The 72089-nt window shown below is 33.9% G+C and overlaps 2 protein-coding genes across 5 annotated transcripts; both read left to right on the top strand.

Moving 5' to 3' along the window:
* The first annotated feature begins 16108 nt into the window (after positions 1 to 16108).
* LOC111002935 (rho guanine nucleotide exchange factor 10-like protein) lies at positions 16109 to 61069 on the top strand. Of its 4 annotated transcripts, XM_022273234.2 has the most exons (14): positions 16109 to 16575; positions 18577 to 18680; positions 30132 to 30234; positions 39819 to 40029; positions 46475 to 46651; positions 51683 to 51842; positions 52622 to 52851; positions 53003 to 53125; positions 53574 to 53720; positions 54388 to 54586; positions 55302 to 55510; positions 56013 to 56270; positions 56985 to 57161; positions 57596 to 61069. In XM_022273234.2, the coding sequence occupies exons 2-14, from the start codon at positions 18626 to 18628 to the stop codon at positions 59195 to 59197; spliced, it is 3651 nt and encodes a 1216-aa protein (XP_022128926.2). In that variant the 5' UTR covers positions 16109 to 16575; positions 18577 to 18625; the 3' UTR covers positions 59198 to 61069. The 4 variants fall into 4 exon arrangements, with proteins under 4 accessions (XP_022128926.2, XP_022128924.2, XP_022128925.2 ...); XM_022273232.2 differs by lacking the exons at positions 16109 to 16575; positions 18577 to 18680 and adding an exon at positions 20662 to 20752; XM_022273233.2 differs by lacking the exons at positions 16109 to 16575; positions 18577 to 18680 and adding an exon at positions 27318 to 27466.
* Positions 61070 to 64735: 3666 nt separating this feature from the next.
* On the top strand, positions 64736 to 69925 carry LOC110999619 (4-hydroxyphenylpyruvate dioxygenase-like). Its single transcript, XM_045631182.1, is given in 10 exon segments — positions 64736 to 64750; positions 65259 to 65291; positions 65294 to 65344; positions 65701 to 65805; positions 66639 to 66854; positions 67477 to 67577; positions 68040 to 68144; positions 68901 to 69108; positions 69372 to 69611; positions 69823 to 69925. Coding segments are annotated over 10 exon segments (1149 nt in total). The 3' UTR covers positions 69898 to 69925.
* Positions 69926 to 72089: the final 2164 nt, after the last annotated feature.

Here is a 72089-nt window from a genome sequence, read left to right as displayed (position 1 = left end):
AGCGTTTCAACTTAGGTAATTTTATTTCCTTAATCCTACAGCTAACTTATACGATACACAAATGAATATAATATCAGTTATACTAGCCAAATACTCATTTATAAAATATTCAAACCGGTCTTTCGGATATATAAAAAAAAAACTTAGTATATAAGTCAAGTTTTGCTAAAATTATTGCAGTGATTAAAGCGTTTAAAACGCCGAAATTGGTCAAATTTGTGGAGCGTTTACTCCATCGTGTTTTCACACAAAATTCGTTTGATGATTTCTCATGGATCTATGACTATTAAGATCGATTTAATCAATTACGTGAGTAATAAAATAAATTGAGGTCGTTGACCGATGTGTACATATACGTCGATCCTCGTAATCGAAAGAAAAACGCTCGCAGCCTTTTACCGCCTAAAGGCGTATAGATAGAAATGATTTCTCCGTAACTTATTACGTAACATCATTTCAATTACGTTTTTAATAGAAACAGATAAATACCAATTTGCTATTCTCTAAATTCGGTAACTTTTACAATTCACGTACTTACTATCGAAAGTGAAATACTGAATATGTAATGAGGAAAGTGAACGAGCTAATTTCAACGACTAAATGAAATTAGACGGAAGATTCAAGTTCATTGTTCGTTAAATATTTTACTACTATTCATAAATTAAACATTATGAATAGTTATCATAGCAAAGAATGTCACAGTGCAGAGAGGTATAGCGGGGTTTTGAGTAGGCCTTTCTCTAAAACGAATTAGATATAAATGTGTTTATGTGTAAATGTATCGAAATTAAAAGGCTATTATTAATTTTTAGGGAGGCGTTTGCCAAGAAAGGGAAGAGATACCCGAGATAAAAGGATTTTATCATTATTATTGATTAATATTATCTTGTTATAATATCTTGTTATGATTTTTATTCGTCTCTACGTCAAATTGCCGCAAATAATAAGGTTTACAATTCAAAAGTGTATATATATTTTAAGCTCTCGTGCAACATCTTATCGCATCTTGAAATTCACTCTAAGCCTGGTAATATAAACCGACGAATTCTTTAAATGCCTTAAAATTGTGAGCCTTCAGTTTGTGTCCATGCGCTCCGAATTAAGCTCAATGTCGTATAAAAATAATTTACTATACTCTTTGTTAAATCTCGGAGTCTAATGGTTTAATTTAAAAGTTCTGGTGTTTTATAGTCTTAAGGCTTTCCCGCTTAAGGATGTTAGTGATGAAGGAACCAGTTAAGTAGTAAGTAAGTAACTCTGGCAATTCTAAAACTGTCAGTTTTAGCCATATTGCTCATTTGAGGGTAGTGCAGGAAAAGGGTTTCTTTTTATTATATAGGCAAACGAGCTATGGTAGTCATTGCAAATTTTAGTGAGAGTGAGTGCGTAGCCGACATGAAAGAGTATTTTACCCAGGGAAGATCCTCACTGGGAGTCGATTTTACAGCTCGGTAGTTCGCAAAAGAAGTTTGCTTTCCATTTAATTGTAATAGCATATGCAACATCACTTTCTAGGGTCCAGCCAGGATAAACTCTTTCGTCAGAATAACAATTTATCTCAAAGCCATCAACGTGAAGTCTATTTATCAACGCTGCCATGTCGACATGCTTGTATTCAAATTAGCGGATCGTGACCATCCTTAACAATAAATGTTGCGGCTTGAACTTTCACCTAAGACCTATAATATACTATTGGTCTATCAGACCTATTTGCCTGGATGGTGCCAAGATAGCCCTTACGTAAGTTCTGGTATGGTAAATGGAAATTTTAAGAGGACAGTATTTTTTTATTACTACTATAAAATTATTTAACCACCTTCCTAGAAGTTATTACATGCAATTCTTTCTAAGGGAAGATGATTACATTTTTAAAGGCAAGGTGCTTTTATAGCGTGGGTGAGTATTTAGATCTCTTCTTTTTAGGTTTGACATCAATTATAACTTAACTTACCTATTATTATGACATTATGTTAATGTTTTTATTATGTGACATTATATAATTAATATAACATTTGCATGTCTTTTATATATGGCGGATCGTGCGGATTTTAAAATTTGTGAAAAATAAACGAAGTGATTTAAATTTTTTTTGCGATTTCAAATTTGGCTCACCTGATGTTAAGTGATACCGCCCATGAACACTCACAATGCCAAAGGCCTTTTCATAATTGGTACGCTCTTTTCTTGAATCTAATTTGATTTGTTTCGGAAATACATACTGCAGCTGCTTCATAGTGGTTAGTGTGAAATACTCGCTTTTAGTTTAATATAAGAAATATTGGAGCATTTACAATATTCTAGACCTACAGAGAAATAATAATTATCTGCTTAATGGGTTTCTGGACTCTTCACCGGAGAGCGACCTATTGTGGAAGCATATAGGGGTAGCATACTGTGATTTGGGAGTATACTTGGAGGGGATTAGAAAATAGCATTTATTTTATTTATTTATTTTGTTTATTAACACTTCGTTGCATTACATAAAAGAAAAAAACATATTAAACATAATTTAATGAAAAGCAACTGGTGTCCTTATCGCTTTCGAGCGATTTCTTCCTTCATTCACTGTCAATTTTGTAAATAACTTAATTATATTTTTTTGGTTGATTTGGTTTTACGTTGTTTTTAGTTTTAGTTTGGCCATGCATGGGCTGTATAATAGGCAAATATCGCTAATATGTTTCCCTAACGATTACGTGAATGCAATATTGTAAGTGTTTGTATGCATTTCGTATGCAAAGGCGATGTGACCTTGTTGTCTCCTTTCTAGCACGAAAAAGGTCTAATAAACTTGTGTAGGGATTACGTCAACACTACTGTAGCTAACTGTATTCGACTACCTACTTACAATAACAGTAGTATTTCGTGATATTTTTAAAGTGAAATTTTTTTACGGATGAAACGCAGTAATAATAATATTAGCGTCACGAAGATATGCAGCATTTTTGTCGAAGAAAAGGGAGAGAGCGATTGAGACCGATGGAGTGAGAGTGAGAAAGGGCAAACGTAGCATGATGCAAATAGCCGTGGAGAAGGAGTAGGAAGTAAGCAAGAGAGAAAGATCGTGAGAGAGAGTGAGATAGCGTGAGATACAGCACAGTGCCATGGAGCGAGAGGTGGGAGAGAGCTATAATGAGAAATATTGAGACAGACAGTGAGGGAGATAGAGAAAAAATACACGGTTTTGGTTGATGTATTCATTTAATAGTTACATATTAGAACATTAGATGGCAAATCTGTCGCATAACATCTCATCATTAGCACATAAATATACAGTAGACAGTGGGAATATAGATATACAAATACATGGATCATGTACTGCTACATGATTATCTATTGAGCCTTTTACCTTTTTTTCTGACAGGCAAGATGAGACTGCCAGACATGCTAGGTCTAGGTTAGGGCGAACTCATCTCCTTCTTCCCCTTGGTCCCTTCAATGCGAACATAGATGTATGAAAGGATGTAAGTCTTTTGGTGCACTACCGGGGTTTTAGTTCCCACGTTTAAGCCACTAGGACAAAACAATTATCAGATACCGAATAAGTATATAAACGTAAAATTACGTTATTAGAACAGATTGCCAGAGAATTGCCGACTTGTTTAGCTCATACATAATTTAGAAGCTAAAATAACCAAGAACGTTGCTCTGATGTTACTTTTACGTAATATGGAGTAGGTATGGTCAGGGTTATATTTGTTCAGACCGAACATATACTCTGTCTGCAGCAAAGTTAATGTTGAAAAAAATGAGTTTTCATATTAAATTTGAAATGTCTTCTGTCAAGGTCCTCATACTTTGAATCTTCCTTAAAAGATATATCATTTGATTGGTAAAAATCTATGTAGTATCTGTCTCTCTGGGTTTGTAACTACTTTTGACTTAAGCATAACATGTCAGTATCTGTTATAGATTATTTTTGTTTACAACTGAACCTACATCATATCGGCTTTTTAAGAATATAAATATCTGTCTCAATGGTTATATAAAGTAAATAAGTGACTTGTGTTCCGTTCCCAAAAGTCTTGCAAGAGAATTGACTACCATCCACGTTGACGTCATTTACCACTAAGCTAACAATACGATAGTGAGAAGCCCTTCTATCGTTACATTACGCAGTAACAGTACAATTTTACTACTATTAAACACACACCTAATGTTTACGTCGTTTAATGTCTGCCTAATTATACATTAGGCAAACTTCAAATGCATATAACATTAACGTCAGCTTGCCTAAGTATAATATTTAAACCAACTAAATATTCCCCGCTTATCATATTTCAACTTCTAATTTCTACAGTAGATTACCAGTATATAAACCGAACATAAAACAAATTTTAACAAACTATTATGTATATATCCTCTTCCTTTGTACTCCTAGAAATTGCCAGAACCAAGCTGCGGCAAGGTCGAGAATCAGGGCAAAAATTTCATACAAAGCATGTTCTTCAGCTAGTCTGCTTAACACTCGCTTACCCGAAACTATCAGATTACCGAATCAACTGGACTGAATTATCTGAACAAGAACCGATCAAGCTGGTATTCTACGCTGCATACCCTCTGCCACCTGAGGATCTTTTTTATTATTTTTTTAAGTTATTAATCCTAACGACTCCTCTGAACACACTTCGTGGTAAAGCGGTAGAAGATGCAGAGTGACCCCGGAAAAAATATTCATATTCGTAAGAGGACTTTTAGTCAGTACCATGATACTCAGAACTCTGTATATATTGCTTGATCATTTGATTTACTTATAGAGGAGTAGACTGAATACTCAATCTTCTGTGTCCTTAAGATAGTAAGTATATATATATTTATTCTTCAGATCCTTCAGTCTTGTGTATGCTGCTAAATTCTTAGTAATACTGAAATTCAAATAAAGAATATCTTGTCTTCTCAGTATATTGCGTTACACTATACTTCGACCATCAAAAAACACTTGCCGTAACTCGGACCGTTAGGGTCTGCAATCAGTGTTACCATCTAATCTGAACGATGACAGCCGGTACTTTAAAAACTTATCTCTGACGACGTGTGTGGCATACCTCGCATTCTTTCTAGGAATGCTTAGATACGCACAAAATCTCTAATAGATTTAACACATCACAAACCGACATATAATGACTGCTGTTAATGAGTTATAGGACAATACACAACAGCTATCTAAAAGGTGATTTTTTTACTTTTTATAGAATAGGTAGCAAATGGGCAGGTGGCTCATCTATTGTTAAATTATACCATGGACACTCAATGACAGAGGGCGCAAGTGCGTTGCGGGCCTTTCAAGAGTGAGTACGCTTAAAGGATATCGAGTTGGTTCGGAAATTCTTAAGTTGTTAGCTCGTCCCAAATAGTGGTGCAGCAAAAACTGCTTTAAAAAACTCTCAGTTTTGGAACGACGTACATTTAGGAGATACGGATAGAAGATTGTATTTTGCCTCGACGTACGATCCAAATTAATTTAATATGTGCTGGTGCGACTCCAATGGATTATATTATGTATGCAAAAATGTTCTTACGAATAATACCGTGCCTAAGAGACCATTTTTTAAATTTATTTTTTAGTAAGTAGTTACACTCAAAAGCACTTTAACAGGTGTAGAAAGTTAATTTTAGCACGTGCCACGAGTTATGTAACAGAACATTACTTAAGTTACATATATATATTTTAGTTAATAATAATTAGAAGCGCAAAATAAATGTTAGCCATCATCGCACACCTGAAGCCTAAATGAGCCCTTTAGTTTTTCCCACACTCATAAATTGTTATATAACATTTGCGTTATCGTTAAAGTCCAATAGGTATTAAACATAACAATCAGATATACAGTATATACATTAATAATAAAACCAATTAGAAATTAGTAACAGGAAAATAAAGTCAAATATAAAAAAAGTTTTGTCCCTACGACAATGAACCTTTATCATTTCCCCGCTGTATTGCGATACTTATTCGTTGAGCGAGAAAAGCACCAGATCTGGGGCACCGGTACCATCTACCAGGAACCAATTTAAATCTTTAATAGGCGCCTGTGGACTTAAACCCCACGACCCAAAAGTCTTTACTACAAAGGGAACAAAATTTAATAATTATGGTAATTATCTTAAGTTTTAAGCGATTAAAACCAGCTTTAAACAAAGAGTTTCATTTAAAAGATATTTGAACATTCCTGTAACAATCGCGAAAAACCGCCACCGAACATATAATACTGTGTAGACATTCGAAAGACAAAGATTGTATTGCTCTGCTATTTACGAAATCTTTCACTGACCTTATCGGATCGTTCAATCATCCGATTTTTGTTTCACTTGTCAAAATACAAGTACAAATAAATTGCATACAGCTTTCATTATTTTCTCCATACGTTTAAGTGCACTGAATTAATTATACATTTTATATGTAGTTTCTTAATTTTTATATTACCGCATATTTGGTTTTAACCAAGCGTTTTGCGCGTAGCCGTATGTCTTATATTTAAACGCAATACAAACACCGACCATACCACATCATACACAACGCAAAGCTATATAAGCATAAGCATAAGCTACGCAAAAACGCACTTTCTTCGCCCAACGCCTTTAATATATTCCGAAGCCAATAACTTTCTTAAAAACAAATCTTTTTTTAAAAATTCAAAATTCACTAACAGTTTTAACTAAAATCTCAACCTAACCTATACTGAAACTTCTTGTATGACAGTAATTAAATTATAAAATTGTAAGTGTCTTAGAATTTATTAAGTCAAGTAAGTAAGTAAAATCTTTGATATGTCAAATTGACTGCTCTTTCTCTCATCATCATCAAAATATTACTCTTCTGGTTTTGTTCTTAGAAAGTCTGATACCGCATCACTTGCTTATATTAGTATCACTTAACGGGCATTTTTAATTGTGTACTGACAAAAGTTCTGCTTCTAATATCTATATTATCTATGACTTTATTACTGTTCTGTTGTTTTTCTGTGTATGTATTGTTTGTATTTAAATATTACTAGTTACCACATTGAGTAACCTGTAATAGTTAAAAAAAGTATTTCCAATTATTATAATCAGAGTTTATTAATTTAACCATCAAAATTGTTTATCGTAACAGCTACGAATTGTCGATGTTTATTCACGAAATTTACCTTCACATAGCAATAATAAATTGCGCACATACGTAGAAAAACAAAAATAACAGCAACAACAGATGCATAGCAATGATTTAAACGCACGATAGAGTATATTATGTAATTTGGTCATAGCGCTTGATTTGATTTTGGAACTATATAACGTAATACATAAATGTATAAGCACAGTTGCACTTACATGAGTTTTAGAACACTTTTAATTAAAACCGGATATGCTGTAAACAAGTACCGCTTTTGGAAATCGCAATGAGCAAAAAATTGTCTTACGTCGATTACCGCAACTGACCTGCGCCGCTTGAAAGCAAAGAATACATCATAACCATAATCAAGCCATTGAACTTGCAAGCTTAAACAAGAATACTTTCACCAGGGATCAGGCTGTTCGGATATTTGACTATCAGATTTGTACTAAGAAATACGAATTGTGTATACGAGTAACAGACTCAAATCTTTTGTAAGATGGATTATATTGTGATGTAGTTATATAGAAAAAAGCAATGGCACTGCCTTTTTAGGTCTGGGCCTCAGATTTCTTGATCATTTGTTTTTTTCTAATAGAAAAGCATCATCAGCCCTCACCGGTTTTCTTCTGATCCTCTTCTTCTTCTGAAGCACATAAGGCTGATCAGAAATCAGAGGACCTACAAATGTCACAGCGCCCCTGCCCTTTTGAAGTGAAACTTCTTTAAGCGCAGTAGGATAATTTTTTTACAAACCGTCACGATGATGTGCAGCGTTTTTGCCAAAGAAAAGGGAGAGAGCGATTGAGACTGATTAAGAGAGAGTGAGAAAAAGGAGATCGAGAAAAAATACACGCTATTGGTTGATATATTCATTCAGTAGTTACATATTAGAACTTAAGATGACAATTCTGTCGCATAACATCTTGTGCAGTTAACGCAGATTTTTTATTTCTTTATATTATCTTTAGCATGTATATTGTGTAAACAGTGTGAATATACAACTACAAGGAATGATCCTTATGTTAGTAATATTTTTGGACGCACGCAGTTTTTTTTTATAATTCTTCGATTACATCCTATACAAAAGCGGGAAAGAAAGTTATTTTTATCTCATTAGCAAATTACGATGGTGTTTCCGGTAAAACGTATAGTCATTGTCTTACGTTTCGTAACATCGACCCACGAACTTAAGTTATCTAATTGTTCTGACAGTGTACTTTTTGTTATTAGATAACATGCTAACGTGTTTGTCAGCCATTCATAAAAAAAGCCTGTCGTCCGGACTTAAATTTAGAATCTGTAACCCGACATACTTGCCTAGTTACTTTTGTGGCCCTCCAGATCCTGTACTGGTAACATCATCCCATATTTTTTTTTGCATTACTTGTTTTCTTTTGTCATAGCGAGGAAACCAATCCGTCGCTTTTTGATCATTTGCCTTTGTTAAATTGTAATGTGTAATGTTAAATTAATATTTTATAATTGTTGGTTGCGTTACGTTAGTTTTGTCATAATAACTATATGTCCTATGAATACTAACACTTCTTGCGTACCTTATTTAATTTAAATAAAATCTCACATTGGTTGCTTAGAAGAGATAGCTCGAAAGCGATAAGGCCGACAGTTTTTCTTTTAATTTTATTGTGTCAATTGTATTATATTTCTTTATGCGACGAATTGCTAATAAATAAATAAAATAACACTCATTTACTTATCGGGGTGCTAACAAGCAGGATCTGAGGTTAAGTTATACGCCTATGAATCCTTACAATGCGAGAGCGCTCGCGAGTGCGTTGTCGGCCTTTTTTAGAATTAGTCGCTCATTACTTGCAGGACCATAAGTCAAATTGGTTCAAGTAAAAAACTTAGACCAGCAGCTGGTGCCACGTTGTGGTGATGTGCGGAACTTCGAACCGCTCAGTTGTGGAGCGACGGGCATTAATTCATCTTTGATAAATGAAACTTTTTGGTTTGACATGCATAATATCAGGCACTGTAATAATATACTTTTCTCTTGTAGGTAAAACATTTTCAAGTTCCTGATATTCGTCACTTCTGATAGTGACATTTATCTAACAGTACTAAATTCTAGCATCGCTACTAACTCCGTTTGAAATGAAAATTAAGGATATAGAAATAGAAAAGGCTTCATTATTATACTCGTTTTTAAATGTATCACAATTTTATGATCTATCAAATTTCCATTTCAAAGACAGAATGCCTCGTTACATAATAAAGTTGCCATCATAAAATTATAGTAATCTATAGCCGTAGCTAGTCTATTCTACAGATTATATTTATTAACCTTTGATATTCATAAATAATATTGTTATGATACATAATTATCATTGCTTTAGAAATTTGTCGTAATAAATCAATGGGAATATTATTTTTTATCGTCTTAATTTGGCGGTGATTTTTAAATCTCATCAAAAATAGTCCAAACGAATAATATGATAATAGTTTATTAAGATTTCTATTTTTAAAGAACTGGGGCCATACGTGGTCCAGCCCGGCTGACCTGTTAAGTAATACCACCCTTTAACAAATTGATATGCTCTTTCTTGAACCTGAGCCAAATTGGTTCGAAATACTTCTTGGTGTGCGGCAAAAGCTGCCTTAAAAAACGCTTAGTTGTGGAACGACGGACTTCGCGGTGATACGGTGCAGTTTCGTTTTCTGCCTTGATGTCCGATGATGAAACTCAGCTGCAGGAATTGATCCAAAGAACTCCTCTGAAAACTCTCCATGGAAAATGCGGTACGCATAGTGACCCCAGAACAATGATCATAGTCGAACAGATACCAATCACGCGATCGACATTATCATTAATACCTAAATCGCTTCTAGACAAGCAAGGACATTAAATATGTTTGCCGGTATCTGTAAGAGAGCTTCTAGTCAACAGAATAGGGTCTCAGATTGTATCTATTTCTTGATCATTTGTTTTACATATCGGCAAGTTGATTGAACACTCAATCTTCTGTGTCTAAGACCATGGCGGTTTTCTCACGATGTTTTCCTTCACCATACGCGTAAATGCTAAATACGGACATATTAAAAGTCAATTGGCGCATGGAAGCGAACCTTAGCCTCAGAGATGAGGTTCTGTTGTTTTAGTATTTTCTTTATTCAACTTCTTTGTTTTATAATATGGTATTTTTTAATAGAAAGTCAATAGTAAAATTGTGTTAGCCTTCCTAGAGATCGCTGTCTATAAACCACCCGTCTACATAACGACTGTTGTCGGAGATAATATTATGTAGTTGTTGGTTTTGTATTAATTGTGATTTAACCATAAATTTCATCCGTATTTATAATTAATTTGCAATCATAATAACTTTATCTAGCTTTCCTGTTAAGCTCAACAATGCTATAAAAATTAACAGCGCGTTTTATGCTTTAATTGTACAATAATTGGTTTCTTAAAATGGTAATCTTGCTTAACATAATAAATTTTTACCGATAAGGTCTGAACACGCATACAACAATCAACAATATGTTTACGTGTTCGGTATTAACATTGTAATTTAAATATATAAACTTTTTAGTGCAGATAATTTAATTGTTTGTTATGTCGGAGACGTCAAGTAACAAACCCAAATGTTGTTACTCGTATAATCCAGAAATGAAACCATATATGTTTATTATTTATAAACATAAAAAATCTATCTATTGGACGTTAGAATATATTTCTATTCGGATGAATGGAGGCAAGTTTAATCTAAAAATTTAGCGCTACTTCACTTAATAATTGAACGTTGATCACGCGTGAACGAATAATTTTGCGTTTTTGTTTTGTTGTCCTATGGAAAGTTGAGCGAAACATTGGAATATTTAATAAAACGACTAAATATTTTTTTTTATATCTGTTAGTTGTTTTTAACTGTCACAGATTGATACAATACGCGCTGCAATTATCGTTTAGCACAGATTATAGAACTTTTCAGGACAACCATCGAATCCACTAGTTTTGAGGATAAGAAAATATTTTCAAATAACATTAACTGAAAAAAATGAATTATTAAATGAATTAAACACCTGAATATTTCATGTCAGTAAAAACCAATATAGAATAAATTACGTCCGCAAACTGCTATCCGCAAAATACACTTAAACCGATGTACAAATGTTTCCTATATATTATATACCTAATCTTAAGTCTGGATTCGGGTTTTAAACTTCCCGATTCCCTTGCCAGGGCGATCATAATAAAATCAATACAAAATCACTAAAACAACAATGAGAAAGGTGTATTGACCCTTCAGTTGATATTGTCAACATTATGTAGGGTTGCCATGATTTTATTATATCATAGTCTGTGGTTGAGACATTTATTATCTATAATGAGTCAAAGAAATCTATTCTAATGAATGAAATTAATGTTTGAATCTGTGTATATAGCTTGATCTAACTTCTATCCAACTAATCATTAATTTCTGCATCTATTTACAATATTGGTAAAATACCGAAAAATATTGTATGATACAATTTATATAGAATTTTGTTTTTAGGCTTTGACGGATCTATTATTTTATAAGGTAGTGTCATGACAGTTTAATTTATTAATTAACCACAAAATCTGGCTTTTTTCATCTTTTTATATCCATTATGATAAAATTTATGGCAACCCCGGATCAAATGAGCCGTATAGCCATAAACCTATAACAAATAACAATGCTCTCCCATTGATATACACCATTCAATTCGCTAAACCCCCTTTAATTGGCTCAATGATTTGTATCCGGTACAAATTGTCTGACTGAACATCATTGAATTTGAATTTATAACACTTATCGATATCATGAAACCGTAAAATCACTTAAAAAATATAAAAAAATAAAACTAACCGACATAAACTTGGATTGCATTATAAGTTTTAAGTAATAACCGTTAGTGACAGATTTATCCATACAATAATGTCTCACACACTCACTCACTCCGCTGGCTGCTGCAGCTGAAAGCTGCGATGAATTCTTATTTCGGAGGCCAAGAAACTTTTTGGGTTGCAGAGCCAGCGGTGTAAGTGTTACAATACTGTTCAGTCTTTTGTTAACACGATAACTTTTTTACTTTATGTCAACAGTATAAACTATTTTTTTTCTTCAACTTGGATTGCATACAAACCAGCCAGCGTATGTTGGTGTTGCCAACCTTTAACTGATCTCACTTAACCACCACAAGTTAGCTATAGCCCAGCTCTATGGGTACAGAAACGAGACTGTCCGCTAAGTTCGACTCCCGTACGTCAAGATTGTATTAGATATCCAGAGTCATAGTTTGCACTAAGTTCCGTTTCTTAATATCATTTCAGAGTCGAATTACATTCGGTCTTAGCTAAGCCTGACTGAAACTTATCCTAAAGATATATTATGACGCATATTTAATACTAACTACGGTACGAAAACCTAAAATAGTATAAATATTTGCTATATTTCTCTCTATATTTAATCAATAGTCGTGCTGAAAGAACTTCAGAAAGAAGCCGAAATCGTCAAATTTACGTTGTACTGACACAAGACAATTGTATTATGCGTGTTATGGTGATTTTAAGTCGTCCCTAGTCCTGATAAATGTTTCAATCTTAAAATAATAGCCACCTATAGCGGCTTCGCAAAGCTAGATTTTTTTTTAATAATAAATAACACCTCAGACATATTAAATCTAACTTACATTACTTCTAATAATAAATAATTTTTGAAACCCGTCTTCATATTTTTGTGTTTAATTCTTACAAATGTACAGAAATATTTCCTCTTTATAATATTGTAATACTCTCAGAGCAAATGAGGCGAACGAAAAACACTAATTGCGTATTATTCGACTGGTTAAAGTGAAGGTTAATTTCAATGTCTCTTTATCCACTAATCCGTAATTAATTGCACATAAAATGATTACACGAAATTCATGTTTTGCCAATTTGATTACGAATAAAGTTGTGAATAAATGACGTTCTAAAGTACTTAAGGTGTCAGTGAATCGGCGGAAGTTGCAGATATTTTAAGCGTGGCATTCGGTAACATTCAAAAACAAGATACAATTAGCTTACAATGAGAAGAGATTCAGCGGTCTGTGGCAAATTTAGCTTGTGGAAATAGATGGCGTTAATATGGCAACATTTTCATAGACTACAATAATTATTACAAACATAAATTGTTATCTGTCAACTTGACGTGTGTGAATCGCACTGACCGGGAAAATAATTCAAAACGTATTTCGTAAATACAATAAGGAAAAATATGTATATTGGCGTAAAATAAGTCTTTTTTAATGTTTGATATATAGTAATGTTAAACTCAATTTAGTTACATAGAAAAATCGCTTGAATTAAAGAAAAATGTACCTTTAGTATGTATAATTCTAACAAATTAAATCATAAACAATGGGTTTTAGATGTTGGCATCTTTAATCTAAGCACGTTCCCTGGAGGATATCCGTTAGAATTCTGAATACAATCGCGTGTTAACAGTACCTTAAAGCAAAATTAAAATATGGAACTTCTAACACAAGTAATCGGAACAGTTAAGAAATGCAAAATATGTAATCTGGTAATCATTGTAACATCAGCATCACCTTGATGGCTGAAGGTCTTCGACGGCTTCACAAGAAGCTGTGGAATCGACTCCCAGTCGACATCTTCCCTGGGAGATATTATTTCCAAATGTTCAAAGAAAGAGTAATTACTTATACTCCTCCTGGTCGGCTACGCTACGCCACTAAAATGGGTGTCCATGGGTGATGACTGTTTTTTGGACGTCCCACAGGCTCCGTGCTATATTCACGTTTTATTATTATTACGAAAAAAAACTATAAAGTTTTGAGTTATTTACGAAGTAAGTAGCTAACTGTTAAAACTAATCGAAACCATGATAATAAAAAAATAACGAATAAATAAATTAATCAATACTCAGTCAAATCATATTCACATAATATGATATACGTGTATAATAAATAAACATATATTGATTCAAAATATTAACTAAAACCTATGCAATATGGTTCATTAAGCCTACCTGTAGTACAAGACAAAATGGATAATAATTTCCGGCGGCATTCATAAGCTCAAGGACGCACCCAGTCTGCGCCCCACTTCCGTTACTGAATCGGGGTAGAGCCGAGGCCCGAGTTGAATAAAAACACAAGCAGATGGGATGATACGGGCAAATCAGCTGTTTTCAATATTTTTAAGAGTATCTGTACACCTACATATAACCCTATATTTTGCTGCGATCAACATTCGTACGATTACTTGTTTGGATTTGTTAAGAATCGATTGATCTGTTTTGTTTCTTCAATTATGAAGTTTATATAATCTGTGGCCAGTGCATAGTTGACCATTTTAAATTATACAAAAAGAGTTCGCGTTTGCACTTATATTATTACTGTGCGGAATATAAAATTGTGTTCTTTTTTTATAGAACAGGGGCAAACGGGCCGGAAGCACACCTGATGTTAAGTGATACCGCTGCCCATGGACACTCAATGCCAGAGGGCTCGCAAGTGCGTTGCTGGCTTTTTAAGAATTGGTACGCTTTTTTTTTGAAGCACCCTAAGGCGAATTGGTTCGGAAGTTCTTCGGGCAGCTGGCGAAAATTTTTTAGTTTTGCGATGTGTGATGATAGAATAAACAGTTATATTTTTTGTCCACAATATTATAATGACAATGAAATAAAAACATTGTCAATTTTGGTACCAGATACCGATTGTATCGTATTGAAAATGCGTAAACGGTATTATACTGTCGAGACATCATTAACCGTCTCATTACTAAAGTAGGTAATATAGTTTATTGAAAGTGGAGTTTACAACGCGGAATGCTTCCCGGTTCGTGGCCTGCAGTGGCGATACGCTATGATCAACCTGTCGCATTCTTCACTTTCACCAGAATTTCAAGCATTTACTCATCTTCCGACAAAGTGTATGTAATTACAGGGGTTGAGGCCTCCCTTTGCGGAGAAACCTTCCTTGATAGATCGATGATGGATGACTTTCTCGAAAATTGAACGAAAGTGTGTCGTGCGAAAACTCTTGTTTTTTGCATGGAATTTACTTGCAGATTTATGATCACGCGTGCACTTTCCTTTACAGAAAATTATAACCTAAGGATTAACAAGATGTAGATGAAGTTAATTTTGATTGACGAAAACGGGACTTGTACAAATATTGTGGACCTATGATGCAAACAGTACCTAATAGTTTAATATAAGATTCATATATTTGAATGAATAATAATATTAACAATAAAATTAGATATATGTGGTCCCAAGTTATCTCGTTCAGGTTCCACTAATTAAGAGAAACAGTAAAAATTAAATGTTTATGTTTATGAGATGATAAATTTCGCATATGTAAGACTTTTAGTGCTTAAAGATTATAGCAAGTGAAGTGAGGTTAATTACAAGGTTATGACGTAATTAGTAGGTATAGGTTTAACGTGTAGTTTTGTATCTAATTAATTATGTAGTACCAATCTCATAATGTCGAGACTTGACTTGCCCTCTAGTAATTAATTAAACTCTGCTAATTTAAAGGTATCGGTAGTAATTACACTAATTATAACAATTAATTTCTAAAATTAATTTCTAAAATTAATTTACAAAATTTCTAAGAAGTATTAAGCAGTAGATAAAATATAGTTGTACCTACATACGAATTAGAATTGTTCTTATCCTATATCCACATAATAGCGACATAGTTTATTTTGCTTAATCGTGCGATAAAGTTTAAAAAATTATTCGAAGATACAATAGCCAGGAGCTGAATGTAGTTATACCCAGCAGATTTGCATTTTTGGGGTTTTGAACGGTGTACATTCTTTGTTACAAACCTACAATACCTACCGAACAAAGAAGTAAACATTTATTAATTTTTTATAAAAGTAAATGTACTTAATCGAAAAATAATGCACATTGCATTTTGAATCAAAGCAAGAAACGCAAAACAAATTACTGCACGTCGAGAGTCGAGACAGCGACCGGGGGGCGCTGCAAGCGCGGCCCCTCTACCCGCCTGCTCCCCGCATCACACCCGTATTGAAGCGAGAGGCGATAGCTTGCCAGCTGCGCGTTCTTGCTTGTGTTTTTCGGATGTCGTAGTAGAATTGACGTTTCTTTCATATTCTTTTGTGTAAAACAAACAAATATAACCGTTTTTACATACGCGTGTGAAAATTTCCCGATGACATTGTTTAAACATTTTGAATCAAAACATATTACTGTTGTGGACGTTTTCAACCGTACCAGTGTGCATTACTCGGATTCCCAGTGTATTTTGTCTAAGTGAATAAAACCAAGAGTGGTGCTATTTTGAGTTCCTGTCAGGTACCGTGGACACCAGTGATCAGTGATTGTTGTCGTGGCCGGTTTCCGTTGTGGAAACTTTCATAACGTGCATATTTCTGTGGGTAATGCTTTCCTAGCGAATGCGAGCCAAGCCTGCACGCATTCCTCAGGGAAGCAAGTGCCGGCAATAAGCATTTTACGGTGAGTAAAGCGCGCCTAAGTTCATCGTACTTTGACCCAATATTGTTGAACGTAACCTGTGGTTTGCATGTGAAACCGATGTTGATGTTGAATGCAGTTTGAAACGATCTCGGATAGAAAATTATAGGCAGGATATCTGGGACAAGATTTGATAGCAATCTATTATAATCAGCGTTTGTAACAATTCCCCAGTCCATTTGTGTTAAAGGATATTCTTATAGCAGTTTCTCTTGTACATTGTTTAACTCATTTACACGAAACAGAAATTAAAGTCTTAAACCTTATAAAACCTAAACAATGTACAATCATCATTCTGTGGAGTTTGGAGGTCAATGTAACATAAAGTGATTTTATTTAGTCTTTAAATTAATGATGCTATAATTAAGTGCCAAGCAAAAAGTTGCGATTAAAATTTTAATAAGTGCCATAATTTTAAATTCAATATATAAATCTTAAAATCATTTGTGTGATAGTTAAAATCAGATGTAATCTAAACATATGATACTCTATTATCTAATATATAATAAATCTCATTATAACTAGTAGGTATGGTTGGTATAAAAAATCCTGCCATGAATAACAAAATTTTCTAACTTTAGTTTTTGTTAATGTCATGTCATGTTCATCCAATCTTATGTTGATAATAACATTTAAAAATAATACTGTATGACATCTTTGCTTAATCATCCTATAACCATATTATGTATATTGTTTATATTTATAAGTGTCAAACACAATCAGGCTTCATGTATTATGTTCACAAATGTATATAATAGTCTTCTGTCTATGAATCAAACATTACAATCACTATTATGTGCCTGTTCCCTATATTGTTATAGTAGAATAGTGATTTGTATAGTAGATATACTTTATGCTTCAATTTAAAACGGAGTACATGAACTATTACCACAATAGGTCAAGGTTTTCTGAGGTAGAATTTTTTGTAGTTGTACAGTTTCAAAAGTAATTTTGGAATTTAAATATTTTAATGAATGTAAATGACTTACTTATACACAAAAAAAATCAAAAGGAGTAGCTCAACATTTATGTGAATTTCTAATTATCAATAGAAACATCAAATTCTATATAAAATTAGTACCAATTTAATTCATATAAGTAATAATTAGATATATTATTTTATTAAGTATATTATAGATTTTTATGAGTTAGTATATGTTATAACTATTTCTTCTCTTTTATGTAATTATGTAAAAAATCTTTTTATAGTCATTGTGTAGTTTACATTCTAAAATTAAATGTAAATTATTTTTTTTATGTCATTAATGAATTCAAATTCATGGAATTATGGTTATTGACTGTAAAAGGGAATCATGATTTTATGTTTAATAATAAAATATCATCATAAAATATCCATCTATAAAAATATTATTAAGTAGGTTATATTTAAAAGAAACATATTACTTTTATACCATTCAAGGTGAAATTTAATTGGTTAAGTATATTGTTATCAGATGGACGAAATAGTATTCAGAAATAGTGCATAGATATTTCTAGATCTGTCTCTTAAATATTAATCCGTCTTATTGCACTGTTTTAATTACACTCATCTGTTTAAACAATTCTACACAACACAACTCAAGTTAAAAAAACTGCATTAATGATTAAAGGGGATTGTGTTGCAATTTATATAATATAATGTTATTTAATTTATACTTAGAAGGGGTTTGATGAGGCTAAGCTAATTATTACATTTATTTATACATTTTTACTTTTTAATTTTTTTTATTGATAATGACAATGACAGTGACACTATTCAAACAATGGGGAATATTATCTGTTTTGTAGCGGGGAAATACTAACTGGCAGAATCATGTAATAGAGTTCGAAAATTATCTATGGGCAACATCTTCTATAATATTAATTATTGATCTCAACTACTAAAATAATTACTTTTTGAATTAGAATTTTAAATTTCTCAGGTCGACTTTAAGATAAAGTATATATATGTTTAGTTTTTGACAATGTACCGTTCTTTTACAGGGAAGCAGGAGGTGTGGGTGGCGGGGCCGGCAGCGGCGGGCTGCTGGCCATGAACGCCACCCAGGTGCAGTGCGAGCCACACGACTCGGTCGTACTGATTAAATGTAAGTGACATATTTGTCAGTTATAGTTGCATATATTTAGTCTGTGTAAGCCCGCTGTAATAATTCGTCTAATTGTAAAGCTCTTTTTTATCAACTGAGTCGATCTATTAGGTTGGAACTTTAAAGAACCTTTTGTTTGAATTCTTCTTTTGTTTGACACCCAAAGAATCTATGTCGTATTATGGTTAGTTAGATGTATGCATTCCTATATTTTATTATTTTTTTCTCTATTGTAACTTCATTATCGGCACAGCTTTATAATATGAAGCTTATATGTAATGCTATTTTTTATTGAAATGGTTATTTTGAATTGTTAATACTTATACACAGGCATACAATTATACAAAAGCGTACATTAAACTATGAAAATAATACAGAAATGTGCAATGCGAAGTGGAATAATTATACAATGATTTAAAATTTCTCTTCAACTGTTAATTATTAAATTAGTTGCACTTTCTTTGTTATCTAAGGCTGATAGCCATTAAATTAGCAAATTGTAGTGGGAAATTGAAATATTAAACCGTTTTATTAAGATTTTAGTATCTCTGGATTTAGTCAATAGTTTTGAGTCTGTTTACGAACACTTTGCCAATTATTAATCTGAAGACGATGTATATGTTTATATTATTATTTATATTCTAAAAATGTAGGTGTTAGGATTGGGGCTAGTCGATGACTCCCATATATGGATTGCTATCTAGGGCAGGGCCGAAAATATATCATTGCATAAACATTTCACTTTAAGTACTAAAATGATAAGTTTTCGCATTTGTTTAATAATAAATTGATTACAAAGAAAGTGGTATATTATATTTGATTAATTATAAAACCGCACAATCAGCCTATAGGCATGCAAATGTCATATTGTCATGATGTCGTAAGGACATTTAAATTATTTATAAAAACAAATTTTTTGGTATAGAATCTAAAAACTTTTCCACTCTGTAAAGGCACATTGCTTTTAAAAATTTTATCTCCTTTCCCTTCAAAATTTGTTTAAATTGTGGTCAAAATATTGTTTTACTCCCTCTTGACAGTTCTTCTTCTCTTAAGAACTGGTGGTGAATGAAAATAAGAGATATATGCCGACATAAATGTCCAAATATCGGTGCAAGTTTTAATAATAATGGGTTGCGATATAGAATCAAAGGCAAATGAGAGAATTATATATTACGACGAAAATCATAGACAAATTAAGCCTTAGTTAAAACTGCTAGAGTATTTGTCACATCAAATATTTGTATAAACAATGTCAGTTATGTGTGTTGTTATACTCTGTGAAACGTTTGAGCAAAACTATCCGGACTAAATGAATTTCATGATCGTATTACGATAGCCATTTCCAGGAATAGTTGTTTATATTTGTCCTCGTATGCTCTCCCGTTGCGGCCGCGCATCAGCGGGAGTCGTGTTTACAATTAACGCTTACTTCGCACTACGCAAGCGCAATTCAATCGCGATAGTTTAAATTGTGAATATCGCCTGCGTATAAAATATTGGTGTAATTTTTCTTTATTTATTTCAAAAGCCAACCCACAGTAATACTTAAAAATAAATTATAAAGATATACTTAATGTGTCTGATGAAATACGAGTAACTATCGATATCGTTTATCAGAATTTTCAATCTGAATATCGGAGCTTTTGCCAAAACGCAGTCTTTTGAAAGGAGGCAGTTTATGTCCAAAACAATTTACGGACTAAGAAAACGGAGTAACGTAGAACTTATATTTATAAGCACGCTAGCAAATAAGCTTTCAAAGCTTATTAGTAAAACGCTTTTTTTGCTACACATTGCTCTAACAGTGAAGTTTTTAATTACCCTATGTTAAGGATTATTTACGGATAACTGTTGTGTGGCAGACTTTTAATTGTCTCTTCCGTCAGTTGTAGGCACATTAATTGACGGAATTATGTTAAAATGCTTAGTTGAAAACGGTCTTTGCAGCGGATTGCACGTTATGCATTCCAGTGATAGTGTGTGAAAGTGTATTATGCAGTTTACGTTGGTGATTGTCGTAAACAGAGTTCAGCTATGCCCGCTCGAGGAGGAACCCCTGAAACGAATAGGTTGGTCCCACCTCGCTTATATGAATCATTGAATTTATCGATAAGACTTATGAGTGAATGGAAATGTTACATACATTTCCATTCATACATTTTTATGGTAATGTCAAGTAAATATGTTGTTAAGGAATGCCTAAAGAAATGCCGCAGCTTAGCCGTTCTAAAATCCTTGCCCGAGGTGACATACATAATTTTTATCGTTATAAAATTGAAAAGTCAACTTCATTAAATTGTAGGTTTTAAAAGAAATTGTAAGTATGTAAATTTAAGATAAAATGAGAATTTAATTAAGTAAATATTAAAAGCTAACACGATACTGAAAATGTGGATTATACCTATTGTCTTATGAACGCATTGAGCAACCAATTATAACTTTATTATAAGTGACGGACTATATAAAGCTAATTGAACAATTTCCATCAACCCATTGCCCTTTGCCTAGTCGACAGCAGCTGGAGTTGATTCAATTCAATATAATGGTCACATCCATTGTCTTCAAATGTACATTATATATACTTCATTATACAATTATACATTAAGTATTGTGGTTGAAGATCTGACTTATCAATCCTCTCGTATGTACATGTTCTTGCTATTACCGGACAATACAAATAGGACAAAGATATGTTGGAGATCAAAGAAGGCAATTGCCTCTAATCCCTGGTCGCTTTTAGACCTAGTTAGGATGCTTAAAGCCTTGTAAGAGATATGCAACTATTTATTGGAGATATAATTTCCCCGTAGTAGACTATCTAAAGTGAGTAATTATTTTTTGGCAAAATATATACTTTTCACATGACAAAATAAAATCCCAGAGGTTCTCTTATATATACTTTTTAATAAATTTAAGAAATGTATTAAAGAAAGGCTTAGTATTAAGTTAGCGATTATCTAGTTGATAAACGGTCCTGGGACTAGTGCTAAAAAAATACGTTTATTTTGGACCATCAGATCATCAAGGTATCACTTATTCCACTCATTAAATTCGAACCTGTAGGCATCCCTACTTATCGGCAAAGAAGACAGATGGGTTAGGTCGAGAGAAAAAGCCGGCGTATAAAACGGTACTCTAGGCAGGCTACTTATTAAATTGATATTTTTGTTTTTAAAATAATTGTTTTTACGCCGGCTTTTTCTCTCGGCCTACATCCTCTGTCTTCTTTGCCGATGAGTAGGGGTCTCAACCGATTCGAATTTCATGACGTGAAATAAGTGATATCTGTGTATTAAATTCCATAATAAATTTTCATTGTAGTCGAAATAATGGGAATCAAAGCTAAAAATAGCCATTACTAACTAATTCTCAATTCAATATCTACCCTTTGCTCTGTTTTTTTTCCACGTATATAATACGGTGGATAAATCTTTAACTTAAACCATATGAGAATGCAGAATTTGAATTATTAACTTGGCAAATTGATAAATACGTGTGCTAAATAACTTGCCCTACTAATGAAAGGCGGTGCAAGTCAAGAGATAAGATTAATTTCCAAGTATGGAACGTAATCCTGCGGTTTTGGACGCGTTTAATTTATAACGTCTTTACCTTCACGTTCACCGTGACCCGTTTGATGTTCGCTTGAGGAGTAAAATCTGTACTAATGTAGCTGACGAGTTTGGATGGATGGGCGAATCTCCAAGTAATTGTTCGATGACCAATTCTTAAAAGGCCGGCGACGCACTCGCGAGCCCTCTGGCGTTGAGAGTGTCCATGGGTGCGGTATCAGTTAACATTAGGTGAGCCTCCTGCCTGTTTGCCCCCCCAAAAAAAAAGATAATGTGTTGGATAGTTTTTTGAAGAATGCTGTCACCAAATTGGAGCGTGGGTGAAAGAAGACATATAAAAGTATTAAATAATAAAAGTATTTTGCTTCAGCGTGCGACTCTCATGCCTGAGGTCGACAGGTTTATAATAAAAACAAAATTGTTGTATTGTTAAATTCTCGATAAAAGCTAACAACGTCCATTTGTTTGTTTGTTTCTAAAACGCTTGCACGGTTTTATACGACGTAGTTTTATATTTATTTTTATTATTTAATATTTTTTAAAATAAATACGATACATATTTTTAATTAAAAAACAAAAATCATTTTATTTTTCATGAAATACCAAAAGATTTAAACAAATTACATGTAGCAGACTTGTTTATATGCATAGAAAAATTGTTTTTCAATTTACTGTTTGTGTTAGTTAACGTTAGGCCCTCTAATAACTGTCTTAGAAGTAATTATTTATTAGCGTTAACGTTATTTGCTCTTGATGTAGGTACAGAGCCAAACTTGAGTTACCGCTCTGGTCGACACGGCATGCTCAAATACATGTTTTCTTCTCGAAAAAAGTTGTTGTCATGGTTACCATGGTAACACACGTCACTATAGTTCTCTTAAGCAAGCAAGACTGATAAAACGTTACTTACGCTACTATTCACAGGAAATAGGAGTGTGAAGATAATGAATGAACATTTCCAAGTAAATACAAAACATTTGCGTACAAAAGCTTCCGCTAAATTTCGTTTATTCATTGTGGTTGGACTTTGTGAGGTGGTTTTATACAGACGTCATATACACGTCGAACCCAATAAATGAGTAATGCGTATACAGTTGTTTGGGTGATTTTGTATATTTCGTTGCATATGTGAGGAAGGACAACTAAAGTCACCTAACTGATCACTTCATAATGTAAGGTATATATGAAATTGGCGTTTTGTCGTACTGGCCACTTTGACCACAAATCCTCTTTGGTTAGGAGCTCCAAATTCAATTTTTTATAGCGTCCATTTGTTTTTCGAAAACCGTGATTCATTTCATTTTCCCGTTTGTTTTGGCTAGTGCTGCAAAGCTGAGGTTCGAAGGATTAATGATGTGTATGGCGGCGGTGTCGCAATAGAAAACTCTACCTAAGATAGCAAATTGCATAGATAGCTATGTCAATCCTTGATTAATTTAATACATTTTATTTCAAAAAAATCTACTTTTTGTTCAATATACAAAACGCCAATTTCATGTAAGGACCTAATATAATAATAATAAAATCACGTTTAATTTCTAATCATCACTAAAGTAGATTATGCAGCTTAGATTTGTTATATTTACATTTTTTTTCCTTTTATACCCTAGAAGTAAAATAAAAAGAAACGGAGATCCAGAATACAGCTTTTGACCCAGAAACCGACCATTTTGTTATTAATTTTGGCTAATATAAAATATTGGTGACTACCATGACGACTGGCTTATCTGCTACTTTTAATGTTCCGGTGAATAAGCTATCTCGCTCTTACAACTCCATAAATTAAAATATTGATATATTTGACAGCTATCTTTCAATTTACCGTAATTTTGTGAATCACGCTAATGAGGTTCTTTTTAGTTTCAGATTATTAGTTTGTTATTATGTTCTATTATGTGAGTAAAATTTGTTATATTTTCTTGAATCTATGAAGCATACATGTTTTTAAATAAATAGTTAAAAGGTTTCTTGATTTACACGGTAAGGTTAACCGACAGCTCGAAAGTTGAATTATTTTCTTCAACTTGTTCAAAGTCTATTTGATACACGTTACTTTTTCGTCCCTAAATAGGCTTAGGTTTTTATACAAAAATCTATTGTTATTCTTTTCTTAATCGCTGTATTTTTATATGTGATTTTCTATATATTGTATTGTCTACTTAACTTTCTTTGTATAATTATTTGTCGTTTTGTTTGTTTTGAAGTGATGAGTAGTCAATCGATGGTCAAGATTTATTTGGTGATTGTCTACGCTTGAAAACAAAATGCATTTTTGAGGATTCCTACAAACAAAATCGACGTTTATGTTTGAGAACTGGGGATAAATTACAGTAAATCTTACGAAATACTAATGACGTCGTGTCGTGTATAAATCTGTTTCCAGTGGGTCCAATGTTTGTTGTACTGTCTTATGGGACATCATTTTGCTTTCTTTGAAACATTTAACCTATCAAATTTATCGCTAACGGAATCATGTCAACGACATAAATCATGTCGGTTCATGGTTGCCCGCCCTATTTGCTGTATTCTTATCAGAAACTGCAATATTATGAATCATAAAGATCTCGAACAATGAGTGTTTGAGTGACGGGGCGTGTTCGGCGGCGCCTCTGATCTCGAACCGCTAACACAGAAAGATTGCTGGCTTGATTCGTTGCGCCAACTGCATATTACTATCTATGTAATATCTGTGGGATATCCAGTCTAAGTGATAGGGTTTAGGCCTCAAAAAATATATTGGAGCAATTTGTGCAGCAAAATTATTTGATAGTTGCGTATCTTTGTTTAAGGATCTGGTCGCCCTACTCTAAAAAAGTATATTGTTTATTTCCATTTTTCGTCATCATATCTTAAAGTAGGGAGAATCGATACACTATTTAAAAAACTTCGCTTGATAGAAGAAAAATCCAAACATAGCCAATTTTTGATACTTTGATTTTATTTTATGACGAAAATGTATATGGAACATGATTTTGAAACTCACAAGATTTATTTAATCGCAAGCCAAGTAATCCATTTTAAAACTTTTTTTAATGCATTAATTTAATGTTATACTTAACATATTGTTATTAAGGGTTCCTTCGTGCTCCAGCTCTCCACTGTCTAAACCTGGAGGTACCTATAACTTAAAACTTTGTGATTGTTTTATATTAGATTCTCTAAGAATAATTGTTTTCATAACAAGACACTTATCGACGATTCCACGAACGGTTTTAAAACAAAACTACTTGTATGATAGCTATTAGCTATAATATATCGTACTGTATAGATTAATACATTAGGAACGAGAGAATCTGTACCAAGTTTCACTTTTACCTGACCCACAGCGGGTGTTCATCTAATCAGGCTATCAGTGCTTGTATTAACGTGTGCCCTCAATGTTCCATTTTGCCTTCAATGTTTTGAAATGTTATTGATTTTAGGCTATCTTTGTATTTCACTTTCGTGTTCCAACAGTTATCTTTTCTATTTGGTACAGTCGTATCTCGGTTATTTAAAATTCTCTTGAATAATACTCGATAAATTGAATAAAACTAATGTTATCCTCTTAGTAATTTAAAGTTGAAGAAATAGTAGTATCTTGCTTGGTAACATGCGATAATTTTCAGTCATGGCTTCCTTCTCTGTCATTTCAATTGGGCATTTCAACAGTTCATTTGCAGGTCATTTGTTTTTGAGTTATACTTCTTTTGGCGCGATGGATAAAAATGATGAGAGTGAATTTTTACGATACGCGCACACCAACACCTAAATTCGACATCGTAAATTTAAGTCTAGGTGGTATGGAAATCGATAACTGTGTTTTAGTTGTATATTCTAGTATTTTTATATTTAGAACACGTGTTTCGTAACAGTACAATTAAACAGTGTGAATAAATAGATATTATTTTGGTGTTTTTAAATCAATTTCATATACGACGGCGATAGTATTTACTAATAATTTATTTATTTAAATAAAATATTTTTGATCAATTTTAATATTTATCGTTAATCACTACTGCATTTCATAATTTTTTTCCATACGCAAAAGAAGTATAACTTCTAACGTGTGTACATAAGTACACACACTCTTTTTTTTATTTCTTTGGACAGGTGGGGCCCACGCGTTTCACAGCGCTGGCCATTCTGCCAGAGACCAGTTAGTTTTTGAAAAAAAAAAATTGAATGTGGTAATCTTGGTTATTTGAAATTTATCTCTCATTATGAATTTAAAAATTAGTATTTTACTGGTGATTTTGATGTGGCGATGTTTTTTCAGCACTTTAAAACATTCCAATTCCCTTGTTATTTATTTTGCTTGCGTAGTTTGACTATTGATTTAGAGGGAGATTGATAAAAACGAGAAGTATGTTTGTACAAATATATATTATCTATAAATAAATATATGCTTGTCAGCTACTGTACATAAAATTATCATAGAGATAGTGGGAGCTACCAAATTTCATTGTCAATATTACTAATTAACCATTACTAAATATTGTTTGCATAAATTAAATATTTGGACAACCATTAGGATAATTTTGATTGCAAAAAAGTATTTAAAATGTGTATTTCATGTAACCTATAGTTAAATATATATTTTCCAAATAGTCATGTAGAGAGAACAGTAAAGTCAGCCAAATGGACAAAAGTAAAGAGATATGAAGCTACCCATTCTTCCCACGGCTGTTTTTTTATGAGTGAAATTAGCTAATTTCAAATTAGGTGTATATGCTCTCTTTCACATCATCACAAGACAGAGCCGAGTTATTACTTAGTTTCATGTTTTCAATATTTTTTTTCCTTTCGTTAATGTACCTTTTTGTATATTATGTATTCCATCTTTGGCTATGTTTTGTATCTTTATGAATATAATTTGTATATATAATGTTAGCTGTAGGATAACGATAAGAATCAAGTAAACTTTATTTATTCATAACCTATCATTATTAAAATATGTTACTATATAATTACCGTAAAACGAATTTAACTACAAGTTTCGGAATGTTATCGCATTTGATGCTCATACATGTGATTGTGTGTCACCTACATGTGTGTGTTAAGATATTCGTTTAGTGACACATGCCGATGCTTAGAGTTAACATGTGTGTATTGTTCTGTGGTGTGTGGGTTATGAACTTAGGGGCAAAGTTGCGTAACAATTTGTAGAAATGAAACCCAGGAAATGGGATAGAATAAAATTTAGGCATAGACTGATAAAGAAGAGGAAAAGTATGTATTTGTTTTGTATGTTCCTCTTAGATATCTCTCACAATTAATACCATGCTTTATGCGAGTGCTAGGTACATATATGCACTATAACTTTAATATACACGCGAATTTATTATATATATACACGTTGGCTTTTCAGCAATCGTCAAAGTTTTGTATAAATCCCTATATACTATGCTCGCGTGTATATAACAAAATATACACGCGGGCATAGTATAGGTTGGGGCCGTCAAATGTGTCGTTTATTATATGCAAAGTATTATATTTACATAGCGGAAGTAAGGTGTATTAAAGTGTTTAAAAATTACAAATGACAAATTTTGTATAACAAAAATTCGTAGAAAACGTGAAGCGAAAACGTGATATGCCACCCACATGCTGGTGTGGCATATCAATGCCACTGTTACCAAATATTTTGTGCATTCAGCTTTAAACTATAATTATATTAACAATAAGAACTACTTTACTGGATGGAGGTAATTATTATAACCTATCATCATTTAAAAGTCATTTTGTTTTAAACTACATCGATATTCCCAGAGGCTCTCTTACGCCTTTTAATAAATGTAAAAAATGTATTACTGGAAGGCTGTGTAAAAAGGCTTACCATAAAGTTAACGATTATCTAAATTTATGACTTATCGATAAAAAAGAGTGACATAAAGTTTCTTGCCAGTTCTTCTTGCCCGCTCTACGCCATTAATTTGCGAAATGTAAATTTACAATTTATTTTATTTTATTTATGGCGTTCATAAGTGTTGTTTGAGTTTGATTTTGATAAAAGGGCCAGGGACTAGTGCTAGGCAGGCTACTTCTAATTAATTGTCGATTTTTGTTTTAAAATAAGTGTTGTTTTGAGAGTTTTTTACGCCGGCTTTTTTTCTCGGCCCTCTGTCTTCTTTTCCGATGAGTAGGGATTTTGTGACACATTTAATGAAGTGAAATAAGTGATATCTGTATCTTATATACCAAAATAATTTTTTTTTTATATTCTTTAACTGATGCTTTCTATACTCGGTCTGTATTCTGAAATTATGACCAATCCAGATCAATTACTATCAAGCTTATCAATCGTAATTCAGGCAAATGCGATCCCAAGACAAGTAAATAAAAAAACGTCGAAAAACAGAGAACACCGTCTATTTTCAAATTACAATGCGGACTTTAACACTGTCGTAGGGTTGATTTAGTTTTTTATCACGAAGCAAGGTTATTTTAATTGCTTCCATCTTTAATATAATATATTTAAACTTATCTAATCTGTGTAATAACGAAATAGTAATATATGTTTTTCTTTAATGCTTCCAAAGGTTAGGGTAAGTGTTTTTGTGATTGTATCTTGCTATGGACGTTGTATGTGTCTTATATTCAAGGTATATTACTCTACTGCACGCGTGTATGTTACTGAACTCCTTAACAGCTGGACCGATTTGAATGTTTTTTTTGTATGCGTTAGGGTGGCGCTTTCTAAGGTTTAGATATATATAAATCATCCCTTACTGATACTTCCATACTTTAATATCCTAATCGTTTGAAATATTATGCAGGGAAAGGTCTGGGTCTGCTAATATATCATATGTTTCATATTTGTTTATAATAACATGGATATTGAATTTACATATACAGCAATCCCCCCTCTAACGCGATAGGGATAATTTTATAACACTATTGAAACAGGTGCAAAAGTATCCAAAACTAATTATGGACTTGACAAATCATAACTTTCACACTACAGAATAAACATAACTTGAGATATCCCCGTCTTAGGGTAGGAAATACCGCGTTATACGTAAACGCGTTGTAGGGTGGATTACTGTATTTTCCTGCTTACATTTTGTTCTGTCTGGGCTAGGATGCGTTAGAATTTTATTTATTAGAAATTATTGTTATTTAAACAGCAGAAAACACACGCATCAAACACAGACATAATGTCTGATTAAGATGAATAATTATTGTTATAAAGTTAAGAAAATGGGGTTGAAGGTAGCTTGTCGAGTAAACAAAATAATTAGGTAATCTAAACGACCTCTAAGGATAATAATAAATTATTTAAAATTGACTATACTTTCAATAGCAAGAAAGGAAAGAAAGACTTTAATCTTATATATAAAATTCTCGTGTCGCGGTGTTTGTGGTTAAACTCCTCCGAAACGGCTTGACCGATTCTCATGAAATTTTGTGTGCTTATTGGGTATGTCTGAGAATCGGACAACATCTATTTTTCAACCCCCTAAATGTTAAGGGTAGTCCACCCCTAAATATATGTTTTTTTTACTTTTAGATAATTTTTTTTATCAACTGTATCAACAGCATTAAAAAATTCATACAACTCTAAATTTTCAACCCTCTACGATCAACCCCTATTTTTTAATATAAATGATATACATAGCAAAAAGACGTTTGCCAGGTCAGCTAGTCGAAATATAAAAATCAAACAATATGTATTGTTCCGTATATAAAATACACTATATGATTGTATGTACCATCATATAAGTAAGACATATCATCATCATATCTCTTTGAAAACGTCTTATGGATATATATTTTTTAAACGTGATTTTATGAAAGTCAAAAAAATACTATAAATTAATTCGCGTCACCCCTCTGTTACCAACCTGGAACTGACCCAAATGACAGCATACAGCTGATAGTCAAGTATTTTCAGATGAACATCGATCAGCGGGCGGCAGCTGGGAGGAGCCAGTGAGCGCGGTCAGGAACGCTCCTTTGAGACGCTCCCAACGGCTCAACTCCACCCTGGACTCAAGGTAAAGCAAAATTTTTAGATTGTTTTCAATCTGAGATTGTGGATTATTCGGTTCGGACGTAAAACATAAAGTATTTGTTATTATGATATAGACAGTATAAGATATTGTTAGGTTTGCTTATTACGAAATAACTTAAAACAGAGGTCCGGAATAAATATAACATCTTGATACTATTTGGATCTAACAACTTTTTAGTTATGCTTTTGATGGCATTTACGAGAAATTCAATATGTATTTGTAAAACAAAGGAAGTTGACTAGTAACGTTTGAACTAAGTAAGATTGATGACTATTCCGAAATTAGAATCAATTGCTATAGGGGAGTTTAAGTGTTTCAACGTGCTGTATTTTTTGTATTTATTGTACATGATTCCCCTTAGGAAGCGTGTGTGTGTGTGTGTGTATGTTAAATTTTTGTCACGTAATAATAATCCAGTCGTGCAGTCCTGTATGTTACAATGTTCAGCCTTCTGACGCACGACATCGTTTTTTGGATTTGAGAGATCCTGGTTTATTCTGACTGATTCCTTTACCGTAAGAGTAAGAGTTATATGTGTACATAGAGCGAATGTCTATTGTAGTCCAGCGGGGCATAAACCCACACTGTTTCAGACCAGGTAGAGTTCCCCTGGGCTTCTTAGGACTGACATAATCGACATATATCTAACAGACCTATTAATGGCAATTGTAATAACTGTTCCCCACACAATGTCGCGGTAATGAGGTATGATTCGGTCTGGTCTAACCACCAGAAATAAAACACGTGGGGCGAATACTTTTGTATTATAAATTTTCAATCCGACTTGGAATCGTTCCATCCTTGTCGTCCCTTTGCGGAATCTCTGGAAATAGGATAGTTTTTTTAAACCAATACAATGTGGCGTTAAGATTATTTTCTAAATGTCATACTTAAGAGGCAATTGAAAATTAACAATAAGCCGTAAATATTAATAGTTACGAATGAAATGAAAACGCAAGCTAAATGAATGTGTACTTTAGGTGATTATGAAATTTCCACACAAGTATAGAGATAAGCGTGGCTATATCTTAGTTGATATTATGGATAAGCTCATAATCCTTCTGATATTTTAAGCTAATTCAAAAAGCGCTTCGTATCATTAGCGTCGGAATTTGTGTCGTCAGGGCTGGTACAAGTTATTTTTAAGTTCAATGCAATGGCTCAAAGCACAACGATATGGCATCTAAAATTAAAGTGAAGGTTCCGCAATTTTGAAAGGAGACGGCAATAGATGTTAAAGCTCCATGCAATGGTTAAAAGCACTTAGTCCTTGTTCGGGTCTTTTAAAAGAGCATACGCATTCTTAAAAGGTCGGCAACGCACTCGTAAGCTTCATGGCATTGAGAGTTTATGGGCAGCGGAAACAGTAATCATCACGTGAGCCTCCGGCCCGTTCGCCCCCTGTTCTGTAAAAAAACATCATTAATTAAAGTGTATCACCGGCAAGGTTCAATACACAAACAATAGACATACAAAACACACAAATAAACAATAACAAAATTTTCTTTTTTTCTTAAATAATTTTCTATTTAATTTGGACAAACACCATTTTATGATAGTAATATTAACGCTTTATGAACAAGCTTCGTGTTTCGTTTTAGGTTAATTTCAGTTTAATATTACTCATACGCAAACGTAAGAAGAAAAATACGAATATATACAAGTGGCAACCCTGAAGTAGTGACACAACACACTTCCTCTGCTTTGTGGTGTGGTCCTGTCGCACTCGACAATTATTAGCGGCCGTCGCGTCGCATAGTCAATTAACACAAATTTCCTGTGTACTGAGGGCACTGGCTTCCAGTGATATGACTCCGTGGAATACAGTAGTTTTTCCGAGAAAATTCAGTAGAATATTGTTGTCATGTGCGTGCTTACAGAGGACACATGTTAGAAGTGAAACTTCTTCATTAATTAATTATATATATAATGTATGTGGATAACGAAAAATCTTAAAATAACAGCCGAAAATACTTAGATATTGGACCTAGGATGTGATTTCTTTTAAACTAACTGCATTTTCTTTTAATGTATACTATTTGAAGTAAGACAGTTAATCTACAGTCATAAAACTGTTTTGTGGTAAAAGCAGGATAATGCTGTAATTGCTGTGGGTCTGAAAACACTAAGCCTCCCCAAGTGAGCGTTCACCTCGGAACATCTAAGCCTATGTTAACACGCGCTATTGTTTTGCTTTCCGAGCACGTTTAATTTACTTAGAACTTTACCTTATAATTAACAGAATGTGTTAACGCGTTTACCAAATGGAGTACTTACGTTTAGAAACGGGACTTTCGTTTGTCAAATATATTGAAATATGTATGAAAATTTTGAAACTATATCACGATGATTGATTACATATATAAAAAATATTAGGGTTTAAACACAACCATAGGGTTACAACAATTATTGCCATTAACATTCCCCTTGTTTCTCTAATTAATGTCAAACATGAAACGACGTCAATTGTAATTTATAACCCTATTCTTTCTGTTATGACCAGCATTTTAATTGATCTTATATAGGCTAATATTATCTTGAAATATATCAACATCACCAGAATCCTCTAGGTTTTTCTATTACCGATTGTGAGTTGAATAAGGACATACGTCTTGATCACTTGCATACATGCTGTATTTTATGAATATTGTTCACCGCTATGTCTTGTATTACCTTTAGGCGTACTTAATAGCATGTGTCAGGCACAGAAGACAAATCTTTTGTTTACATACATAAGATTGTGGATAATATAAGAGGACTAACGATGCTTGTTACCATGGTTACCATTCTTTGGCTATCAAGCTCACACGCTGCCATCAAGTCCATGTTTTATATGGTTTAACTTGAGTCGCGATGAAAGTAATTCAACAAAGGGTGTTTCGTTATTTACGCTTTCCACTTTGACCCATGAGTGTCATTTTGTATTGTAAAATTGTGAGTCAAATATTGACTATAGTGAAAGTGAAATTGATAAGTTGTGAGTAATACAGGAAAATATTTTTTATTATGTGCGAATATAAGGAAAGTAGCTATAATTTTTATGAAAATTAAACTAATATGAACATATTTTGTTCGGTTTCACTGCAAGTATAATTAAAAGTATAATGGGCATATTAATATTTACACGACGTAACATACTTAATAACATAACTAATATTTGCATTTTATAGAGATTATATATTTCTATATACAATAAAAATAATGAAACTTAATATATAGCCAAAGATGAAATACATAATAATATGTACGTATATATACAAAACATTTGCGAAAAATACAAATCGATAAAAAGCTGAAGAACTGGCAGTAAATGTAAAATTAGAAGCATTCAATTGAATTTCATAAGTGTACATTATGTTACCTACAATAAATGATTTTTTTCTTTAAGTAATAGTATTTTGTATAAGTGTCTTTGAATCGAATACGATATATAATAATAATAATTTACACTGTACCAATTGACCCAGAAGCCTCAATCATATTGCTATCATGTGTCAAGTTAGCTAATGAATACCACAAGTATTGTGAGAAAAAATTTTTACGTTATAAAACGAATATGTTGTAAAGTACAGTTACAAAGTAAGATAATGTAATATCAAATGGGTGTTATTTACGCTTAGTCTACGTTAGTCGTTTTCTGCAGTAAGGATTCCTTTAGTGAAAAGGCGCCCGCCTGAACTTTAGGATCGTTTATTTGCTTCCGCCATCCATTTTTCCCCTGAAACCTTAAATATCTCGTAAGCCCGTCGATTTTGTGGTCTCCCACGTTTACTTTTCCTCCGGCGGTGGCTGGCTGTCCATATGTATCTGTACTAACCAATATTATAATATTAGCTAATACAAATTATTAAATAATGTTATACATTATATAAACACAAGTGAATCGTGCCTCTCAATAGCATCCAAAGCACTCAGATGACAGTTCGCAGTAAGCTATAAATATGCTATATTCACTTTAATGTAAATAAATAGTGCTAAAATTAAGTAAGGAGGTCTTATACAAGGGCAAACAACTACTATCGCTGGTTTTAGTGAATTTATGCAAGAAAAAGAATGTCAAGGCAGTACGCATGTTCTGATAATGATAATTTGTAGGTGCGGAGTAATTACTGGGCCCCCATTGTTACTATGTAGGCTGTAATTTTAAAGATGTAGGCAATGAGTGTCTGACACACGTTATTGTTACTTACAAAATGAACTTAAGACAGATGTTGGAATAATGTTTAAAAATGGACTTGAAAAAATTTTTTTAGCGTATAATTTTTATTATTACTTACGTTCATATTCACAAAATTGTACATGAGATCGTACCAAGTCCTGCTGGAGTATTTTATGGTTGTCAGGACCTGCAGCTGGGTTAATCATCAGCCGACAAGGCAGAATACAAAATACCATCCGATATCCTCCCGTAACATAAAAATAATATCCTTAATATGCAACGTGTTTCCGGAATGTTATTAAAAGCAATATTCGAGTGACGCACATCAAGTCAAGGAAGATGACCTCTATTTAAATGATAGTTAATACTAAAGATTTGGATACATACATGGCTTTACCGATTTGTGTTTTCCGACCGAATTCGATACCGATTCGTTGCCATGTAAACTAAGCTTTATATTTAAAATATTTAAAGTAATGTTATTTAAATTTATTGTAATTATAAAATTATAATTAAAATACTACACAACCTAAATTTCGGCCATCTTGTATGTACATAGGTTCCGAGGTTAAAACTTTGAATTTCATTTGTTTTTACGTGTGTGAAGTGAAACTATTTTGAATATGTATAGCTTAAAAGTTTAATGCCCAATCGCCGTATCAAATTTCATTATACGATAAAACAGTATCATAAAGGCCATCATATTTCAGTTAAATGTTCTTATTTGTACACACATATTAACGTATATTATAATATATTTATTTTATTAATGTATATAATGAAACTCAATGTCAACACGATGACGTGTTTTGACTTTCAACTATGACTATTGCGTAAAGTATTTGTTTAAAAAATCAGTTTTACTTATAAAAAACTAAAACTGTTAACATAGACAATATTTAATAGTTATTGATAAAAGCTTGCCAACGCCCCGAACACTGATACATTGGTGAAATGACCACAATATAGAATAGATAATACAAATATAAAACAAAACAAAACTTAATTGAGAAATATTAAAACTTACTAAATAAATAACTAGAATATAAGTTTTTTTAACTAATCAATAGCATTTTCGTCAGGATTGTCCTTAAGACCGGTATAAGTTTGATGTTGAAATATCAACCTAAAATTTAACATTGCAGGTTAAGTACTAAATACCTAGTTCTAGTGCATACGAAATTGCACCTTATAAGCCAACGCACGCGGACTATCGACTCTACAAAGTGCCTTTCTAAATATTTGTAAAAGCTAAGATTTTAATATGTAGGCGTAAGTGATTTAGATAGAACATTTCATTCCCAAATTCCGATTTCGTTATGACTAATGAACTACATCTGTGTTGTAACAGATGGTAAAGTTGACCGAATGAACTTGTATAAATAATAATAATGCCAATGATAAACAAATGTTTGGCCCTTGTGTTTAAACGGATAATAATTGACAGACATTTCGTGGGAAAAAATTTGGTACTAAATGCTAGATTTGTCTCAAATTCTCAGACTTTTTGGAACTGTTTTGACGTCTTATGTTGAATTTTCCGATCATAAAATAATTACTTGAATATTAAATCTACATTACACGTCTTGCCCGAAGTTCTGTTTGGAGCTATTGTTGCTCGTTGGTTATGTATTGACATTCTTCTCTCTAGTATTCCCTGGATTAGGTCCAGGTACAAACAAGGCTTACTCAACCCGACCTTATCGTTTACGATTGGCTTGTATATCGTACTTGTTTTATTCATCAGTTCTACAACAAACCACTAATCTTTCTTATTGTTGTCACTAAGCCCTTCTTCTGATATAAAATGTTATTTCCAAAATATATACTTAATAATAGTGCAATTTTAGCATTGAGACCTGTGGTATCACCATCTCAGTTTTGCTCATCATCAGTGGATTGGTGTGCGTGATTAAAACTTTAAAAGTTTTTTTTATATAGAACAGGGGGCTAACGGGAAATATTTGGGCAAATCAGCAGATCTCTAAATCGAACAGATGACAGTGCGTTAGCACAGAGAGTAGAAAACCTGTCGAAATTGAGTTTAAACACAAATTATTAAATATGTAATAGCAGAATTTAAAGTCCTCTCTGTTCTGTTCCTTAATTGTTACTTTATTGTTTGTTGTTTAGTTCTGTCTGTTATCAGGAGTGGTTATAGGTCACACAGTTTAGATAAACTGATGCGTTTATAGACAGTAAGACGCCTGTTTTGTTTACTTCAGTTAAATGTACTAATGTGATGATTAAGTTCTAGATAGAGATATAGGCCGCACTAATTATTCTCTTTCCACGGTAATCCGCCGTTTTCCAGCATTGCTCTTCTACTTATTAAATGTCCTATAATCCCAGATGGGGTAGATTGTTTCCTCAGCGTGTCACCATCGTGCTCTTGGGCCTCGTATTTCACCTAGCTCCAAGTGATTCCGGTACTCTTGCCTCATCTATCCATTTCCATCCATTCCAATGGACTTTCTGACTATGTGCACATTAACCCTCGCTATGCTGAAGGAAAACGTGAGCTAACCCTTAGACCCAAAAAAGTCAGACACTGAAGACAATATGCCTTTTAGAAATGATCACTGAGTAGATATTGGTATATCTGTATATACGTGGAACATGGTAATAACTTTAGATAATTTATGTTCGAATTGAAGTTGGTATTTGGTATTTCGTGTGACATACCAATAGAGCGTGGGCGATTCACACCACTCAGCAGTAACTGTTCTCTCAAGGTTTCACGAAACTTGCGACATAGAATTTATTAACCTGTCTCCAATTAACATTTGTGTTAAGTTTGATAATGGTTCTGGGAACCTTTAGAAGTATTTGTATCTGGATGGTTTTATTAGTGATTCGATTGCAATATGATGTATGATTTGACTAAATTTGAATAGATAATCGGTGTGAATGTATTTATGGATATTTGAAGGCACATCAGAACAACTTGGGGAAATATTTTAATGGGCTCGTTGATTGACGGGGTTTTTGTATGATAGGGGGCAAACAAGCCTACGATATGCTCATGGACACCCATTTTAGTAGGAGCTTTGCCGGCATTTCAGTATGCACTCTGAAGATCGTATATATAATATATCTATATTAAAAAAAAAATACTTGGCCATTAAAAACAAAGGCGGAGAGTTTCTTGCCAGTTCTTCTCTTCCGTTCTACGCCCTTGATTTGAGAACTGGCAGTAAATGTTAAATTAGAAGCATTTTATGTATATTTCTTTCATAAGTGTACTGTATTACTTATATGAATGAATGATTTTTGACTTTGACTTGACTTGACTTGTATCTCCCAGGAAAGACCCACGCTGGGATTCAAATCCACAGTTAGCTAGTTCGCAAAAGAGAATGTCAAATGAAACGGAATATATAGTATATTTTTAATAAATATATTTTAGAATATTGATTATGAGGGATTTTTAAGAACTAACTAGGAAAATGAGATTATTTAAAATTTTACTTTTCATTTATTTAAAGAAAATATAAGTAGGTAGTAAGAGCTTAGACAAGAACTATCCTTCACTTTTAATCTTCATAAGCTAATATAAGTTTCTATCAAGGTAACTTCTAATATAGGCGCACATAATACACACACACATAAAACTGTTAGTTTAATATATCTAGGAACTATAAATGTATATCGTTTTAATACGTAATTCTTATTCCAGTCTCGGTTTACGCAGTTAGCAATATAACCTTGGATGATGTAATGTCTTCTACATTTTGATCAAATGACAAGAGTGAATTCTGAAATATAGTAGAACATTACTCATATTGCATACAATGGCGTATCGTTGATCATTACCGAATATATTCATAGACAATTGTTTGTGTCGTCTTTGTTTTGTGTAATTTTGTTTGATTGTCTTTTGTCAAATATTGGCTAATACGTCCTTGGTGAGTGCGGAGTGATCACATCGTTTATAATCACTTCACACCTGAAGTTAGAATAAATATTGTTTTTAATTTATTTTCATACAAATATACAGTATTTACAATATTCTTCACATACAGAGTAGTAATAACAGTAAATATAAATATACGTCATCCTTTGAATAATTCTAGATATTTAACTGAAAACCGACTTTTTTTTAGACAAAAGTTAGACATATATGCTCTCTTAGAATTTATAGGCTCAGCTCATCAAGCTGACAACTTTTTAGAACTCAAACATATATATATCTCGGAAAAAAGACTGGCAAAGCAGTCGTAAATTGGGCATTGAGTGTCCATGGGCGGGGAGGTATCGCTTAATATGTGGTAGGTGAGCATGCCCCTCCAACACCTCTTCTTTAAAAAAATCTGAAAAGGCAGCGTTCGTAAAAAACGTTTTCGTTCGACTTTGAAACTTACGTCTTACTTAATTACGTCTTTTCGTTTATCGATTTCGGTTCTCATGAATTAAAAAAATGGGTTTGGTAGATCTAGTTATCTCTACCAACTCACAAACCTCTTCATTAGTATAGATAAAAGTAAATAGTCCAGGTGTCCCACAGACCACTCTTAGAGTTCTGAAGAGAGAAGAAAAGATCGTACCAAATCTTTAACGGCCGGCATCGCACTCGCGCTATGGCATTGAGTGTCCATGGGCGACAGTTTTAAAAAATTTACTGAATATTTAAATTCGTTAATCCAATCAAAAGCTAAAAAAGACTATCAGTTCAGTACCAACTTTTATCAGTGTTCAAGATTCAGTCCTTTTTCAGATATGAGTTTTCTCTACCACAGTTCTGAGGATGGAGGGGATTAATTAATTTTAGATGTTTTAAATTAATTATGTTAAAATGTAGTAACTTTAGAGAATGAATACTTTAAGAGCAATATCATTCGCAATCTCAGTTAAATAATAGTTTAATTACAAGAAAGTCTAACAATCAAGTTTCTTTCTAGTCGTACCGCTATAATTTATTTTGATTTCCACGCTGAATTTATGTTCTTCCGCATTAATTGTCCATATCCTATCCATAATGATACATAATGTGGCATAATTCGTTTGGAATATTTCGCTCCAATTGATGGTTGAAGCTTTCATTGCGGTCCTATTATTCCTTTTAAGATTTTCGCATTTTCTTTTCCACTTTCAATCAAGGTTAGATATGGAAAGTTATGTTATATATATCAAGTAGAGAGTTGAGAGATTTCATACAGAGCACTCTTTATACGACCCATTTAGAGTTACTGTAGTGTTCGGTTCTTCCTTGGGTATAATGCCTAGCGAACCCCGAGGGCCCATCTTAAGGGCATGTGATGGGCTGAGTTGTTTTTAGTGGTCAAGTTCGATATTCTTGATGCGGGCCTGCATTAGTGCATTTCCACCTCATTAAATACAAAATTCTTGTTGATACAGCTCCTTATGTATATATAAAAAAAATTAAATTTTTATTCTATGGTTACAGAAGCACTGGACAGCTTCGGAATACGCTGAGCCGCGCTCGTGAGTTGTGCGAGCGATGGCGTAGTGGAAGCAGCGCGCCTTCGCCGCCCACGCCAGCCCCGGACGACGAAGGCGGAGGGCGGCTGGCGCGATGGTTCAGCGTACGACGTGGTTCTACACACCAATATGACATGCACACACATGAGACAGATAAAATGCCCAAGTTGCCAGAGGTATGTTTTTCATGAAAATTAAATATTTGTTGATACATTGTGAGGAAAAGCTGGGTACTTCTTAGATGAGGCGATCATTGCCTTTCGTAAATCGAATCTTTATAATGACCAAAAAATAATTATTTATTTATTTAAGGAGACAATCGTAAGTCCAAGTCCATGTTATTATTGTGTTAGTTACATTACATTATTGACCTTAAATATTATATTAGTACCTAGTCTATCTTTTAAGTACATACATTTAAAAAATTAACCAAATGTTCTAACAATATTCAGTACCAGAGCGCAAAACATGTATGTAAAAATATTTTCTTTGTATTTCACTCATTGTATGTGAATTTTTGTAGCTCGCTTAATTGTAAATATCCAACGTGAACTATTCTGGGCTTAATTATTATTATTGGAAACAGTTCATGGATATTTATAACGACAGGTGGGAAATCTTTTTATAGAAATCCGGGAATACGTTGTTTATTCTATAGGAATTTCAGGTATTTAGCGTAAGTTGTTTCAAAACCATAAGGGCGTAAGATTGAACCAATTTGTACAAATTTTTGCATCATATATGTGTTGATGTTACGTATATGTGGCAACTGACTTGTGAGAAAACTACATGTAATGCACCTGTATAACATGTCGGAGATATCTCTCCTGATTACTCATTCTCCCATTCCACAGGCTCTGCGACCCAAAAATTGTTTTGGCTCCCGAAATTAGAATCTTCCTGTGCTACCTCCTCTTCGTAGCACAGTAAAATTCTTCTTCTTCGTAAAGTGCTTCTTCAGATTAAATCATACAAATGTAAAATACTAAAAACTTACCCATGCAAAGTAACGAAGGCATCAAATAGCCACTACTTTCTTGCCTCTTTATGTAACATTTAGCTTATAAGCTCAACCATAACATAAACGCCACTTAGAAAAAAACATACAAAGACATGACATCATTTGTATGATAGTTTATATACTCAATTCAATGATTTATTCATGTTTGTTTTCTACATACGTACGGTTAAGGAAAATTATCGTGAGGCTCAGAAGGCTGTTATCTACTTGCGTATTAAAAACGAAACAGATTCAGAAATTTGAGGCAAGACCTAAAAAGCACTGGCACTGGTTTCTTATCCTTTTTGAATAGTGTATGCCATTTATTGGATATCATTGTATCATATAAAATTTTATTAAATGTAAAATATTTATTAATGTAAAGGGTTGTGACGCAATTTCTATTACTCTTTAGAAATTTATAGGGCGGCGCTGCTAAATTTAACTGGGTCGGTACATCCCACAGTTAACCTTGCATACCAAATATTGTGTTAGAAACGCATCAGGCAAAATAACATGAAATTTGCTTTTCAACAAGTCTCCTTATATTACGGAGTTAAGTTATACTTTAGTCGTTTTATAACGGGGCAAACGGGCAGAAGGCTCATCTGACGTTAAGTGATAGCGCCGCGCATTCATTCAAATTGAGGTTGTTAATGCGTTGTCGGCCTTTTAAAGAATTGGTAAGCCCTTTTCTGGGCCGAAAGTCGAGTCGAAAGGCCGAGTTGGTTCGGTTCGAAGATATTTTATTTTCTGAAATAATAAGACTTAAACGTAACATTTATTACTAACAAAACACACAAATTTACAATAATCAAAGAAAAACATAAAAAAAACGAATGAGAGATAACATTTTTTTTTAGAACAAGGTAAGTATATTTGTGTGTGGTTGTAATTGACCCTGGCTTAGTATTTACTCGTGAACCTAAACCTAAATTTACACACGTAGCAACGAAAGGAGACATATACTATATGTATATATGCAGTATCAGGTAGAAAAAGGGTCGAATGCATCATCAGATAAAAATTCATAACATTGCACAGAATCGCGAAGCCGGTTCATGCATGACGGTATCAGGGTCGCATAAGGCAAGAACAGCATTCTTTGAATAGATTTATATGTGAGAAGTTCATGCCGTTACTGCTACAAATTGGGAGTATCTTGTTAGATTATATAAAGCCTAACATTTTGTGAGTTTATAACGGTATTATAATTATTTATTATCACTTCGTTGCATACATATCACAGTTGACTTAATTATATGAAGAAGGGCCTTTATCGCATTCGAGCCATCTCTTCCAGGCAACCAATGTGAAAAAATAAGGTAAGCAAAAATGCAAAAATACATAAGATATATAGACAAAACGAATGGATCAAAACAAAACATTTAAAACATATGTAAACAATGAACAGAAGAATATTAAAAAAGGACACATGAATGACGATAATTTGATATCAGATAGTGACAATTTATAAAAAAAAAATTTAAACATCGTGGCACTTTTTTTTGCGTAAAACAAATAACAATTCAACGCTAGTGGAAACAACTGCTGAAGTATTTTCGAACCAATTGTACTTAGGGTTCTTCAAGAAAAGAGCGTACCAATTCTTAAAAAGCCGCCACTTGTCCATGGGCGGAGATTAACATCAGATAAGCCTCCTAAAAACATTAGATTCTCACATTTTTTTATCATTTATTGTCTCTGTACATAGACGTTATTTATTTACGATCTAGCCTAAATAAAAGCGAGATGTCAATCTATGGGTAAAACCGACCCAAAGACGCGTTTCAACGGTTTATTTCAAATAAGGACGATAACGGTTGTGCATATAGCATAGCATATACCATATAGCATATATATAACAAATTCACCTTGTATTAACATTCGTGAAACCCTAACGGTCGTTGACATATGGGACTCGTACGTATTTTCAATTAAAGTAGTATGACTCATTGAATGATCGCAGTCAATAAGATGGCGTGACGAGTCTGTAGTTATGTCCACGCTACAATTGTGATTTTTACATCAGTATATTTTTAGTTGTCATGTGTAACGTGCATGTGGTAAAGAGTGAACTATGTTCTGTGTTAGAATTCTTCATGACAAGGCACAGTATTCGATGCTGTTTGACGTAAGTCGCTTGGGAGATGTGTTTGATAACAAATATTCATTCAACTGTTTGATAGTCACTCATGGTATTAGTGTCATGTACCGTGGGGGTTTGAGTCGATAATGGCAGACTTTTAGATGCATGTAATCACTAGATGAGGATTGAGATGCGTAATTTTTTTTATTATTCTTAATTTTACAAAATAATATTTATATCACAGTACATTACATTAGAAAACCGCGGTTTGTATTAATAGCAGTCTTGTTTAGGAGCACGACAAATGCATATAAAAGTAGTTTTAACAAATGTATCTGAATTAAAGACTATTATTATTATTATAATCCGTCATAACGCTACATACATATTATAATAATGAAGCCTCATTAATGCCATGGAACTGTGAAAGAGATCAAGATCTGGAGTATGAAATACAGATAAAGGCTAGAAATTCATCCTAATAAGCTTGCCATGCAATTAACCATACCAGACCTAATAAATAGGTTTAAAGGGCGTTGTTAAAAGTTAAAGTACTTGATACGGTTGACTGGAGAAGCAGTCACGATGGAGATTTTGATCTGAACGCCTAACAAATCTCAACACATCTGCTCATAGTCTAGCTGCTGATTGCAAGATAAAGACTTATGTAAAAAATCCATGAAACATTCATCTTCACAAAAACACACTTAAGTAATACACAGAAATAACTGTAAATAATATTTCTCCAAGGACCTTTTATAGATAGGCCACCAATTGGCGTCATATCTCTCTATCTTGAGCATTTTGTTTCCAATCTTCGTTGTGATGGTAGCATGTTTCCTCCCGACTTATAGTCTGCCTGCGAGCTGCGAGTGTGGTATTTCGTAATACGTATGACGTCAGCCAGTTACGACCGGTTTATATGCATTAGTTACCGCGTGCCAACATTGAGAAAAATATTATGGAAGTATAGATTTTACGGTTAACATGCTTTTGTCTTGTTTGCAATTATAATTATTCTCAAGGCTGAGATTTTTTTCCGACGATTGTGCATTCAATCTATTCTAATCTTATAACGAAGAAACAACTTTGTTTAAGATAAACAAATAATACATAAAATTTTCGTGTCACAGTAATATATCGTGTCACATATATATACTCCTCCGAAACGGCTCGACCGATTCTTTTGAATTTTTTATCCATATTCTGTAATTAATAGAATCGGCTTCTTTCTATTTTTCAAACCCCTTAGTGAAAAAGAGTGTCTACACCAAATTTTTTATCTAACTTATAACTTGAACCTTATATATCGAGAAAAAAAAATTCACAGAAAACTCTAAAAAGTTTTCATTCCGGAAAAGTCTCTTGAGTAGCATAGAAATATGTTCCATGTTGGTATATATTCATACTAAAAAGGTACACTAGGAAAATTTTAAGGAGAAACGGTGTTCGAGAAGGCTAGTTTATTTATATTTTCTTATACGTGTATACATAAAATTATAAAAGAAAATATGATATCACAATTTTCACACACATACACATTAACTATAATATAGTTCTAATATTATTAGAACATAATATAATAAGCAAGCAATTAAGGAAAGAAATTAAACAAGCAACAATAAAAAAATTAATGCAAACCCGGTTATGAGCATAATAAACAAAGTTACGGTAAGGTTTCGTAAGTTGTAAGGTTCGCTTAGGTTTTTTCAAGACAGGAGTTATCAAGAAGAAGAAATATATGTAGCGTTGTCGCTAGGTAAACATAAATGTTACAAATAATACCTGTATACAATCTAAAATAAAAATACAATGAAAACAGCAGGAGGCTCACCTGATGCTAAGTGATACCGCCGCCCATGGACACTCTCAAAGCTAGACGGCTCGCGAGTGCGTTGCCGGCCATTTAAGTATCTTAAAGTGAGAAAGAAACATTTTAGCCATAATTCTCAATTTAAATTTAAGGTTGTTTAAATTGTGAATAAAAATATTAGAAAATTGGACTATGTGTGTATAGACAATGTCTCCCTATATTTTACGGAATTGATTGTAAAATTCAGCCAGACAAGAGAATTAGTCAACAATTATTCATGCGGTTAGGATTTATAGGGAAACTTTATTAGCTTCCATTGTCATTGTTATCCGAAATTTTACGTGCAACGCATGAATTTATTGATTTCTGAGGGAGAATTGCGTGACAATATTGCGTTTAATTGTGATTAGTAAATTTGTGCTTCATGTATCAATTTTATATCGTGGTTAAAACTGTTGTAAGTAATTTTCCTAGCTATGTTTTGTTTCAGTTTAAATTGATAAGTTCAACTTTTCTGTTTGGGCATTATTGGTAATTCAGTCAGTCAGGATTATTTATTTTCCTTTTACATATAACTAAAAATGTTCGTGCGTACAATGTTCACATGTCAGAAGTGAAACTTTGTGAATTAATTATTACTAAGGCAGGCCCCAATAGATGATCATGTACCAGGATATGATCACTCTGTGTTTTTATACCTATATTCACACAGTTTACACACAGAACATACGTGCTAATCTTAATAGAAATAAATTAAAAACTGCGTTTACTGCACAAGACGTTATGCGACAGAATTTCCATCTTAAGTTCTAATATGTACCTAACTACTAAACGAAGACATCAAACAAAAGCGTGTATTTTCTCGATCTCCCTTTCTCACTCTCTCTCAATCGCTCTCTCCCTTTCCTTCGATAAAAACGCTGCACATCTTCGTGACGTTTCGCAAAAAATTTTACCCTCATGCGCCTATTAAGAAGTTTCATTTCAAAAACTTAGTGTTATAGATAATCGTTAAAAAATCCCAGTAGTTGTCGACTTTGCAGCCAGCATTTGTGACAACAATTTTCATTATATACTAGTGTATGTTTGCTCATAAGTGCTTGCTACTTTAAAAATGTATTCTTGTATCAGTGTACCAAGCGTTGGTTTTATAGCTAGACCTAAGGAAAAAAAAGTTTTGGCGTATATTCGCTACGAAATCTTTTTGAATATTAATATGAAAAAGAAATAGGAATAAGTACTGAGATCGAGCGTGTTTGATTTTTTTGATAGTTATAAAATGTTTATAATCGTTTATATAATTATTTTAAAATATATTTGTTACATATATTGAACACGCAAGTTTAATTGCTACTAAAATGTTATATAGACGGAATGATTACACACGAAAAGTAATTAAATCTTTAATTAATTAAAAGAAAGTAATCGTAGAATGTTTCCTATTAGCTTAGTAACTTTATTTAGATTGATACATAAATTTCTAAAAAAACGCAAACGCAAAAAATTCAATCTCAATATATGTCTGTTTAATATAATATAAGAAATAGTATTTTAGTAGATGGTTATTTTTAATTATTGCCTCTCGGAAATATTTTAGACAAAAAGGAGAGGGCAGTTTTGTCTGATTTTAAAATCTTCCCTTCTATTTTAGCAATTCTACCCTTAGAGACATAAAGAAGACACCTGAATGTCAAACTTACGAATAAATCCTTATTCCAGCTCGAGGAGGATATGTTCTCCTGCGGGGGCGAACTCCGTGGCGGTCGGACACCACCACCTACCCTGGGTCCACCTCCGGATTCCCTGACACCAGTGCAGCTCCGACGGCGTCACGTGGTAGCCGCTATTATACACAGCGAGAATTCATATGTCGCCACACTACAGAGACTCATAATTGTAAGTCTGTTTTTCACGTTTCTTTTGCAATTTTAAGGTCAAAGCACATGTGTACTCAGAAAGGGGCCGTCGCCGTATCAGCAACCGTTCAATATTGTTTGTATGAAACTCCCTGCTGCAACGCACATTAATTGGGATCGTAAAGTAATCTCCTCGCCTCGGAAGAGACTCCGAAGGCGGTTCGAAGCCTCTGCTGAGCCATATGCGTGGTTAACTAGCAGTTTCCGCGCTTAAATAATAATCAAGCTGAAGAAATCTTCCCCGAACTCACGGCGTTGCCTAGTCGTAACCGAGTTGACGTACAGGAGCTGATGATACGATTTGCTTACGTGCATTATAACGTATAATGGTAAAGGTGGACGTCAAGGCAAACGGCGATAAACTGACGACCCCTTTCCAAGTTGATGCGTGCTTTGACCTTTAATCGTAAAAACATTGGAATTAAAATTTTTAAATCTGTTCGAAGCTTTAAATGAATAAAAATACTCACTAAATTGTGCCTAGAGCTGTGAGCAGTTGGTAATTAGTCAGAACGAATTTGCAGCGGAAGTGCTCAGTGGCAATTATTCATGCTTTTTAATTGTTATGTAATTAACTAGAATTTTTTGATTAGGCATGATCGAATTGCGAAATCTTTCACCAAAATACCAATTTCAGATTTTTTTTTAATTTAACAAATATGCGTTATGTATGTATTATAAAGTATAATAAAATGATTAAGATTTACGATAGTTTTTAAGTACCGATTTCAAAAGTTCACGGCGATCTGAATTTTGTTGGGTAATAGTACCTCTTGAATTTTGTTCGCTAAGGTCTTATCTTATTATTATTGAAGCTTTATTAATCCATACAACAATTGGTTAGTCTACATTAATTAATATTGGTTAAGTTAGTATAGGTTTTAAACAAAATTCAAGTTAGACTTACTTTTTGTGGTCTAGTTTTTGTATTTTAGAGTAAAAGCCTCTTCCATATCTTAACTATTGATAGAGACTTAAGCCACCAGACCAACACTACACTTGTTTATTCTGTTATTATATTATTGTAACTAAATGAATACAAAAATCAAATTTCTTACAATATATTTCAAATATAAGAAAGGTCTAACTACAAGTCTCGCTAAGTTTTCTAATCTTTTGTTTTACGGGAAAGCTGAGTCGAAAAACAAACACGAGATAAATGACCTACTTGTATTGTTCATAGATTTGCATATTAGGAAGTACATAGTAGCGAGGTCACCGTTTTATTAATTGGTGTCCTGTTTGCGCTGATAAATGCGTTATTATGCGGTGCATAAACCAATCTATATATATAAAAGAAAGTCGTGTTAGTTACACCACTTATAACTCAAGAACGAAAGAACAGATTTGAGTGAAAATTGGTATGGAGGTAGCTTAGAGCCAGGAGACGGACATAGGATACTTTTTATCCCGTTCGACAGCGTTCCCGTGGGACTTGACATGAAACGTCAGTCACTATAAAAAGTGGTATAACAAATAAGAATCAGACTTGGAATAATAAAACGCAAATGATAGCTATGTAATTGACGTATAATGACAGCTATGTAATGACGTATATATGACAATTTGATATTTGTAAGAAATCAATATTCAAAATATTTCTATTAAATAAATACGTTTAATTATTTTTACAATTTACAATTTAATTATAATGATAGTGCTATTGCCCATTCGTATAAACAGTGAAGAGAACTATAAAACTCGGTATGGTCGTATGTATACAGTTCATCCAAAGAATGATGAATGTTTCTATTTGTTGTTGTTGTCGAATGACGCATTTAATCGAGTAAAGGAAGTTTATGATACTTTAATGAAGGCAAACGATGATGAAAATGGTGGTTTATATTTCCTAGATGCCCTTGGTGGAACTGGCAAGACATTCCTCATGTCATTAGTTTTAGCAACTGTTCGGGCGAGATCCAACATAGCGGTTGCAGTTGCTTCTTCTGAAATAGCAGCCACATTGTTAGAAGGATGCCGTACGGCTCATTCAGAATTAAAATTACCGTTAAATCTTCAAACTATTGGAGAACCAACGTGTAATATTGCAAAACACTCAGCAATGGCCAAAGTTTTAGCGGCATCGAAAATCATCATCTGGGACGAATGCACAATGGCGCATAAACGTGCATTGGAAGCACTTAACCGAACATTAAAAGATTTACGCAATGAATCGAGATGTTTTGGAGGAGCAATGATTTTACTGTCTGGCGATTTCCGCCAAATACTGCCAGTAATTCCAAGATCTACGGCTGTCGACGAAATAAACGCTTGCCTCAAATCGTCAAATCTATGGCGCTATGTGACGAAACTGCAGCTGACAACAAACATGAGAGTTACATTGCTTACTGATAAAAAAGAAGAAAAAGAATAAAGATGTAGATGACCTGAACTACATAATGGTATGCGTTTGGTGGTTAGAAAATTGAAGAACAATGTAATTTACGCTACGATAATGATAGGAAAATTCAAAGGTGAGGAAGTTCTTATTCCGAGGATCCCGATGATCCCAACCGATATGCCGTTTGAATTTAAAAGACTTCAATTTCCGATACGTCTTGCATTTGCCATGACCATCAACAAATTACAAGGCCAATCCTTAAAAGTTTGTGGTTTAAATCTAGAACATTCATGTTTTTCCCATGGTCAATTATACGTGGCATGTTCACGGGTCGGAAGACCATCAGCGTTGTTTGTTTTTGCGCCTGATAATAAAACAAAAAATGAAAAAATGTGTATCACAAGGTACTTAAGTGAAGAGCAACCTATGTACTAAAATACAGAAATAATAATGAATGATTAATGTAGGTATTTAATTTTTTTGTATTTTTTCCAATAAAAAAACCCAAACTGCTTATTTATTGCCATTAAGGCGGAACAAAGTTCGCCGGGTCAACTAGTTCTTTATAGGTTTTAGTCAAATACGTGTTTTTAGATAATCAGATTGGTTGCTATGGGAACTGATTGATTAATTTGGTCACTATTTTATTTTAAAAAAACTTCTTATTTCACGTATACGTATTACAATGTATGCTTCTTTTGGCGTAATAAGATTAGAAATATTTTTTTGAAAAATGTATCTTTCGCCTTATTCTACGTTTGTAACGACTAACAATAGAAAAAGGTTGTTTTATACATTGAAAATTTTACTATGACGCTTTATCTCGTTAAATAAAGTTTATTTAAATATCACATAAATTTTTTGTACATAATTAAAGAAATTGACAGGTTTTTTATTTTAAAAATGTTGACAATACTGCTACAGGGTGTCGGTTTTTTGTGACGGTGTGCGTAATCATCCTAAAAAATTACTCTCATTTTTTATCTAATGTGCCAAAAGAGGTAAACATCGAAATGCGATTATTTTGTCCACGGCGATAATTAATATCTGTTGCCATGACAACTCGTTATTGATTAATTTGGCAACTAATTTTTAAAAAAATGCTGCTTTTTTGCGTCTACTGTATACTACGCTTTATATATATATATATATATATATTGATATTTAAGTCCCATGTTATTCATAACACTTTCTACACTGTTTTTCTCATGTTGTGTATGTATTTCTTTTACTACATTTAATCACTTTAAAATAATATTAAGCATTGAAACTTTGCAACAGTGACACTTGACATTTGTCCGTAACCTGTGAAGCCATAAAAAGCCATAGATAAACTCTATGACAATAGACGTTCTATAATTGACCTTAAAATGTCAAAATACTGCATTGCTTCTTGCACAATGGTGTTAAGAGAATTGGGTTAATAACTTGTGAAGTTGTAACTATACGCAAATAGTAGACTTACGCAAATCAAGTCCGTGCACACCAAATTAAATGTATTAATGGTTTTATAGCTATGGGCTGTTACGTAGCTGTCTTATGTTTATATGAAACTCGATACTTGTTTTGTGTACAACACACCTGTGTGTTGCCAGCCTATGTTTTCATGAACTGCGTTATGGGTATACCAATTAATTAATTACTGCCTGACTTGATACGCCTGAGTCCTGTCAGTTTTTTATCTAGCAAACAAAATGTAGAGAGAATAGTCGAATTGTTATTCAAGGTAAAACTGTTGACTTACAAACATGTGAGGTCCTTTTGTATAGTAGATAAATTGAATATGCTTGTATATATATACTCATGTTTACATAAATAAGCTATATTCAGAGATGACGCGTTGGCAAGTTTTTATTGCGTGTCAAATCTCAATGTTATACGATTTTATAATTCAAATAACATCACATCTGTATGATTGATCACTTTAGTGTATATTTCTGTTTAAAAAATAATGTTAAATATATTTTTAATATGTTTTCTCGGATTATATGTATGATAAATTATGATAATGTATCTTAATTGTTTTTTTAATGTGACTTTACTAAGACTTCATGAAACACCTGGCATAACTTAAGACTAATAAGTAATGTAAATCTGACCTAATGTACTAATAAGGATATTTGACAGTGTCCAAATGTCAAATGGTCGAGTGGATTTGTCCTTTTCAGTCTTCTCACTAGGCCCGGGGTGTCAAGGAGTTAAATAGCCTCGACATTCAATTCTAAAACAAATATTCAACGTGATTTAAAAAAAAAATATTAATTAACAATTAATTCATTATCTTAAATATTTTATGAATTAATTGTAATTACTTTAGGTGTATAGTTTTTTTTCTGATTTTAAAGTACAGCATCTTACTACGACCATAACAAAATTTATATACATATATATTAGCTTAATTAATACATTATACTTGCTGAGTTTCTTCCCCGTTCTCAGAACAAGGCCTCCTGGTAGTTTTACGAACGGATGGCGTGGTCTTGCTCTCTCGCGAATTTTGTATATAATCTTGACATTCATAAGCATGGCCTACGCATCTAATTTAAACGTATATTGTTATTACCTTTTTTCCTGTTTATACGTTGATAATTCTTTTTTGAAAACCTCCCTATGTTATACATTGTCTGACTCAGAGTTATAATTAATAATTTTTTGAATTTTTTCTTACAGGACTACAAGAAGCCACTAGAGGAAAGCAGTCCAGCGATTCTAAATGCGAGCAAAATACATACACTCTTTCACCGGCTTCCGGATATACTGCAGTGTCATTTGCACTTTCGCACCGCACTTGCCGACTGTGCGCAGACATGGGACCGCGATGAAAAGATTGGTGAGGATTAATTTTTAATATACACCTTTTTTTTATATATTATGGCCCGCACGGTTTGTGCATTGTGGTCCAGGGTCAAAACAGGGAATCGGGTAAAAAAATAAACGTATCGGATGGAACGGAATTAAGGAAAGGAAAATAATCTATAAAATAAAAGATCAATTCATTATACACCTTTACACAAGACGACTGCATTACGTACACTGGTATTTTTTTCTTTCTAAGTATTTATTACATTTCATTGGTTTCTTTTTCTGCGACTGAGGCGCAAACTAGATGCTGTGGTCTGAGTATGACCAGCGCTGTGGAACATTCTGCTTCTCAGTATAATGATCAGCTAATTAAAGAAATACTGAAATTAATTGATAAAAAAAGAATTGAAAGTTTACTGGTAAAATTTAATTGTAGATAAAATATGTCAGAATGACACGATTGTCAACTGTCAAAGATTAGATATTCCGAGGTTTTGCTAATTATAGACAGATAACATATCCTAAATCGATTTTTGTTGTGGGAATCCCCGAATTCTACATAGAGCTAAACAATTACTAGAGGAAGAATCCCTGAAAAAATATCTTCATGCTAGCGATTTTATTTTTATTTTTTTGTTATTGTTGTTATTAAAATTGCGAGACCGGGTGGGTGTCACCCCAAAAAAGGTTACACTCGGTGCGGACCGCCCCCGCCCCCAAAGTGGGGGTGGTCTTTGCTACGCCACTGGGACTAAGAATATGAAGATTTGGGGCCAAGATTTTTAATTTTTGCTTTCATTATTTCAGGCGAGGTCTTCTTAAACGCGTTCTCGAAGGCAGTAGTGCTTGATGTATATTCGGACTTTATAAACAACTTCTCCGTCGCAATGGAGTTGGCCAAAATGGAGTCCAAGAGGAAATCTGCTCTGGCTGACTTCTTCAAAGTGAAGCAGATCAGCGCACACGATAGACTCTCCTTCTTTGGACTCATGGTGAAACCGGTGCAGCGGTTTCCGCAGTTCATCATGTTTTTACAGGTGACTTTTAATTAGCGCCATCTAACAATAATACCGACTTAGCTGTCAAGGAATTAATTATTTAACATTTTCGGGAAAAAGTCATCATTATTTTTATATTTGTAAAGTATGTTCTTAAAGCGAAATAAGTTTTTACACTTTCTGATTTCAGGATCTTCTAAAACACACACCTCCTGGTCATTTAGACCGTGTAGCACTGCAACGTGCTTTGACGAGGCTTGAAGCGATGGCCGACGCCCTCAATGAGAGAAAACGGGAGGCTGAGAGGACGCAGGTATTACGTCATTCATAAAGGATAGCTTTCGAATGAATATGATCTATATTTCAATCTGTAGCTTAATAATCATTTATATTCAATTTAAAGGAACACAATATCTAGTTTATTGCTTTGTTTCATAATATATCTAATATTTTTATTAAACTTAGTTCTTGAGTCGGATTTCGGCGAATACTTTAGTACAAAGCCAAACGTTAATTTTTAATTTTGTCAAAAACACTTATGAATGCGAATCAATTACAATTTTCTCGACTTTACGGTCAATGACGGGTAATCATTTTTTTTAGTATAGGCTACATATATATGTACTTTTAATCTATCTTTGTCTGTTAATGTTCTGTTTCATATATATTGTTTACCTATGTAATCCGTATGGTCGCAGTGCTTTGTTTTACAATATATATATAAGCTGTAAGATCATCTAAAATTATTTTCGTAATTTTAGGCCTTCCGCGGTGCCCTTCGTCGTTTGACCCGCGGTGGCGTAGGGGCGGGGGGTGCAGGGGGCGCGGCCAGGTTTGGTGCAGCGCGACTCCTCGCTTCCAGAGCTGATAAGCGGCATTTACTACGGCAGGACGATCTCTTACAACTGGTGAGTTTCCTCTATTGAAACTGGCTGGATCAAGTTTTGTTACTACACGCAGAAGTTAACTAGGCACCTCGCCGTCATGACGTCATAGTGCATGTACTAACTGCATAAAAATCAAGTATTCTTTGAGCGCGATACTCGCAATAGTATCTATTATATGGTATCTATTTATAATATTAACGTTTATCAATAAGGATGTTTATTAACTAGAGATATATTTTTTTGTTACAGTTAAATATCCATAGGTTAATAAAACAAATATAATTTTAGTTTATTTTTTAATGAAATGACATATTATGGTCTAAGATCCGGCTGCAGGATTACTTCGCTCGTCGGTTATTTTCTAAAAACCAATTTTTTAAGTATATTTATAACTAGGATATCTAGCAAGTTGCCTATCAAAATTTGGCCGCTAGTATTTTTAGTGAAATTATTTTGAATTGATTTTCGGGAATACATTTCGTTCACTTGTTATATAAAATAAATAAAAGTTAAATAAAATATTGTTTACATGATGAAAATTTACATAATGATTTTAAAAAATCACGGGTGCCGTTGATCACATGGTAAAAGTGCTAGTGATTTTATTGAATCTGTCTTTTATTAATTGTCTAGAAAACCAATTAACTCTTATTCAACTACTTTACTTATATTTCTTTGTCGTTCACAGGAGTTTAATCAGTCAGGCACATTGACCAAATGCAAGCCGCGTCGCTTGCTTCTGCTAAACGATCTAGTTGTTTGTGTGTCTGTGGGTGCGGGGGGAGAGGAAACGGAGAGACTCGGCCTCAAATGGGCGCACCCTGTGCAGGACGTCGAAGTACTCGATACGGGGACATCGCCCACGCTCAGTCGTGTACTTGCTCAGGGTAAGTTATTTTATTTTTTATGATCTTCGAGTACGTGGCCCGTTAAGTATTACGTAAGAATAAGGGGGGGGGGGTTCCTTTGATTGATTCCTTATGTGGTGATTACGTCAACAATTATTTACTTTTTAACACACATTGTCTATGTTTGAAGACGAAATGAATTTTCAAAGATTCCTAAAAAAATATATTTTGAGAGCTTTGGTTACTTTTGCTGACAAGTGGAAGAAGGAGGAGGAGCAAATCATCAGCATAATATCAGTAATGCTATATTTGAACGGTCTGTTAAATGTGTTTAAATTTATATGTATAAATGCCTGATCTGTCTGTAGTATGTGTAGTATATGTTAGCAAGCTGCACTAGGCAACTAAATATATGACAGGATGATATCTATCCGACGATTGCTGCGGTTTTTATATTGCATAGCATTTTTTTATCAACTTAAAGTGACGCTTACGCTACGTCGCCGATGTCGTCAGTGAGATGTGAATACGTAGTATGTGTTCTGTCCCACTCTAACGCATCTGTGCTACTTCATCGATTATGCCAGTTCGATATGAGACGCAGTATTCGTTCTACCCCACTCTAACACGTATTGGCCGCACCTATATAACGTCATCGTGTGTTAGGTTTATGTCGTTACGGAATTTCTTAAATCGGTTGCCGCCCAGAAAGCCCGCTATAAACTCTATATAGCATAAAATTATTTTTTCCCAGGTATGAATCGTAGCGGAAGTCTACGTTCCAACTCCAGTAGCGGCACCACCGCCGGCGACTCGCTCTGCAATGAGATGTCGGCGTTGATGCACGACTACGAGACCGTATCGAGGATGGCAGATCTGGCTGCTTCACTGAAGACGCCGTATGCTGAAGTGGCTCCAGAAATGTTTAGGACGCTCTTGCAGAATATACAGCAGAGTATACAGGTTAGTTCAGGTAGTGGGGTTATTGTTCTTTACCCATTATATTTCTTTTTGTTTATTTATTTACTAGAGTTGTCTGAAAGAGATCACTTGTTAGGGATAAGGCGGGCCGTTGCATTCGTTATAATTTTTATGTATTATGTTATTTTTTTTCTATAAATGTAACGAAGTGTAAATAAATAAAATCACAGGGAAAATGATGTTTAAAGAATTAAAAAAATGTATAAAATCTAGTACATTTGTATATACTTCGCTCTATTGTCAATAGATGCCGCAGCGTACGCGTTTCTGGAAATTTTATTCGTCTTTTTCTCACGTATTTTACAATTTGAAGTATTATTTTACATTTTTTGGAAATATCCTATAGTTTAAGACTCGGTTTTTGAGCCAAATCTAGCTAGTTTCTTCGATGTCGTTATAACAGATGTTCAGCGTAGTTTTATTACAAACACAAGATTTGAGAAGACACAAAGATTCAATACATTACATACATTTTTTATTCCAGAAAAAAGATGACGAAATGGCCTGGGTGGATTCCTGCTGCCTCCAACTCACAATCAGAGGTCGCGAAGAGCCAATCACCTTCAGGGCTAACGAACCAGGGGCGAGACGGGCTTGGGCCACTGAATTAAGATTGGCCCAGCTAGCGCAAGCGCGGGCCAACGGCCCAGCTTGGAGGTTGCCGGCCAGTACCACCCCGCCCCATAAGATGCCCTTGTATGTGACAGCTGCGCCTGTTTACTCTTCGAATTCCCTTACCGAGGTAAGTTTTTGTGTTTATTACATTCCAAGTTATCTTTTAATAGAAGCACTTAGTTAATCTAGTATATTTATTAAAATTCACCACATCATATACAATGCTATATCTACAGTATATGTTACAAGCTACCTTTCCTTAAGTATATCACAACTATGGTATAAATTATAACATATATAAATTATATATGTAAATTATGACATAAATGTTACAAAAAATTAAAAAGTTTAAATTAAATAATAAAAATATTATTATTTAATTTAAAATATTATTTTTAAATTAAAGTTTTTAAATTTTAAATAAAATTTAAAATATTATATTTTTTACTAATAATTTTTGTTTATTAAGCAATATAGCATTTTAGGTATCAGATAAATTGCTTTTCTCTGATCGGTCTTAACAATATTCGTACTTTACTTTTTTTTTACTTACGAAAAAATAAATACATGGTCTATAGTTATATTATATTAAATTATAATTTATAAAAATTTATAGAAAAATCTCAATAGGTTTTTAAATCAAAGCAATATTAAAAATCAACAATTTACTTTATTAGAACCATTCCTGACATTTACTTACATACACTAAATGTAAGGAAATGTTTGAAAGCAAAATTATTCTGTATATAGTATAAAGTTTGGGTGGTTGTCCTATCATAAGCCCACAGCAATTTCGTACATTGTTGAAGCTTAATGTAAAAAAATTGTTAAATATTTGCAGGTGAAATGCGGCTGTTTCTACTCGAGCACGGGATGCAGTAATGGCGGCACTCGTCGTCGCGCCAGATCTCTTCTGTGGGTCTGCGCAGGCGGCGGAAGTGACAGCCACGTTTCCGTCTTGATCCATCGGGCTGCTACGCTCAAAACGCTCGTTACGCTCGATCTGCCAGATATTAGGGTGAGTTTAATACAACTGTTCCAATTGAATCCCGCGTAACAGTATTTGATATGACAATACGAATAGGTAGGTACAGTATAACTATTATCAATATTATGATTATTTTTTTGAAATATATATATATTTCAAATATATATATATATAAATTATGTAATCTCCTTTTAAAAGAGTTCAAAGAGGAGGCACTAATTACACTTTCTGAAGTTTATTAAAGTAGAATTTGTATTATATTGAGTGGTCTTGAGTTTAAAAGAACTAGCCCTCAAATGTGTGCTCTCAATTCCTTGAGCGATATACATATCAGAAGTGAAACTTTTTTTATCACACTTTTGCAATTTATCGGACTCTTCGCAATGACAGGCCTTCCGCATTTGTAATGAAATACATTACTCCCTTCTATACTTAGTTATTTAAAAATGCATTTAATTTTCCAGGTATCATCAATAGAATACGCAAAAGGAGTGAGGCAAGTGACCACACTGTGCGGTGACACAGTCTGGCTTGGTACTGAGGACAAAAAAATCATCATCTTCTCGGGTGTCGAACCCGAGAAACAGGAGAAACTGAACGAGGTCCCCACTGTAGCGGCGGTCACGCAGATCCGCTACCACTGCGACTCAATGTTCGTTGGTCTTTCAAATGGAAGAATATCAGTCTTCAGAAGGAATCACGACGACTCATGGGCGTTGCAAGAACCGATCGCAATAGAGCTCGGAGATCAACCGGTCCACTGCATTCTACCAGTCGACGGCATCATCTACGCGACCTGCGCCAAACGGGTCTTCGCTATCAACGCCTTGACCGCTGAAATCATGCGCATCATCGAACTCAAAGGAGAAGGAGACCGCTCAGTCAAGTATTTGGCACATTCCGGAGTCGGTCTTTGGGCGGCTTTCTCAGATTCCACTTACGTCAGCTTATACCACACGGAGACTCTGGAACATCTCCAGAATATAGACATAGCCGCCGATGTGGCCAAAACTATCGGCGCCAGAGAAGGCAGCAAACCGGCTCATGTGTCTTCTCTTTTGGCGGTTCAAGGTCTCCTCTGGGTCGGAACCACCGCCGGAGTCAGCGTCACAGTGCCTCTGCCAAAACTAGAAGGTTTACCCTTAATCGGAGGCCACACCGCGGTCTCCTACCACGCCCACGCCGGCCCAGTTACATTCCTCCTCGCGCTGAACCCGGATGCAAAAGACGTCGACGTCAACGTCGTCAGACGCAACCTCTCGAATGCTCGCGCTCTCGCCGAAACCGTCCACGAGTACAAGGAAGAAGAAGAGAAGCATAAGCTCGAACGGCGTATCTCCGAAGAAATGAGCCCATATAGGCCGCAACGCGTCCAATCCGCTGTGATAAGAAGGAAGAAACCGGGCGACGTACGCCTAAGCAAAACTCTGCCAAAGTGCGCGAATCTCAATGTGTGCGATGTGTACGGACTTTTCGGGGATCTAATGTTTGTGAAGGACTGCGTGGGTGAAGCTGACGTAAGTGGTTCTGGGGGGGAGACGTTGAGACGGAGTGATCCTGAATTGGCGGCGATTCCATTCCGCGTCAGTACCTTGGACAGACGGCTGAGAATGAGGGCGGGTAGACCGAGGAGTTTGGACTTGTCCAGCTGGTCCGTTGACTCGCGTGCTTCTAGCCTATGTACGTCATCCGGGAGCGAGGAATCAATGGCTCTACGGGGTGTGTCTCGAACCAGTTCAGGCGCATCCGGGGCAGCTAGCTTAGTGCCATTGGCCGTGTCCACTCCGGACTCGGGGAAGTCGAGCGCCTCCGAACGGTCAATTTCTAGAAGCGATTCGGCGAACCCGCCCGAGCTGAGACCGAAGAAGCAGGAGAGGAACGCTGTGAGGAGTTTACGTGGAACGGATTACATCGTGGAGAATAGTAGGAGGTCCATAGTCACAATTATGGGCGGGCGTGGCTATGTCGACTGGAGGCAAACCGCTGATGCAGCGGAACGACCTGTTCCGGCGGCTGACCCCAATCCCAAAGACGCCCATCTTATTATGTGGGAAATGCGCTTGTAATAATGAACACCATTTATAAACTTATATAGGGTGTTCGAAGAAGACATTTTGTTATTTTGATAATAACTTGGGTGACGGATGGAGTCTCTGATATGTTGGTGTCATATGTAAATAAATGCATGTATATAAATGTAAATATGCTGTTAACCGCATTTCACAGACTGTAACGGCTGGCCTTTTACATTGAATTAACCGTTGGAAAGTCAGTGAAGAGAGGATCTGAATATTTTTTAGTTTCTGCGAATTTTGAGTCTTTCCATACATTTGAAATGAAATGAAATATATGAAATGACTCGAATAAATTTCTCGGCTCAGGTTTATAACGCCTTTGCGATTAGCTTTAAATTATTTTTCGTCATCATTTAAATCGAATTATTTAAAATGGACTTGAGAGACAAACCGGTCACATGATATATCACTTGGGGTCTATTCTCACGATTTAAGAAAAATTTAGACCACACAAAATTTGATTTTGTATACAATTAAATTTAATATAATTGAGAATGAAATGGGATTTTTAACACCATCTGATAATACTGCAAAATTTGATATATAGGGTAATACAATCAGGTGGTGCTAAAATGTACCGCATTACTTATATTTAAATCCAAATCGTTGCAACCGCCATATTAACATAGATTATTTACTGTTTTACATAAATTAATTACGGCCTTATTAGAAAACGTGGACTAAATATTGGTGTCGGTTGCCATGGCAACGTTTTTAAATTGTTACCATGGCAACGAGCGGTATCTCCACGTTTTATAAGGATTAAGTTACTGTTATACAGCCCCGGGTTCACTGGCGCTTTAACGGCCTGTTTATATAAATTTAACTAACCGTTTAAGCGTTGGCAAGTTAACGGGCATTATTACGATATAGTTAACTGTTAAACTTATTTAAAATCGTTGAACTGAGCACAAATTGATTCGAAATTCTATACTGACGTCCGTCTCTTTCGCACTTAGTAAGAGTGAGGGAGACGACTAGTGTCCTATAACTAGTGGCCTTATTTTTCAGTGTTATAGCATTTGTTTAAGCTAAATCGCTTTAAGAATTAGACTGATTTAAATTAAGCGTTTAAATTTAATATTTTACGAAAACGAAACGAGTTTTGTGACGATGAGCGCAATATTTATTATATTTGGCACGATTTTGCCGATCTATCAAAATGTGTGTTTCTTTGATTCTGTGTATTTCTCGTACAAATATTATATACATTCTGTTAGCGGTTATGGGAGCGGTCACATATTACGTTACGAAAATGATGGGGGAAAATTAAATTACGCGTTATTTTTAATATAATTTTCGACTTTATGGTTTTTTAGACCACCATGGTAACTTTAAGGTATAAAGAGTCACTGAGTGGTCACGAAACGTTTTACTATTGTGTACAGAAAAACGTGACGGCGCGTTACATGGGGGGGGGGGGCCAAGAATCTTAAGGTGCGTGACGTAATATTTGAACCCTCCTTGTACCGTAAAACTGAATACTCTTAGTACTCTGAATATAAATCAATTTTGAAGCAATTAATTATTTGCAACTTGAAATAACGTGGTACGAAAACAATCGTATTGAAGCTACGGGGTAAGCCTGCTGATTTGTACGCACAACTTTAAAATATTTGTAAAAATGTATAGGATGATAGAAAATGGAAGAAAATGCATTGCATTTAAATTAAAAACACTTTATATATCCATGAAAGCTGTTAGACACGCGACAATTGGAATATTTTTAATGTTTTTATTTTAAATCCCCGAATCCGTGCCAAACTGTTCTGTTAATTCGAATGTAACATTTAAACATTGTTCAAATTTATGTCACAAAATAATTAAGGTGTAAATAAATTTAAGTTTATATGTATACACCGGTATATTGTCTTTTATTTTATATCACCTTCCCTTTGCTGGGACTCAAACTCTTGACTTAAGGGTTGAGAGACCGCCAAGCAACTACTCTTTCTTCGTTCGTTATACTAGTGACCGGATTGTATGCAACATAAGAGAACGAGTCAAATATTGTAGCAATATTCTTAAGAATATCTTCATATATATAAATCTTCTGTCACGATTTTTGTCCGCGATAGACTCCTAAACTACCGCACCCAAAATCAATGAAATTTGCACACCGTGAGCAGTTTGATCTAACTTAAAAGATAGGATAGCTTACATCTCAATTTATACCCGCAATATTATTTTATTTCAAATGTTTGTTTATTATTTGATACAATTCTAACAGATGTCGCTGTGTTAAAAGTACCAATGTTTCACATAAGTTCCACCGTTTCCCTTGAATAGTTTACTACTATGTAAGATAACAAAAAAACTTATCCACAGCAACGCTTGGCCGAGTCTGTTAGTGTTTTATAAAAAATCTGTAGAAATGAAATAAATAGTAAAACTAAAACTTTATACGCACTATAGATTCGGAAGCGAATGCTTCGTTATTTAAATAAAAATATAATAAACCAGAAAATATGTGCTACAAATAAATCAATTTCCAAAAAAGCACCTTGCCTTTAAAAACCTTCCCCTTGAAAACATTACATGGCAGCGATGTATAACTTCTAGAAAGGTGATTAAATATTCCTATAGCCATGGTGTAACAATTTTTGGAATATAGCGTGCTGCAACATGTAGGCACCCGCAGTCGTGTTGGATCCCTCGGTACATGCAAGCAAGTTTCTTTATATGTTTTAAATAATTTTGGATTCTTCTTTACAGTCATAACTGCTTCAAAGATATACAAACTATCTTAGAGTGGGATGGTCAATTAGCTCCCTACAATTACAAATTATAAGCATCACATCTAAGTAAAACATTAAACATTGGGATTAATAAGTATTCTAAGACATATGATTTATGGAACAAAATATACTTTTAAATAAATAATTTATTCTTACATAACTTATGTACAAAAATAGAAACGCCAAATGTAACAAACAAAAACTTAGATTATCATTCCTTGGCTGCCAGATCCAAAACCATTTCCAAATTGTGAACCACCATTCTGGAACCTGTTGAATCCATTCCCACCATAACCGACATTGTTCATCGCTGATCCACCACCAATGTTATGAAAACCAGAATTTTCAGCTTGGTTTATCTGAAAATATGTAAAATTAACTTAATAGCACTAATTAATTTATTTTTAAATTAAATTATTAGGCGATAATTGAACCAATTTTAAAATTTATAAGTCTTTTTAGTTGTTAATACCAAGATAATGTAACTATTATTTCTACTTACGGATGTAACTCTATTGTGATGAGCACCAACGTTGTGAAAGCCACCCGCTCCGGCATTCTGGTAACCCTGGCTACCGACACCACTTGCGCCACTGCCATAACCCGCACCGCCATATCCGCCACCGCTGGCGTAGCCTCCTCCCATTCCACCCATGCCAAGTCCACCTAGGCCCAGACCACCCAGCCTTCCTAGGCCAAGGCCAGACCCTAAGCCTATACCTCCCAAGCCTAGTCTACCCAGACCTAGGCCTACGCCAAATGGTTGAGCATTAAGTGCTACAGCACAAGATAGAACGATTATTACCTGAAAGAAAAAAATATTTTTTAGTTCTTGATTTCTGACGCACATACTGACATCATCAATTCTTAAGTTTTATACAGTCTGCTTACAATGTTTGTACAAACTACACCGTACAAGCAAGGTTAAGCACATATTGGTCATATTTTAAACTCAAGAATAGAAGAAATTTACAAAAAAAAAACAGATTTATAATTTCAAAATAAATTTACTTACAATGCACTTCATGTTGTTATACTGTTGGATAAATCTGCGTTAATGATAAAAAATACTTTTCACGCATATTTATATTGAACTATACTAATTTGGAAACTCATTATTTAATAGGGTATCAATGGAGTTAGTTTTAATTATACTTGAATTGTCATTGACGACGTAAAAACCTACGGAAAATCTATAATTACGTCATTAAGAATTAAAATTTAACTTAAAAGTCTAATTGAAGCCGTGTACTTTCCTAATCACTTTTTGCTCTCTAGCGTCGAAACCGCTTTCAAAGATTTTATTCATTCCCGTACGAATTTTTTTTTAGTCAAGTAATTTATAGTCTATCTATAAGATGGCAAAAATTCATAGATAGCAATGGCACATGCTTTGATTATTTAAATGTATTCTTTTTTAAACAATCTAGATTCCTATGGAAGTGTTCCTCCCATCAAAACGCCAATTTCATATATAAGGACCTAATCGATCCAATTATTTTATTATATACATAAATTATAGTAAAATTTATTTTCTAAATAAAAAAATATTATGATAGCATAAAGTTTGTTTTGTTCCAAGAAATAAAAATATTTTTTTATTTATTATTTATTTTATATTATGGTTCGTAGTTTAGTTAAATAATTTTTTAACTATTTACATGTGTTTTTAAAATTAAAAAAAAAACAACTTAATCAATGCCAATAAAAGTTCTCAATTTAAAATAACTGTTATATTTCAGATAGCTGTTAGGCAACTTCACACTTGATGTAGTCTTAAGTACGCAGTATTATCTTGATCTTTTCCTTTTGGAACGAAATGTTTGAACCTTTTTACAGATATTATGTATTGCATTTTTGACTATATTTTTAGTGTAAATGTTTGTTTTTATATTTTTGTGAGCCGTAGGATTACGAAATAAATAATTATATTTGTACTTTATAAGTTATTAGGATATAATTCAGGATGCAATGTAAAATTAATGATAAAACCCTCTAAACTTAAACTTGAATAAAACTGCAAAATGTATAAAACTTAACAATTGGTCAATTTGTTGCCAGTGCAAGTGTTTGACTATAGTTAAAATAGACATCGAAAAACACATTTACGATTAACCTACTGGTTACTACCATTTTTAACTACGGATCAACATGACTGGCCCTTAGCCATCAGAGTCACTATTAGAATTTAGTATTACTTTACTATCCAAAAGTTAAACTTAACAAAGGTGAAATTGTTTTCTTAACGATAGAACCCAACTGTATTATATATCCAGTTGCAATCACACTTTGAAATCAATTTTTCTTTTTTTTATAGAACAGGCAGGAGGCTCACCTGATGTTAAGTGATACCGCCGCCCATGGACACTCTCAATGCCAGAGGCCTCGCGAGTGCGTTGCCGGCCTTTTAAGAATTGGTACGCTCTTTTCTTGAAGGACCCTAAGTTTCCTTTAGTTTGAATTAATGTTTTTTTCATTTCTTCGTGTTTGCTAGCCACATTAAATATTGTATTTTATTTTATGTTGTACCAATGCATCAGTCTGCCGACTGACCAAGCTATTATAAATAAATTAAAAAACTGCAAATGTGCAAGCCGTTATCATATGAAAAAAAAATACAATTAGTTCTGTGATCTTTATATCGTGTTTTGTTAATAAAATCAACGTAATTTATATGCATAAATACCTGATTTCTGCATATAAAATCTTTTCCAAAATGTTTTGACATTAGTTCAAGCTCGACACGCGATCGATATATGTATAGTGAATAAATAAAATAGATTAATTTGATATGGTAAGTTTTATGGTTTTTCAATATGAAGCTTATTTGATTAATTAATATTTTTTTTAAATTTCCAAAATAAATATCTAGTTTAGGTTCTACTTCATGCCTGCCTCCATCAAGCTTGACCATTTAATACTAATTTATATAATTGGACAAAGTTCGTAAAACCTAGTTTTAAATTTACAGTAGTAAAGTTTTTGTTCTCTTTCGTTTCCACACAATACTTCATGTATCTGATAAAGAATAAATATGGGATATATTATGTTTATTCACAAAAACTTCAAAAATTAGTTTTTTTGGTATTTTTTTTCCTTTCGTCAAGTACATACACTATGATGAAAAGGGGTTTTGCTTAAATAGTATTATTTTTTAATTCTTTTGTGAATTTATTTCAATAATACACTGATTATTGTTTTCTACGTATGAATAGCAAAAAACAAATTTGATACTTAAAAAAATATTAAAATGTCATTTTAATTTTCTAATTTCCATTTTTTTATTGGAACAATAATAGTAGATATATTTTCAGACGTCATACAAGGGTAAAAAGCCTGAAAACGGTCGCGATTCATTACTTTTCATCACATCACATACTGGGTATCCAATGCCAAGCAAGTAAGTAAAACGTACTTATTATTAATACATAAGAGAATTAAAATGAGTATCCATGGGCTGCCAAGACTGGCCCTTATTGACTCAAAGGCATACCGGTTTCCTCACGATTGTGGTTCCTTCACCGTACGAGTGAGTGTCAAATGTGCACGTAGACAGAAAGTACATTAGTATACAGCCGGCACTCAAACCTACGACTCAGGGATCACGGTCACACGTTGAAGCAATCAGCCCAATAATGTTCATTAATATCTACATTAATATAGATACAATACAATTAACAAGGTACCCTAAACTACCTGTGGAAACTGCAGCGGTCTCTTATCTTCGCTACGGCTTTTACCTACGATACTTTTCAGGCTGCGAGCTACTACATCACCCGATTTGGCTTTGAACCCCTGGGGTATCTGGGCCTTGAGACTGGCTCCAGGAAAATCACGGCACACGCTGTCAGACTGAACAAGGTTAGTGCATGAGAGAATTTTATTGAGTGAAATCACGCGTGAACATTTAAATATTAGTTTCGATTGCAACTTTTTCACAGTTTTTCGTAGTAAAATTTTGAAATCTATCGAATTTCTTCATTAGATTCACTCAACTTGACGGTACGAAAAACAATTAAAAATGAAACTTTTTCTTTATTTGTATTTGGAATTATATTTTTTTAAATCTAAACTTTTAATGACACCAAAACTAGCCAGATACAAATAGTGTAACCAAAGAGATTTGATCCCCAACCTAATAGTTATGTAAAGATTTTTATTTTATGACTGAGCAACTCGAAACCTTATACGATTCTATATACGCATACATTTAAAAAAAGTCGTTCACGAATCGAGCATTAAGATTTGTAGCTGAATTGCACATAATTAGTAAGTACATAAATATGATTTCGAAATTACACATTTATCATCTTTCTAAAGAGGATAAATGAGATTCGTGTTTCGGAACCCCTTATGGGAATGGATAGACGAGACATAAATTGAGAAGACAAGGCAAAGAAAGAGACGATGAAAAGAGCCGGCTAGCACAGGAAAGAGTTAAAGGAGTTAAATAGGGGAGCCCTATGTCAGAAGAGACCATAAAACTGGTTGCGAAAATAAATATATGTGTTTCTTATCAATTTGTTAATTTGTTTGTATCAAACGGTCAGAGAATAAAGGTTTTATCACTATTTTTATTTTATTCACTCATGTCTCTTTTATCCCAGCGTAACCATACGTAGACAGAAAGAGATGAAATAGTATAGTTAAATTAATACAATTATTAATTCAGTTGAATTATTACTTCTTTACAGATTGTGTTCGTTTTGCAAGCCCAATATGAGCCTGAAAATTCTAACCTCGTTAACGAGGTGGCTTTTCATGGGGACTTTGTAAAGGATGTCGCGTTCGAGGTGGAGAATTTAGACTACATAGTGGAGTACGCGAGGAAACAGGGCGCGGTTGTAGTCAGAGACTTGTGGAAGGAAAGTGACGAATATGGTGTAGTGAGAATGGCTACATTGAAGACTGTAAAGACCCACTTGTATATATTCCCTTGTGATAATCGATTTTGTAGGGCTGGGCCAGAGCAGGGACTCCGCGTGTCCATAGTATTATAATGCAAATAAATTACTCGATATTTTGATAATTTACTGAATAAAAAACGCTGTCCTGGCTTAATTAGTTACATAAATTACAAAAATCCGCCACATATGAATAGGCATGCAAATGTCATCTTATATTTTATTTATTTGATCTATTGAATAAGAAGACTAGTTATTAAATCTTACATTTAGAAAAATGACAGCGCAGAGTTAGACACCAATATTTGTAAAAATTCTTATCTAAAAAATACAACGATTTAAACGTTAGGCTTCTTTTTCTTGTATTTAATAACATCTGAAGTGATGTTCCCCGCGTTAATTTCAAACTTATGATCTAGGTAGTCGAATGAAATTTGCCCTCCACCTGTTTCTTGATCTTGTGTTATATCAGTCAAGCAGTTCACCTTTAATTGGCCAATAATCGAAACAGGAACCTCTAGAGTCGACCGCTTTATAGGAAAAATATACAATATTAAACTATTTAGTACATTTAATAAATAATGAAGATTTTATTCACGATGTACCAACTCAATCGTTTAATTTCTAGTATGGAGACAATACACACACCCTAATAGACAGATCGAAATATAAAGGTCCATTCCTGCCTGGATATCAAACGCTTAAAAATGACCCCATACAAAAGTTTTTGTAAGTATTGAATTTTTTTATTTATATCACTCCAAGTTCAAAACCAAGTCATAGTTAATCAAGGTCAGCTACCAAAATTTTATATACCATAGACATTGGTTCTGTGCCTGTTGATACCTTTTAAGATGTACATATTAAGACCGGAGTATCTCTATATATCTTTGACTCAATGAATAAGAAATAGGCAGAGGAATGTCAGTCGTCGGATAAAGGAAAAATTAATACAGGAAAGGGAATGGTGACAATGCACATAATATAGAAAACAAGACCATTAATTGAACCTGAAATTGACCTCAGAGATGAGGAAGGAGCCATTAGGCCAACACTGCTCTTATGTAAACAATTACAAGTGAGGCCAAGTGTTATAACTCCGATTATAACACCAATCATGCATTACCGTCGGCCAAATTTATAAGAGTCTTTCACGAAAAACTTACATATATTAGTTTCATTATATTACAGGCCAAAAATAGGAATTAATTTCATTGATCACGTTGTCGGTAACCAGCCTGATAATGAGATGGAGCCTGCGGCTTCATGGTACGAACGGTGTCTTCAATTTCACAGGTATGTATTGTTCTATGAATTTATTCTGGTCTTATAATATTCGGTTTGCGAACTAAACAAGAGAATGGAATTGAATTAAAACTAAAACTTAAGGAAGTAAGTAAAAGCCTTTACCCAAAGAGGTACATACAGTGTCTTTATTATTAGTATGATGAAGATTTAATAAACTCGCGTTTATATCCATTACAGTTCTATAATATTTAATAATAATAGAATGTCGTCCCATTTTGAACTATATTAAGTAAAATTTATATATATAATGTTAATGTAAAATGTAAAAATTAATATATTTGTATATATAATGATTAAATTCTCATGGTCTCAACGTCTCTCCCGTTTTTAAACAATTTCGGTAGCGTAGGCGTAGTTGTTTATAGAGATTCTAGGCATAATCCCCGCGGACTGAATAACTATTTTTCGTTCATTCGACAAAAACGGCTGATATCTTAACTGTCAAAATTATCAATGATTTCTTAGAAGTCAGTCCCAAGCCCAATTACGTGGGGACTTGGTACGAGGTACTCATGGGCTTAGCCCCTAATTGCTCCATCTATTTGCTGATATTTTTTGTTAATACGCAAATAGTTATCATTTCTTTTTTCAGGTTATCATTAGTCTGTGCCTGACACAATCTGTTGATTTATAGATCTAAGGCCTTCAATTTCCTCATCAGGGAAGAGAGATTGGAGAGGTCACTGAAATATGTTATTAATTTAGCCATTTAAGTAAAAATCTCATGGCGTTATTTGTTTTTAGATTCTGGTTTCTAGAGGACCAGGAAATATGTACAGAATACTCAGCTCTCCGATCTATTGCTATGGCTAACTGGGAAGAGACAGTGAAGATGCCAATCAACGAACCAGCTGTTGGGAAGAAGAAGAGTCAGATCCAGGAGTATGTCGAGTACCACGGAGGCGCTGGTGTTCAACATATAGCCCTAAACACCGAGGATATAATTACAGCAGTATGGATAAGAATTATATCTTTTTTCAGTTGTTGTCTTATGAAAGAAAATGACCAGCCACCCAATCCAAGAAAATTACAAATAGCACTTTTATAATGAATTTGATGTGTGTGTATGAGATGTCTATTTGGAAAGTTAGTTTTACACTGGAAGGTTCATATCTGGTCAGTTTTAGTTGCCCGTTTCCTAAATAGTTAGCATATTATGTAGAGAGTTCACGTGTTCAGTAGGTCTGAAAACTATTAAACAAAAATATTTTACAGGTAGAAAATCTCCGTGCACGCGGCGTAGAGTTCTTGTCCATTCCTTCTGTGTACTACAAAATCATCAGAGAAAGTTTGCAGAACAGTAAAGTGAAGGTGGTGGAAAGTATCGACGCACTGGAACGTCTCAACATACTCATAGACTACGATGATGATGGCTATCTGCTTCAAATCTTCACTAAAAATACCCAAGATAGACCCACATTGTTCTTAGAAGTTATACAGAGAAGAAACCATAATGTAAGTATATGGACGTAAATGTGACATTCAATCAAATACAAATAAGTGGCGATAAAACCATTGGGTTTTTAAAGAATTAAATTCACGGAGTAGAAAAGAAGGATGGATTATTGTAACGAAAGGATGGCAAGTTACACAATAAATGACGGGAAGTTCTTAGTGATTTTAATTTCGTCTATATATATAAATATTAACGTCTTTTTTGTTTCAGGGATTCGGCGCAGGCAACTTCAAAACACTATTCGAATCTATTGAGTTAGAACAAGAAAAACGTGGGAATCTTTAATACGAATGCAATATCTTTGTTTTCATTTGTATAAAATTAAATAAATATGAAAAATGTGATACGTTATATAGAGAAATGAGGCACTTATTTAAGGGATGCCCCCAATAACAGAATACAGAACCGATTTTGATGAAACTTAGACTGTTCATTCAATTGGACTATTTAAATTTAAATGAAATTTATAGACACTCAAACTCAAACTCAAAATATCTTTATTCATATAGGTAAACAAGTACACTTATGAACGTCAAAAAAATTAAATTAATTGTAAATTTACATTTACTACCAGTTCGCAAGTCAAGGGCGTAGAGAAAATAACCACCAAAGTTTAGTATCAAAAATGAAAGACTTTGGCGCTGATTTAATGGAATAATAATATAATTGGTAACAATTTATTTATTTTTATATACAAAAATAAAAAGGCTTTATGTCGTTATTCGTTGTATACAGTACTAAATAATTCCTATATTATCATTTCTTGGCTGCCGGATCCAAAACCGTTTCCAAATAATGAACCGCCGTTCTGATAGCCGTTGAATCCATTTTCACCATAACCGCCATTGTTCATTGCTGATCCGCCGCCGATGTTATTAAAACCAGAATTTTCAGCTTGGTTTATCTGAAAAAAAAAGAAATCTTTATTGGCACCAATAACTTGCTACTGCTAGAAAGAAAATACAATTATTTTAGGACCTATTGGAGATCTGAAATAAAACATTAACTTATTCAAACTTAGTTAAAATAACTTTTCAGCTGTTTTAGCAATATAAAGTAACTATTCATTGTACTTACGGATGTAACTCTATTGTGATGAGCACCAACGTTGTGAAAGCCACCCGCTCCGGCATTCTGGTAACCCTGGCTACCGACACCACTTGCGCCACTGCCATAACCCGCACCGCCATATCCGCCACCGCTGGCGTAGCCTCCTCCCATTCCGCCCATGCCAAGTCCACCTAGGCCTAGACCACCCAGCCTTCCTAGGCCAAGGCCAGATCCTAAGCCTACACCTCCCAAGCCTATTCTACCTAGACCGAGGCCTAACCCGAATGGTTGCATCGCAATAATGGTGATGTCTGTGACGTCACGATAACGCGTCGATTATCTGGAGATCTCACTGGTTTGACTAAAATAATATATATATATATATATATATATTATATTAAGTCCTTTAAAATCCATAGTTGCAGTCACTTTACTGTTTACGTGATATTATAAACCAATAGATTAATTAGTATATGAAAGAAACTCTTCCATTCGATAAGAGAATTTAATCTATTTTGCTAGATAAAAAATGAGTGTCCTGACTGGTAGTATAGTTTATGGTTCATTTTTTTAAAAACATTATCGATCTAATACTACTTAGAGTAGCTATATCAAAACACTCTGTTCGTTGAGTTATTCGAGTTCACTCACACTCACTCGCTATGTAGTAGGCATACCCTTTGAATGCCGTATAAATACCGCCAGCAACCATTTTGTCTATTCAGTTTGGAACCGAGCGGTGAACGATCGCGAAGTCCCCAAAATCTGATCCGCATTAAAAATGGTTGATTATTTTATTTACGCAAAAGATTGTTTGGATTCGATAAATAGAGCCGAGTATTACTACAGCAACGACTTGAAGACTCTTGAACGATTCAAATGTGACGTCGAAAGCATTAAAGGACAATCGCTTGCCCAAGAGCCTGCAAGACAATTAAAAATTGTTTATTTGCACTGGAGCGACGTCTGTTGGGAGATCAATGAAGATAAGGTTGGATTGAAGAATTATGCAAGTGGTGATGCGTCTGGACTATTAAACTTTCATATTTGTGAACGAAGAGATCCAGGATGCCTTATACGGCACCTTCGAAAAAACTATATTATTTCTGAAAATGATCGAATCAAATTACTGTACATCGTGACAAATGGCATGATTAGCCGGGAAAGTATAGACGAATGTTTGGAATTGAATAAAGACATAGATTATGAAATGGTTGTTTTCCATGCATTTAATGAAGACCCGGAAAAAATCGACCTTTCAGTAGCTGCACCTTTCTTCAAGAGCCGTTGTATCGCTTATTGCAATAATGAACTTTGTGACAGCACTGATATTTCCAAGGAGTTTGATTACGATAAAATTAATAGTGACAACTTTGCAGTTGAAATGCAACAGCTTAAGTCTTACATTAAGTTGAAGTTCATCAATA

The sequence above is a fragment of the Pieris rapae genome, chromosome 14 (assembly GCF_905147795.1).
Source record: "Pieris rapae chromosome 14, ilPieRapa1.1, whole genome shotgun sequence".
NCBI classification, from domain to species: domain Eukaryota; kingdom Metazoa; phylum Arthropoda; class Insecta; order Lepidoptera; family Pieridae; genus Pieris; species Pieris rapae.
The sequence above is the reverse complement of the archived record's forward strand: the minus strand, read 5'-3'. Positions and strand labels throughout refer to the sequence as shown.

Bases quoted from the DNA above. Each gene is read 5' to 3' on its own strand.
- LOC111002935 (XM_022273232.2), top strand. From the start codon at position 20,677: ATGCAGTTTACGTTGGTGATTGTCGTAAACAGAGTTCAGCTATGCCCG. The intron at 53,126-53,573 runs GTATTACGTCAT...TCGTAATTTTAG, and splicing joins GGGAGGCTGAGAGGACGCAG to GCCTTCCGCGGTGCCCTTCG. The intron at 57,162-57,595 runs GTGAGTTTAATA...TTAATTTTCCAG, and splicing joins TCGATCTGCCAGATATTAGG to GTATCATCAATAGAATACGC.